General features: G+C 35.3%; 7 protein-coding genes and 1 pseudogene across 16 annotated transcripts in view; 3 read left to right on the top strand and 5 right to left on the bottom strand.

Annotated features, from left to right (window-relative positions):
• Positions 1-18,007: 18,007 nt before the first annotated feature.
• On the bottom strand, positions 18,008-20,894 carry LOC142630324 (receptor-like protein EIX2; annotated as a pseudogene).
• A 9,063-nt stretch (positions 20,895-29,957) lies between these two features.
• Positions 29,958-33,305, top strand: LOC142622368 (receptor-like protein EIX1). Its single transcript, XM_075795823.1, has 2 exons — positions 29,958-32,968; positions 33,069-33,305. Exon 1 carries the CDS (start codon positions 30,051-30,053, stop codon positions 32,943-32,945), a length of 2,895 nt encoding a protein of 964 aa, XP_075651938.1. The 5' UTR covers positions 29,958-30,050; the 3' UTR covers positions 32,946-32,968; positions 33,069-33,305.
• Positions 33,306-34,908: 1,603 nt separating this feature from the next.
• LOC142611096 (protein arginine N-methyltransferase 1) lies at positions 34,909-39,936 on the top strand. Of its 2 annotated transcripts, XM_075783129.1 has the most exons (9): positions 34,909-35,251; positions 36,195-36,205; positions 36,354-36,509; positions 36,658-36,721; positions 36,809-36,951; positions 38,115-38,202; positions 38,403-38,518; positions 38,665-38,815; positions 39,480-39,936. In XM_075783129.1, exons 1-9 carry the CDS (start codon positions 34,996-34,998, stop codon positions 39,683-39,685), a joined length of 1,191 nt encoding a protein of 396 aa, XP_075639244.1. In that variant the 5' UTR covers positions 34,909-34,995; the 3' UTR covers positions 39,686-39,936. The 2 variants fall into 2 exon arrangements, with proteins under 2 accessions (XP_075639244.1, XP_075639252.1); XM_075783137.1 differs by lacking the exon at positions 36,195-36,205 and having other exon boundaries at positions 34,915-35,251.
• Positions 39,937-40,858: 922 nt separating this feature from the next.
• On the bottom strand, positions 40,859-44,210 carry LOC142622715 (uncharacterized). Its single transcript, XM_075796244.1, has 7 exons — positions 43,859-44,210; positions 43,622-43,732; positions 43,242-43,310; positions 42,569-42,700; positions 41,634-41,711; positions 41,427-41,552; positions 40,859-41,345 (listed from the first exon to the last, which is right to left on the bottom strand). Exons 1-7 carry the CDS (start codon positions 44,063-44,065, stop codon positions 41,157-41,159), a joined length of 912 nt encoding a protein of 303 aa, XP_075652359.1. The 5' UTR covers positions 44,066-44,210; the 3' UTR covers positions 40,859-41,156.
• Positions 44,211-51,433: 7,223 nt separating this feature from the next.
• Positions 51,434-54,912, top strand: LOC142623042 (uncharacterized). The gene is made up of 5 exons (XM_075796524.1): positions 51,434-52,366; positions 52,673-52,725; positions 53,693-53,859; positions 53,937-54,088; positions 54,197-54,912. Exons 1-5 carry the CDS (start codon positions 51,565-51,567, stop codon positions 54,643-54,645), a joined length of 1,623 nt encoding a protein of 540 aa, XP_075652639.1. The 5' UTR covers positions 51,434-51,564; the 3' UTR covers positions 54,646-54,912.
• Positions 54,913-55,953: 1,041 nt separating this feature from the next.
• Positions 55,954-61,239, bottom strand: LOC142611045 (pentatricopeptide repeat-containing protein At2g03880, mitochondrial-like). Of its 9 annotated transcripts, none has more exons than XM_075783061.1 (6): positions 57,491-61,233; positions 57,316-57,366; positions 57,112-57,167; positions 56,821-57,033; positions 56,494-56,596; positions 55,954-56,387 (listed from the first exon to the last, which is right to left on the bottom strand). In XM_075783061.1, exon 1 carries the CDS (start codon positions 60,942-60,944, stop codon positions 57,915-57,917), a length of 3,030 nt encoding a protein of 1,009 aa, XP_075639176.1. In that variant the 5' UTR covers positions 60,945-61,233; the 3' UTR covers positions 55,954-56,387; positions 56,494-56,596; positions 56,821-57,033; positions 57,112-57,167; positions 57,316-57,366; positions 57,491-57,914. The 9 variants fall into 9 exon arrangements, with proteins under 9 accessions (XP_075639176.1, XP_075639184.1, XP_075639202.1 ...); XM_075783069.1 differs by having other exon boundaries at positions 56,516-56,596; XM_075783087.1 differs by having other exon boundaries at positions 55,954-56,378; positions 56,516-56,596.
• Positions 61,240-64,661: 3,422 nt separating this feature from the next.
• On the bottom strand, positions 64,662-66,829 carry LOC142630317 (uncharacterized). The gene is made up of 3 exons (XM_075804298.1): positions 66,424-66,829; positions 65,752-66,332; positions 64,662-65,585 (listed from the first exon to the last, which is right to left on the bottom strand). Exons 1-3 carry the CDS (start codon positions 66,827-66,829, stop codon positions 64,662-64,664), a joined length of 1,911 nt encoding a protein of 636 aa, XP_075660413.1.
• Positions 66,830-69,422: 2,593 nt separating this feature from the next.
• LOC142610333 (pentatricopeptide repeat-containing protein At2g33680-like) overlaps positions 69,423-70,939 on the bottom strand; it is a 3,592-nt gene continuing 2,075 nt past the window's right edge. Inside the window, exon 1 of the mRNA XM_075782141.1 lies at positions 69,423-70,939. This exon is cut by the window's right edge and continues 2,075 nt beyond it. Coding sequence (XP_075638256.1) covers positions 70,368-70,939 — 572 coding nt within the window. The 3' untranslated portion in view covers positions 69,423-70,367.

Below are 70,939 nucleotides of genomic sequence, written 5' to 3'. Positions count from 1 at the left end.
AAGGTAAACAACTAAACCACCAAAAATTAACCAATATGTCTATGAAGTGCATGTGCTACGTTATGCTCTCCCTCAAAATGTGCAACTCCCCCTTAAAACTTTCTCCCCCTTTTTGACTGAAATGGCCAAAGGAGCTAGAATTGCTCAGATTCTAAATCGGATCCTTGCGCCATCTCCATATCCTCAATCTGCAATGATAATGCAGTGATTTGGCCTTGAATGTAAGCAAATTTATTCGCGGTGTGCTACACGGAGATTCGAGCATGCCATACATCTGCTCTGCCCTTGCAATAAGGCGATCGAGACGATCGAGTCCCCGTGGTTGTACTTGGGAAGATGGTTGTGCAGAACTCTCCAGGGCTAAGGTAAATTTGTCAATCTCATCCTCCGTGTCCCCACCTTCTTCTTCAACATTAGCCCTTGGGATTTTAGGGATGCCAGTTTTTGGTCCAATGATGTGGGCTTGGCTTCAGGTCACTATATGAGCACCAATGGAATAGTCCCTTTGCACGACAGTAAGTCCATTTGGAACCTTCAGCTTTGTCTTTGAAATGAGACCCATGATGAGAGTAGAAAATGGCATTAATGTCCTTGAGTTCCTTTTGGTGATGCTCTTTGTCAGGAGGTGATATATGTGACCACATATGTCGATCTCTTTATGTGTGAAGAGATCATGTAGAAAGATAGTTCTTGGTGCGAACAAGGTTGTCAAGTTCGTCACCGGGTAGAGATTGTGGATCATTGCATAAGCCAATGTCCTCATCTCCACATCGAAGGGAATAGTGTTCATTGACTTCTTTTTGAGAGTACCACTGAGGAGCCTCACCATTGGCTCAAGAGAGTCCAATCTATCATCATATTGTATGGAGATTGGTTGAGATGGTGGACGAACTTCTAGAAACTCCTGAATTGAATCCCTTATGATAATGAATTTTTTCTGTCGCACCCAACAATTGATGCGATCTCCTTCCACTATGGCATTAGCAAAGAATTCCTTGATGAGTTCAGCATACACATTTCCACTTGAATTCAGCAACTTCGTCCAAGTTCTCTCCTTGAATATCTCAAGAATAGCAGTGTTTTCAAGGGTCCCCATTCTCACAACCCTTTCCATGATGATTGTTGCCTTTTGTAAAAGTCATTGTAGGCCATGTCTGCCTCAATGGAGCAAAAATTTGCTGAGTCTGTGCGAGCACGCTTTGAGAATTTCTTGGTGGCAGAGTGCTTTGTAGGTGACATCTACACAAACAGAGATAAAGCACAAAAAAATGCAAAAACACAAAGACAAGAACACAAACTTGATTAGTGTCAAGTTAGTTCATAAAAATAAGCACAAAGTCCTAAAAAGAACAAAAACAGTGTTAGACAGTCATGTTGAAATGTGCTAAAACATGTAACAACAAATATCTAGCAATAATGATACGCAAAACATGACAGGTGAACACGTCTGTGCATCAAGTGTGCATGTGGTGTGCATATGTGATGCATGTGCAAGGCATTTGGGTCAAAGTGTATACAACACATTCCCAATGATCAAGACATGATAAACACGTTTAATCATGGTAATCCCCAAAGTTTGGTATTCAACAAAATCCAAAACAACACTAAAATGCCACTTGGGCATTTTATCAAACACTTGATATGCACTTATAAAACTAACATGTAGACAATGCATGAACATAAGTGAATCTTGCCTAAATACATGTTAAAATTGCCACAAGGGGCCAACACAAACACCAACAAATCAAGTGGGATAAAACCCAATCAAGAAATTGAAGGAATTTTCACAAAAAATAAAATTCCCAACCCTTTTCCAAAAAGGAACCCAACTAAGGAAAATCTAGAATTTTTTGCATAATCTAAGTAAATAGGGAGAAATGATTGTATAGACATACCTTAGATATGATATGAAAAAGTTTTCTCTTGAGTTTTGGTTGGGTTTTTTTAGTGAAAAACAGTTTTGAGTTTTGAGAGGCAAAAAGAGTGAAATAGGGTATGTTTGAAAAACCATCTACATCCACCCTTTAAAACTGAACCCACGTGTTTTTCACGGGTTACCATCTCGCAAAGTACTCATGAAAAATGCATCTGAAGCACAAACTTTTCGCGGGCAAGCATTACTCTCAAAACAGTTGCGAGACAGTCGCGAAAGTCTCTGTCTGAATTTTGTGATTTCATGTTTTTGCCTTAACCCATTTTCACAGGAAGAGCTTAGTCGCAAGCTTCTCGCGAAAATGCCTCTAAACAAGTTTTTGTTGAAAAACAAGAAAAAAAATGCACTTTAAAATAAAAACTCGAAACATGAAAGCATAAAAATACTTTCAAAAACAAATAAAATACTCAAAAATCTTTTTGGTTTTGATTGACAAGCAATTGAGTATACACATCACATTTGAACACGTACAATCACACAAATGAAATACGTATTCATTGAACAAAGTCTTGTGTGTTATGTGTGAGTATCAAAAGTGGAATAGTCCTTAGTCTAGAGTGAAGCTTCAAAGATCAATTCAATCAAGTCATACACAACTAGTACTAAGCCAAGTGAACTATCTCAATTATAGAAGTGAACATATATGATTTCCCACAAGAAAATGATTACATATCTTTGAAACTTTTCATTTGGCTTTTTTACAAATCATAACACTTGATCATTTTTGAACAATACATCTCATTTTGAGATCGATGTCTAAGATTTTTGATATTTCAATTTTGTGAGTAAGCCTTTGGCTTTTTGAGGCACCATACATTGCAATACAAGTTGCTTTCCCTTTTTCCTAGTCAAATACTAGTATGTGTGACGGCTTTTACAACTCATTTTCTCTTTTCAAGATTTGACATATGATGAGCTATAAACAAAAACATAAAAACGTGAGAAAAGATATAGGCACAAGTCTATGCATGTATCAAGACCAACAAGGCTATTGACTAATCATTCATGACAAGCTTGAAAATCAATTTACAACAATCACACATAGATTTCAAGATTTTTTCCATAAAGGTAGATGTACATACAAAACAAGCTAAGCTCATAAATGCACTACGCCATTAGTACAAAAGTACTAGGCCAAACTCGCATGTGATATACACAAAACAAGCGATCAAACTTTTTGAAAATTTTTCAATTTTTTATGGGTTTTTGAATTTTTCAACACACTAAAAAAAAAAACAAGAAAAGTAAGATCAACAAATACAAGAACAAAATGCAACTCATAAAAGAAACATGCTATGAACCGGAAACAATGACACAAGAAGATTTTGCATGACATAATGCATGAACCTATGACCCTAAATAGTGGAAGTATTAATGTAGGGGCATAGGGAGAAATCATGCATGAGTACCCTTCTTCACCCACACTTTGCGAGTGTTTTGGGTGAGAACTTTGGATGGAGGGGTACGACCAACATAGCTTTCCAACCTCGGAGTGAAACGAGCAAGGCATAGAGAGATGTTCTTCACATTTCCATGACGTCTCCAATGAGATGTCCTTCATTTTCTCCCTTAGGTTGCGCTCCCTTTGGCCTTTTCGTTGAACTTTCTTGCCTACGCATAGAGTCAGCCTTCTTGAATGCATGAAACTTGAAACAATTGGGTCTTGTATGCCCTTGAATGCCACAATGATGACACACATGCTTCACTTGAGGCCCCCTTTGATTTTTGGGTAATGACTTCCTTTTTTCTTTTGGTTTTACACCAATGGTTCTCTTCTCAACAGCGGGAGTCTCAGTCTCAGCCTTCACTTCTTTAAGTTTCTCAACACTCTTGGCTGATACAAATCTCACTACCTTCTTAAGTTCGCTGAGCTTCCTTCTCCGGTATAACCCAAACCGATCTTGTCATGTGAAGATTTTTGTGAGGACAACACGCTGTCAAGTTTCTTAGTGGAAATGCGCTCAACCTTGACATTAGCTTGGATTATTTCAAGTTCAAGAAACTTGATCTTAGAGTAAGCTTCAACCAACTCTCCCTTGAGTCCTTCTACTTCACATTCTGCCTCTTTAAGTTGTATAAGAGTACACCTATACTCTTCTTCAATCTTCTTCATCTTTCTCACAGCATGGTTCACAACCTTGGTATATTTTCCACAATCTTCTAGCAAAGAATCATATGCTTATTAAAGGTTGTTCTCACCTTCATTTTAGCATACATCTTCATCTTCCGATTCTTCAACTTCCTCACCCTCGAAATGCTCACCAAGTTCATTTACCAAATTGCTCAATTCATCCCTAGAATCAACGGAAGTAATTGCCATGAAAGCCCTATAGTTCCCATCACTATCACACTCTTCTTCTGTGTCTGAATTTGAGCTTTCAGAGTCACTAAGAGTAGTGGCAAACACCTTTCCCTTCCCTCTCAGGTAGTTAGGACATTCTTTCTTGATGTGTCCATGGTCGTTGCATTCGTACCACACGACTCCTAGGGAGGGTTGAAAGTCCTTCCCATCTTTCTTCTTGAACTCTTTCCTACCACCTTTGGATGATGAAAACTTTCCTTTGCTGAAAGACTTCCTATTGTTCTTCATCTTCAGAAATTTTCGAAAGTTCTTCACCAGGAATGCTACTTCCTTATCCACATCGTCTTCTTCGGAGGAGTCATCCATTCTCTTATTGATGGTTTTGAGAGCAAGTGATTTGTTTGGCTTGTGAGAAAGCAGTCCAAGCTCATATGTTTGTAGAGATCTAATAAGCTCTTGAATCTTGATCTCATCCAAATCTTTGATTTCTTCTATAGCAGTGACCTTTGCACGGTAGGTCTTTGGTAAGGACCTCAAAATCTTTCTCACCACCTTAGCATTCTCAATCTTTTCATCGAGATTGAGCTTGGCAATCACAATTTCATTGAGCTTTCTATAGAATGAGTCAAATGACTCATCGTCACTCATCTTGAGCTCTTCAAATTGGGTGGTAAGCATTTGGCGTTTTGTGTCCTTGACTTTCTTGGTACTTTCATAGGTAGTCTCGAGAATCGTCCAAGCTTCCTTGGCAGTCTTCACATGCGATATCTTGTAAAATTCATCAGTAGACACACCACAAAAGATAGCATTAATTGCTTTACTATTGGCATTTGCCAAAGCAAGGGCTACCTTGTCCCATTCGGACTTGGCTATCGTGGGTCTAACATACCCATTCTCAATGGAATCCCATACAGACTCATCTATAGCACAAAGGAATGCCCTCATGCGAACCTTCCAAAAAGCATAGTTGCTCCCATCAAAGTATGGTGGAGCATTGAGAGATTGTGATTGATCCATCACAAAAGGGGTCTTGGATCGCACTTCAGTAATGAAACCACAACAAGTGCACTCGCTCTGATACCAATTGAAAGCTCAGATTTGTGTGAAAAACACAAGAGCTGTTTAGACCCCAAATTAATAAATTACGGCTCAGTTGATTTTACTTTAACTTAAATTAAGTACGGAATAGAGTAAATGCGAGCGAACAAACAATAAACTACTCTAAGCCATATTCAACAAAACACAACAGTAAAATAAAAGCTAAAAGAGTAGGGAAGAGAAATGCAAGACAAGATAACATGCCAATGTATTATCGAAGAGGAAACTGAAGAATTCGGCGAAAAACCTCTCCGCCGCCCTCCAAGCGGTAAATTGATCCACTAGACAATAAGTTGGGATACATGAATAGTAAGAGACTCTCCAAGCCTAATCTACCTAGTGCACCTAAGCCCTCCAAGCTCCTACTCCAACAAGGCTTCTCGGAACCGTGTCTTGTCTAGCTTTCTGAATCCCGCAATGCACCCAATCGCATCCGCCAAAGCTTAGCTTCTTCCAATACTTCTCAGCAGCACCAAAACCTCACTTGACACTCAATATAGGTGTGGTATGTGTTTGGGCTATCAACCTCTCAAAGATTTGGATATGGAGAGGTAAGAGTAAAGGAAAACTACAATGGATGGTGTAGAGGATTGTGGGTATGACAATCTCGAACTCTCAAGGGTTTGTGCCTACAGTTTTCTCTTTGAAAAGCTCTCTACTCAATATGTGGGTAATGATGGTATATATAGTGTGTATGAGGATGTAGTGGAGCAGATATGACAAAATAGCAAAACAGACTGTTTCGTGGGTATCTCACCGGAAGGCCTTACTCGCGAGACACTCGCGAAAACTAGCTGTCACCATCTGTCTTGACTCTTTGCATTCTAGTAATGTGCTAAGCACATGCTTCACTTCGCGGGAAGGGTACTCATGAGCTACTCGCAAAAACTTCTTTTATCTTCAATGTTGCCTTGAGTCTTAACACATTCTCTCTCTCACACACAACCCTTACAAATAAATCTCACATAAAATACAGGGTACAAAAGATTGAACATAATTGCAATCAAGTTTGGCACGGAATTAAAGCCAACACAAAATAGTTGTAAATTACAACTTTACACATTTTATATTTTCTTCTTCTTGTACTTTTTTTTTTTTTACAAAATTTAGATACAAAATTGGTTGTAGTCTTAGGCTACAATTTTATTCAATATCTTTTTATTAGAGGTGAATTTTGACAAATCTACTTTTGGATCATATCTTTTTCTTATATCATCCATGCTACAAAATTTCTAGAAAATTAAAGATTAATAGCTATGTCATTAATAAATTGTTTAAATTGCAAGTTTTTGCAGTTTAAAATTATGCATAAAATATAAATTTACAAATCACATAGTAAATAATATCCGATTGACACAAAATTTGACATGTGTATTAAGAGCGTAAAGAGTATGCACTTCAACCGTTAGATTTTTAAAATATGTAATAATGTTTATTTTATTGAATAAAGTTGTAGTCTTAGGCTACAACCAATTTTGTAGCTAAATTTTGTCTTATTCTTCTTCTTTTTTCCTTTTTTTTTTTTTCTCTTGACCTTTTTATTTTTGTAGCATGTTGTCTCCCGTGGTTGCAAGAATGTGACAAAGAGCCCCCCCCCCCCCCAAATTATATGGGAGATCGAAGTTGTAGAAGCACCATAGACTCTCAACAATACCCCTTTAGGAAATTATAGAGAATGAGTATAATAGTCGCTGCCCTTGATAACGTGCATAGGAATGTGCTCTCCATGAGGCAAGAGCACCATCTAGTGTTTATAAAGATATTGTGGTAAGGCATTCTATTGCCCCCCATAAAGTGTAGTTTGAACTTTGAAGGAATACAAATCTTTTGTTTTACCTTTTATGTTTCAATTTTTTTTTTTTTTAGGAATTATTCACGGTTATCAAATGGATCCCAAATTTAGACTCTACATCAAAGAAAGCAACATGATTGAGGGAAATAGACATTTGAAAAGAAAAGAAATTGGGTATTGGTCCACAACAATGAACGGTCATTTTGTAGAGTGAGAGGAGTTACCCTTGAAAGTTTTCTGTTGCTACATTTTTTATATGGTCGGGCTTGTTTCTGTTTATTTATATTTTTCACCATACCAAACACCAAAAATGTAAATAAATAAAAGATAAAAATTTTCATTGAAACCAAGGAAGTCAATATCGTACCGAAGGTTGTACCGGTTCGGCCAGCGGTACGATATATTTCGGGTATCGGTCAATACCGGTGTACCATTTCGAGTTTACCGCTATTATATACACACACACACACAAAATCTCTAAAACCATGTTTATAAGCATATAATATTTCACTTATATTATAGTAAATATAAAAGTTTATCATAAAACACTACCTTAGTTCAGAATAAATTATTCATAGTTTTAGACTTTAGCATCAATTAAAAGGAAAAAAAAAAAACACACACAATATAAAAAATAGAAAGCTTAATTGTTCATTGCATACTAAGAAAACAAATAATACTAATAAGTTAGTGTAAATAAGTTACCATTATGCCCTTACAAAAATTCAAAAATTACAAAACTAAAAATAAAATAAAATATAATAAAAAGCTTTTTTCTGTACCGGCCGGTATTGCCTGAAATTGGCCGATATGATCAGTACACGGCCGGTACGGCCGGTATTTAAACCGGTACGAAACGTTATCGTTTCGATACCGGTATATGTACCGGTACGGTACATACTGGCCGGTACCGGTACGGTATTGACTTCACTGATTGAAACAAATGCAATGATAGCATCTCTCTCTCTCTCTCTCTCTCTCTCTCTCTCTCTCATATTGTCCAATGTTGGACCATATACATGTAAAAGTTTCCCTTGTTTTTGTTTTTTGAGGCCATGCACTCTGGTAAGATATGCTAGTGGTGGATGAATTCCTTATACTAAGAATATGATAGTCCAAGGGTGATTGAATTTTGAAGTAATTTATCATATTCAAATAGTTTAAACTTTTGAGACAATCAGTAATTTAACATGGTATCAAGGAGGGCTATGCGTATTGTTACAATTTCTACGGCCAATTTGTTGAATTTAATTGATTAACTTAAGGCCGAATGTCTAAGAAATTGTACCTAAGTTTTGTCATATCTTATATAGGCTTTTTATTCAAATAATAATATATAGGCTAAAATGCAAAGTGCACCCTCCTCTAACTTTACTTTTGTTCAATTGGAGTCCTTTAATTTTTAGAGTTATTCAATTCAAGTTTTGTTAAAAAAAAAAATTGCCATTAAGTACACAATTAACTAATGAAAAAAAATTGAAAAAAAAAATTCTTATAAATTGCTTTTCATGTTATTTATTTTTTTGCTCAAATTTCATATATATGTTTAAAGAAACAATGTACTGTTCACAATTTAATTTTAATTTCAAATTTTTATGAGTTTTAATCCATTTGTCTGACTTTTGGTTTAATCTTAAAAAATAAGAAAAACTAAAAGAAAGCATATAACTTGTTTTTAGGGTATATGTTGGTGATGTGGTGAAATAGATCGGTTAGGTGAATATTGGGTAGTTGTTAGCAAATGTGTCTCATACATTGGACACATACGAAAAGAGAGTATGCATATTTGATGCATAAAATAATTATGGGTTTGACTATGAGCTAACTACTAAGAAAGCTTATAAGGCCATTCTGAGAGAGAAATTGAGAAAGATATTAAGGAAAATTACAATTCTTAGGTTAGTCAGCAGTTACTTCATTTCATGGCCCACAACAAAATATGCCACACCACTAGAGGTGACATAGGGGTGGGTGGGGTCCTAAATGGTTGAGCGTGTAATTACCCATTTATCCATTTATGACTAATTTATATATAAATTAATTACTCATTACCTGCCTAACCCATCTAATTAGTAACCCACCCATTCAACCCAATATGACTCAAACACCTCTAAAACTAGTTGAATACCCTCTTGACCTCTAAAATTACCAAAATACCCTTAAATACCCAAAATGACTCAAATACCCCAACACTTCCAAAATCACCAATATACCCTTGGACATCCAAAATTACCAAAATACCCCTAGAATGTCCAAATTTACCCAAAAGACACTAAAAAGCCAAAAATTCCCCAAACAATACATTTGATTAGCGACAAATATCATTTTTGTTTTCTTTTCCTAATGGGCAAATCAATAAGGCAATTTTTTTCATCTCTAATTATTTTTATAAGACAATATCATGCCCAAAACATTAATTTCTTTTTTGAGAGAACAAAACATTAATTTCTTGATAAGATAATATCATATTTCTTGATAAAACAATATCATGCCCAAAACAAGTTTCTTCACTCCAAGGAAAATGATCTAATAACATCAACGCAAACAGTGCAGGATATAACTCTATTTGTTGCATGCAAGGGAGCATTATAAAAATCTTCTAATGTTTAAAATATAAGAAAAACTAGTAGACCATTGAAACAAGATGAACGGGCAACACTAAATCAAAATGAAGGGGGAAGAAGCATAACAAGTAATTATAAACAGGAACCATCAGAATGAGACCTCTTGAAAAACCAAGATTGAGAAGAAAAAACAAGGAATAGAAAACCCCTCTCCATCCCATTGAGCAGAACTATATTAAAAATTCCACTTGTAAAAAAGAAAATCCAAAGACTAAATATCCTCTCCATTTACTAATAAAGAGAGCACAATTCATGGATGAGACATGATTTTCACAAATTCAGAATTGCAACTATCTTATATCAAATCTCTCAACAATTTAAACTCAAATATAATAAAATAAATACTCCAAATAAATCCTTAAATAGTCTCATGATTATTGAGTTTACAACAATAAAAAAGCACAACAAAGCAAATTTTATAACATATTTCTCTACTACATTTAATATGATCCTCTAGATTATTTGGGGTTTTGTCATTAGATGAATTCAATAAATGTACATCACAAACTTATTGCTCTTACCTCTTGATTTCGATTAATTATTAAGTACTTCATGAACAATACTCTTTGTTATGACATATGTGATTGGATGTTAGGAACATATGTCAACATTTTATGTATTAGTTAATCCTTTGACAAAACGCATTTTACTTGTAATTGGGTAGATCTAGGATATGTTTAATATTTTAAGGAACAAGAGTTCAAGTCCAAGTATTGAAGCCATGCAAGTCTGCCCAAGAATCAAGTAATGAAGTGCTGAATTCTAAAGCTCGACAACTAGTATCTATCGAGGTTTAAAAGCTGCTGAAGCCCGTGGCTTGATAGATGGCTATCTATCGAGGTTTATGAAACTCAGTTTTTCTGGACTGTTTTTCATCCAATCCGTGAGTATGTGTTTGGGCTTTCTTTTCTCACAATCCTAAACATATATAAGGATTATTTTAAGGGCCGTATCAAGTTGCGCAACCAAGAGCACAATTGCACAAAAGCATAATTCTTCAAGTGTAACTGGAAACCTAGTTTGCCCTAGCTCTTGAAAAGCTGCTGTGTTTGTACACCGTAGAGTTTTGTGACCAAGAAACTTCGTGATCTTCATGTGTTGAAGAATAGAAGAACTTTGCAGCCAACCTCCTTCTCAAGTTGGTGATCAAATCACGTACTAGGATCCGCGCATCTATTGGTTAGTCACGTATTGGGAGCCATGCAATACAAGGAGAGATTATCACTACAGAACAAGTCCAATTGGATATTGGGATAAGGGTTCAACTGTAGGTTAGTATAAGGTATTGGGATTCCTTTACTTGTAACTGCTTGTTTTGATAATAGTGGATTCTCGGGAGTGGTGACCTTAAAATCACCCGACTGGGTTTTTGTCCTGTAGGTGTTCTCCATTCGTAAATTAATCACTGTGTCAAATTTAATTTTTGCTGCATTTAGTTATTTGGTGATTTATTTGTGCTGCTATGCTCATTACATGTAATTGAACCTGATTAATTCACTTGACTAATTAATTGATTAATTCATTACAATGGGTCAATACATTTTTGGCCTATCACTCTTTACTCTTGTTATGGGTTAAATTTGTTATGAATTTTACAAGGAAGTATTTCTTTTCAATTAAAAAAATTTCCATTGAATTCCCTTATGGTCAGCGAAGTTGAATCTGATCAGAATTGTGCACAAAAGGAAGCTAAAGCGCTATGGACTTGCTGTGTCTCCAAATGATAGGAAGCAAAAGCACAATCAGGAAGTTCTCTAGATAATTGTTAGTATGATGAGAGGTCTGGAAATTTCTAAGCGCTATAGGTCATCGAACAAAACAAGCAAACTGGAGTGGAAAACATATCGTTAGAGAGAAAGACAGTAGGTGAAACTAAAAATAGAAGTTGATGAAGCAAATTGAAAATAAATCAAACCTTTTTTTTTATTGAGAAGAAAAAATAAATCAAACTTAGAGAGTGTATCTTGAACAAAACTTTAAAATGTTTTCCAATCAGTGATAAAGAAATTAATGATAAGCCATGTTGATCTAAAGTACAATTCAAATGAAACGTAGTCATTAATGGAATACAGTACAAGTAATTTATTGAAGCCAGTTCCAACCCTTACCAAGTATGTTAAGGACATATTTTATGAAGTTGGTTAATCCTTTGACAAAACGCACTTTACTTGTAATTGGGTAGATTTAGGATGTGTTTAATACTTCAAAGAACATGTTGTTCAAGTCTAGTATTAAAGTCATGAAGATTGGACCAAGAAACAAGTGAAGAAAAGATATTTACTAAAGCTGGACACCTGTTGAACACCTACTGGACACCTGCTCGATAACTTCTCGACAAATAGCTATCTATCGAGGTTTAATGAGGCTCAACACCTGCTATCTATTGAGGTTACGGAAATCAGAATTTTCAGATCTGATTTTTGGGCCAGGCTTTTGTTTTTGTGTAGGGTTTCTTTTCTCACAACCCTAGACATATATAAGGCTTATTTTAGAGGCCATCACAGAAAAGAATACAAGGAGAACATATGCAAAAGGTGATCGAAGCCTTATTCTCTCCAAAAGAAGCTACTGCGTCTTTGCTCCTTAGGGTTTTGTAACTAAGTGCTTCTTGATCTTCATTGTTGATGAAGTGAAGAACTTTGTAGTCAACATTCTTCTTCCTCAAGTTGGTAAGTGAGTCACGTACTGGGATTCGTGCAAAGGAGTTAGTTATGTACTGGGATCTGTGCATCAAAGGGTGGCATTGATATATTAAAGAGTTCAAAGGTTCTGAAATGGTAGAAGGTTTCTGCTGTAAGTTCATCTACGGGGATTGTAGAGTCTAGGGACAAAGGTTTTGTACTAGATCTGAAACTTCTCTTTACTATAGGGGATTGCTTTTTGGGAGGGTTTCTCCCTAGGTTTTTTTACTGTGAAACTGGTTGGTTTCATTGTTTTTCCTAGGTCATCATATCTTGTCTAATTTATTTTTCCGCTGCACTTAGTTTTGACATGATATTGATGTTTGTTTGTTTTAACAAGTTTTATGCATAATAAATCTAATTAATAACTTAGGTTTAAAACTTGTTAATTGTATCAACCAGGGTCTAAATTTTCCAACAAGTGGTATCAGAGTAGGTACACTCTGATTAGATTAATTTCATGAGTGTGATCCTTGACCCCCGTTGTCATGGATCTTGGACAATCTCTTTTGATTCCTCCTTTATTTAATGGCACTAACTACGTGTACTGGAAAGTTCGTATGAAAGTGTTTTTGCAGGCTCTAGGTGAACAAGTATGGCAAACTGTTGAAGTTGGCTGGATTAAGCCAAAGGAATTGCCGGTGGATTGGGATGATGCAACAATCATAGAGGTAAATTTCAATAGTAGGGCCTTGAATGCTTTGTTTTGTGGAGTGACCAATGAGGAATTCAAGAAAATATCATCCACAGAAGTTGCCAAAGAAGCATGGACCATTCTTGAGACCACCTATGAAGGTACCATGGCTGTAAAGACTGTGAAACTTCAAAAACTCACTAGTAGTTTTGAAGAAATAAGGATAGAGGAGGATGAGACATTTGATAAGTTCTATGCTAAACTCAAGGATATTGTGAATTCTGCCTTCAACATTGGAGAATTTATAGCAGAATCCAAAATTGTTAGGAAAATCCTTAGGTCCTTACCTGAAAGATTCCATGCCAAGATCACTGCCATTGAAGAAGCAAAGGACATTGATCAAATTCCTTTGACTAAGCTTGTAGGGAACCTTCAAACCTATGAGATGGGATTAGGCTCAATGGAAAAATGTGGAAAGAGTAAAAACTTGGCTCTTAAGGGTATAGAGGAATATATCGAGGACTCTGAAGATGAAGATGAAGATAAGGTTGAGGATGAGGATCTAACCTTCATAACTGATGAGATAATCAAGCTTTTTCAGTTTAGGAAAAAGGATAAGGGCAAACCTCCTAGGAAATCTAAATTTTCTAGGAAGGGTAAGAATAAGAAGCCCCCCATCCAATGCCATGAGTGCAAAGGTTTTGGCCATATGAGGATAGAGTGTCCAGACTACCTTATGAGGGAAAAGGCCAAGAAGTCAAAAGATAAAGGGTCGGTTACTACTTGGAGTGACACTGAGAATGACTCTTCTGATGAGTATGTGGATGAATGTAGTCATGTTATGGCCTTTGCTGACTCAACCGATAAGGTGATTGTGGAGAGTGTTAGTGACAGTGATGATTCTTCTGATGATGAAGTGTCCAAGAAGATGACCCTTCAGGAAGCCTATGATAAGCTATGCACTAAATTCATAAAATCTAAAAAGACTTCTCATCTTTGTAAAAAAGAGCTTAATGAGATAAAAACTGAAAAGGCTGATATGTTAGTCAAACTGGATGAGACTACAAGGTTAGTTGAGACTCTCATTGTGGAAAACACTTCATTAGAAGAGAAGGTCAAGAATCTTGAGGTTGAGCTTAGTCAAGCTAGAACTCAAATAGAGAGGATGTCTAGTGCAAAGCTTGAAGGGGTCTTGAGTTCTCAAAAGCCTAGTTCTGATAAGACTGACTTAGGATATGCTGTCTCCTCCGGCCCCTCCTCTTCCATGGCTTTTGGATCAAGGATTGTCATTGTGCCTCAATCTGAGAAAGGTAATAAAGGTACGAAATCCAAAAAAAATTTGGCTAATTCTAAATCCTTTGTTAGATCTCATGTTTGTCACCATTGTGGTGTTTCTGGACATATTCATCCTAATTGCTTTAAGTTGTATCCTCAAAAGCAAGTGTCCAAACGGTCACAGGTTTCTTCTCAAGGACCTATACCTTTGTTTGGAGAGTTATTAAAAGTCTTGAACTTTTTAACTCAATTTCAGGAGAATCTTAATTCTTCCATGTCCTTTAGTAGACATACTAGGACACGTGCCTTTTCATCTTCACGGCCAAAGACTCGTGTTGTGTGGTTGAGAAAGGAGTCTAAGACTTAATTGTCTTTTCTTATTTGTCCTCTGCTATAATTCTTTTTATCTAAAGTTGGACTCTCTTTGCTTGATTTCTTCTCTGTTTTTGGAATCATGCTTTCATGCATCTGCATCTTCTATCATGCCTTCATGTATTTGCATTTTTCTTTCATGCTTTCATGATTTCATGATTATTTATCTGTTTTTGTTTGATTTCTTAGTTTTTATTTTGTTTTGTTTTCAAAATTAAAAAAAAAATAGAAAAATCAGAAATATACAAAAACAGCGTGTGTTTGTGTACATCGGTTCTTGTGAACCTTAAAATGGCCATTGAAACAGAGTTTTCTAAACTTTGTATCTCTTGTAGCTTAGATGAACATCCCTATGCACAACTAAGCAAGTGAGCTTTGTGGCTCTTTGTTTGTGATGAGTAAGGTTAAGTGATCTCTTGTACTTAACACTCGTATCACTCTTTTTTACGGGTAGGACTAGAAAATCCTAAGAGAAAGGTATTAATAACCATCTCACCACTGTTATCCGCCAATCATGATATGACATCTGTATGCTTCAGCATAACAAAAGTGCAATGTCAATGACATCTATATGCTTCGGCATAGCAAAAGTGCAATGTCAAAAAGCTTAACATAATTGGGTATTTCTTTTCTCTCCTTTGTATACCCATGCATAATTTGCTTAATGAAAAGAAAATATGCAAAGAAAAATAAAAACAAAAAGAATAAAAATGCTTTAAATATGATTGCAAGCGTGTTTTCTAGGAGATATGGAAGTTATAGGATGTACCTCAAAGGTGATAGTCCCCATCAAACAGTTATGATTGTGTGTGAGTTAAAGTGATTTTCTCATATCTCAAATCGTCATAACTTTGAGACACTTATGCAATCTTGTGATGTTTTTCACACACACACGCAATATTTTTTGCTACTTTTGATACATGCGTAGGTACAATGTGATTTGGCCATCACAAGGTTTACATGCGTTGGTGTATGCTCACTAAATTGTCTTAACTTGTTTTTGAAATATAAAATTGGTTAAACTTGTTTAGTGTGTGTGTGTGTGTATGTGTTTTTGGGATCTAAAATGCTTAACTCTTTGTTGTTTAAGAGATGTTTTTGAGAGGTTATAATGTTGGTTGGTTCATTGGCTGAGTTGCATGTTTAATTGCATTCATATCTGTGTTTTTCTCCTCTTTGAAAAAGCTGTTTTTAAGCCATCTCGACACCTCTCAATACCTGGCTTATTTGTCAAGCTCTTCAGTTGCATCTTATCGCAATCTCGACACCTCTCGATAGCTAGGTGGATCGATCGAGAAACTTTCTATCCCCTTGATAGCTTCTCGATAGCTGTTCAATCCATCGAGGTATGCTCGATAGCTTCTCTATACCTCTCGATCCATTGAGATCCTCTGCATGCATTTTTTTTACATGTTTTGCATGGTTCTCTTAACTTGTCATCCATAGCATCTTGTTTCATTACATTCATGCATTTATATGGATTCTTTGTACCCCCTTGATCAGTCTTGATCATCTTTATGTTTCTCGAGTGACATTTTCTAGCTTCTTGTACCCATTGTCAATCATGACAAAAAGGGGGAGAAATTGGAGAATTTGTGGTTTCTTTCTTTAAGCTTCTACAAGTTAGGGGGAGTAATACATGCCCTTGTAAGGGGGAGTTGTGTTTCATTTTGTTAGAGGGAGTGTTTACCTCCTTGTTGTTGTAAGAGCTACTTTTAGCTTCTTCTTCTTGTACCTAGGTCTTGTGACCATTTTTACATACATTGTGCTTATCTTTGATATATATGTGATAATGTATGTTTTTTTCACCTACCTCTACATGTGTTGTTTCTTTTCTCTCTTTATACACATGATTCTTTATTTGCATGCAATCTATTATTTTTGTTTCACACTAAGAAGCATTGATGAGTTTTGTTTAAAGTGTTTTCAAAAATACAGGTTGTCAAAGTCTACTGGCCATAAACTCTCTTCTTGCAAAATTTTTCAAGAGTTTGTGTTAGGGTAGAGTTTATTGTATTCAACAAGTGAGTATGAGTTGAGTGATTTATGACTTCTCTCATATGTTCATTTGTTTGTTGTGGTTTTGTCACGGATTGCCAAAGGGTGAGATTGTTAAGGACATATTTTATGAAGTTGGCTAATCCTATGACAAAACGCACTTTACTTGTAATTTGGTAGATTTAGGATGTGTTTAATACTTCAAAGAACATATTGTTCAAGTCTAGTATTAAAGTCATGAAGATTGGACCAAGAAACAAGTGAAAAAAAAGGTGTTTACTAAAGCTGGACACCTCCTGGACAGCTTCTCGACAGATAGTTATCTATCGGGGTTTAATGAGGCTCGACACCTGCTATCTATCGAGGTTGCGGAAATCAGAATTTTCAGATCTGATTTTTGGGCCAGGCTTTTGTATTTGTGTAAGGTTTCTTTTCTAACAACCCTAGACATATATGAGGCTTATTTTAGAGGCCGTCACAGAAAAGAATACAAGGAGAACATATGCAAAAGGTGATCGAAACCTTATACTCTCTAAAAGAAGCTATTGCGTCTTTGCGTCTTAGGGTTTTTTGACCAAGTGCTTCTTGATCTTCATTGTTGATGAAGTGAAGAACTTTGCAGCCAACTTTCTTCTTCCTCAAGTTGGTGAGTGAGTCACGTACTAGGATTCGTGCAAAGGAGTTAGTCACATACTGGGATCCATGCATTAAAGGGTGGCGTTCATATATTGAAGAGTTCAGAGGTTCTAAAGCGGTAGAAGGTTTCTGCTGTAAGTTCATCTACGGGAATTGTAGAGTCTAGGGACAAAGGTTTTGTACTAGATCTAAAACTTCTCTTTACTATAATGGATTGCTTTTCAGGAAGGTTTTCCCCCAAGTTTTTTCACTATGAAACTGGTTGGCTTCATTGTTTTTCCTGGGTTATTATATCTTGTCTTATTTATTTTTCCGCTGCACTTAGTTTTGACATGATATTGATGTTTGTTTGTTTTAACAAGTTTTATGCATAATAAATCTAATTAACAATTTAGATTTAAAATTTTTTAATTATATCAACCGGGGTCTATAAAATCATATACAATTAAAAAAGAAATCATATATATTATCCAAAGCTTCCGTCATGCCATAAGCGGAAGAAAAGCATGTAATATCATAGGCCCAAGATCTCCTACAAGGTTAAACAGCATCCATTAGTTTGCATAACTAATTTCAGCTCGGGAAAAGAAATAGTTAGAAACACATTATAACTAACCAGGTAAAGATTTTTTATGCAAACCTTCGGTGAAATTGCCGCACCCCTAGCTGTGAAACATCTTCTGCAATCTTGCCGTATAAACTGTCACTGTCACGTACAGCCAATCCTTTAGGTTGATTAACAACATGAAATATGCATGTCTCCAAGAACGGTTTAACATTAAAGAGCCACTGATTCCCCAAAAACCCACAATGAATCCAAGTACTGTACCAACATAAAGGCATTTCCAAAATTCATCTGCATCTCTTTTATAGTTTTTATTTCCACCAATAGTTGTAGTATTGGATGTTTCTCCTTGGCACATTCCTGTAAGTGGAGGTCCATAGAGTCCGAGATTACCAATGAATTTGATAGGCTCGAAGGTTTGGAGTTGAGTGCCTGTTGGAATTTTTCCAGAGAATTCATTATAAGACAAGTCCAGGCTAGCCAAAAAATGTAAATCAGCCATGCTATTGGGAATTGAACCAGAAAATCGATTTCTTGACAAATCCAGGGATTCCAGTTGTTCCAACCGACCAATCTTTTGAGGGATTATTCCAGTCAACAAGTTTCTTGATAAATTGAATGCTTTCAATTCTGTAAGACTAGATATCTCTTCTGGAATTGTTCCAATCAATTTGTTATTTGCAAGATCAATGCTCCTCATTTCACCAAAATTCTTTCTGTACTCATAGACATTTCCTTTCCAACTAACAATTGTAGTTAGACTATCGCCACCATATGCAGTAAGATAAAAAATTGCAAGTCTAAATTCAGTGCCATTCCAAATGATGTGCTTGTTAGCTAGATAATTTGAAACTTTGTGAGCCATGGCAGTCAAATTATTGAGGCACCGTGGAATGGTTCCTGAAATATTGTTATTAGACAAGTCTAATAATTGAATATGGACTGGCAAACAAATCTATAGCCCTATGTTTCCATGAAATTTATTAGATCTGAGGCTAAGAATGATCAAAGATGACATTCTTTCCCCTATCCAAGCTGGTATGCTCCCAGCTAATTTATTCTCTTCCAATTGCAAAAATCTTAACATAGTGCAATTTTTTAGTGACCAAGGCAATTGTCCCGACAAGCTATTGTTGCTTAAGTCCAACGCTATAAGTCCAATTAAAGAACCCATGGAGTTTGGAATTTCCCCGGATAAATTATTATTAGCCAAATTCAAAACTTCTAGCTCCTGACACTGCATGAAACAATCAGGGATTCCTTCAGATAGAAGGTTGCTTGGAGGTCAAGGTGCCTCAAAATACCACTAGATTTAGAGCATATAAAGGAATTTAACCTTGAAAACATATTTTTGGAGAGATTTATTGAGGTCAAATTTGGAGAAAATACTGGTAATGGTCCTTCAAATCTGTTTGAACTGAAATCTAGTATCGCAAGGTTTGAAAAATTAATAGACACATATGGCAACCTACCCTTGATTTGGTTGTGAGATAAATTAAAATATTTTAACTCAAAAGGCCTGCTCCAAAACCAAGTAGGGATGGTGTCTGAAATTCCAGTACTTGAGACATCCAGGTAGATAAGGTTTCTTTGGGTTTTTATCCAATTTGGAAAATTAGGACCCAGTATGCAACATCTTAAATGTAGAGTTCTCAATTGGAACGGGGGAACCCAATCAAGGCTGAATTTTAAAGTAAAATAATTATAAGATAAGAGTAAATATTCCAATTTGGTCAAATTAGATAATAGGGCTTCAGAGATAACGCCCCCCAACATATTCAAACAGAGATCCAAAACCACTAGCTTATGTAGACTTCCAATGCTTTCATCAAGAGTCCCACTTAATTTATTGTTAGAAAGATATAACAATCTTAATGATGGAAATATTGCAAAATTAGGCACTGACCCTGTAATTTGATTTCCATGTAAACCTAAGGTCTCCAATGAATCTTTTAGGCATCCTTTCAAGTTGTGGAAGAACTCAAGAACCTGTCCATTGAGATTGTTCCCTGACAAATCCAAAATATTTAAAGTACGGATATCACCAAGGGATTTTGGAATGCCGCCTTCAAGTTGATTGTCGTTGAGAAGAAGTTGCCGAAGAGAACTCATATTGCCAAAAGCATTCGGAATTGAACCATTTAATTGATTAGAAGAAAGGTTGAGAGAAGTAAGGTTGTTACTAGAGTTGAACAACCAAGGGAATATCAATGAAGTGATGCGAGGGTTGAATGAGAGATCAAGGTCGGTAAGAGATTTAGAGGAATTGATATACGAAAGAGAAGAGGGAGTGATAAAAGGAAGAGAACAATTACGTAGCCTCAACTCTGATAGCTTTGGGAGGCGACTAACAACTCTCTGCCAATCATTCGTTACACTGAGATTCTTTTTTTTTTTTTTGGTAATCAAGCAATAACATTAAACAAAACTAACAGATACACCAGAGCAGGAACGCTCATACAACGTTCCAGCTGCATCAAGACTAGCCAACAAGGCCACATCAGCTGGAGGGAATTGAAAAACAACAAAATCAAGAGGACTAACAGCGCTTCTTCTAGCAAGCGCATCAGCGCATTTATTAGCTTCCCTGAAGCAGTGCTGAATTCTGACCCTCGGAATCCTCTTCAAACTTTCCTTGCAGTCAGCAATAATAACTTCATTACCATTTGAACTCCTCTCATCTTTCATAAGCAGATCCACCACAAGCTTGGCATCAAGTTCAATTATAACATTCTCCAAGTTTAAATCAATGCATAGATTAATCCCATCCTAAGAGCCCATAACCCCGCCACCACATTGGTAGTAAACCCAATTGCCCTAGCATAATCACTCACCCAATCTCCCTTAGAGTCACGGATAATTCCTCCTCCGCCTGCTCTACCCGAATTTCCCATGGAGGAGCCATTAGAGTTCAATTTAAACCAATTCTTTGGAGGGGTATTCCACCGAACCTGGATTGATGTTGTGGAGCGTCTCGCCTTCATATAAGCACCAAGAAAGGAAAACTCAACAGCTTTAGCAAGAGTTTCAGTAATGAGAGACTTATGGCTGTGATTATTTCCAAACACTACTTTGTTTTGCCGAAGCCACAAACTCCATACACCAAATGGAAATATAATACCCTAGCTAATGCCCGATGTGGAGGCTAGATTCGAGGCACAATTGAAGTGCAGCCAAACCTTGAAATTAATGTTGTAGAACCAGTTGTGATGTTCAGAAGGGAGAAGTGAGTCCCAAAAGCTTCGGGCTTGGGGGCAATCTCTCAAAGTGTGAATAATAGATTCAACTGCATCATTACACAGTGGACAGAGGGTAGGAATGTTTATCCCTCTTGTAGATAGGACTTCTCTTACAGGTATGCTCCTGTGTAAGCATTGCCATAAAAAACACCTAACTTTAAGGAAGGTGTTTGCTCTCCAAACCCAGGCACCAGCAAAAGGAAGATCACGGGGACAATCGTTTGCTATACAAGCCAACTTATAAGCTTCCTTAAGATCAAATTCGCAATTAGGAGAAGAGGCCCAAGCTATTCAGTCAACACTTGCTGCTGTTATCGAAAGAGGATTAGCTTTAATTTTTTGGCTTAAATGATTAGGGAAAGAAAAGGACACGCCTCTTAAATTCCAAAAATTATGCTGAGCAATATCTTTCAAAAGAAGATGCTCCTCCCCTCTTTGAAAAGGGCCTGCAATCAGGCTTCTTAGTGTGCCATCACCCAACCATTTGTCATGCCAAAAAGAGAGATCACCATTCTTACCAGCATAAAAGTGTAGGTTGTTATATGTGTAAGTAATATTATAAGAGGGAAAATATGCAGAACAGAAAGTAAATCATTCAAGGCTGCTATGTACAAGAATAAAAAGAATGCCAAAACCCAAAAGGAAAACAATCATCATCATATGAGGGTAAATCAAGCAATTATTCAAGTATGGAATCAAAGTCAATCCATATTTAAATGCCTTTCCCTATTTGATTTTAAATTCATATTCAAAACGTAAATGGAAAACTTAGTGAATATGATTGATTATCTTCATTAAAACTCAATCTTAACAAGACAAATTCAAGTTCAAATTCAAAAAGATATTTTTATTTTTTTGAGGACAATTTTTTATTTCTTTTTCATTTTCCTTTTCCAAAGTTTTTCTTTGATTTTTTATTTGGATATGATATCGGAGCTAGTTTTGTTTATTTTTTCACATAAATCACATGTATTTGATTTACCCGATCTAACTTTTAATACATTGGAAATGCAAATTCGGTAGGTTTTCTTAAGCCAATCAATGTATTATACAGTTAACTGTTTTAGTTGATATCATCAAGTAGGCATTTTGAGTGGGACATGTGCATGTAGATTTATTAAATTTTTCCGCATTAAAATTATACTCTATGATGTTTTCTCTTCTTATGGTAGCAATTTATCACTTATGCGTGCATTTTATATATTCTTCTTCTTGTGTGTGTGTATATATATATATTTTGTAAAATTTAGTTACAAAATTTGTTGCAGTCTTAAGCTACAACCTTATTCAATATTTTTTTATTAGAGATGAATTTTGACAAATCCACCATTGGATGATATTTTCTTCTCATATCCTCCATGTTTACAAAATTTATAGAAAATTAAAGATAAATAGCTATGTCATCTATAAATTGTTTAAATCGCAAGTTTTTGTAGTTTAAAATTATGCATAAAATATAAGTTTATAGATCATATAGTAAATAATATCTGATTGACACAAAATTTGACATGTGTATTAAGAACGTAAAGAATATGCACTTTAGCGGTTAGATTTTCAAAATATGTAATAATGTTTAATTTATTGAGTAATAGCCTGAGGCTACAACTAATTTGTAGCTAAATTTTGTCATCTTTCTTCTCTTTTTTTATCGACCTTTTTATTTTAGCAGCATGTCATTGCCAGTTGTTGTAAAAGCACCATGGACTCCCGTCAATACCCCTTTAGGAAATTATAGAGAAAGAGTTTAACAGTCACTGCCCTTGATAATGTGCACAGGAATGTGCTCTCCATGAGGCAAGAGTACCATACTAGTGTAAAGATGTTGCGGTGAGGTATTCTATTGCCCCCTATGAAGTGTAGTTTGAACATTGAAGGAATACAAATCTTTTGTTTTACCTTTGTGTTTCAATATATATTCCACTAATTATGGTAATTTTGGTTATTACAAAGAAAGCCAAACAAATAAATAACAGATTGTGATTGGTTAAATACAAAATGGAACACAAAAACTGTGATTTTTATGTTCACAATTAATAGGGTGGGATTGAAATAACTTTTGAACTCTGTTTCTTTTGAATGAAGATATTTTCTGAAATTTTTTTTTTTTGGAAAATATTTTTTAGAAAATTGATTTGTTTTCAAGTGTTTAATTGCAAACATATAAAATAGCTAAAAAATATTTTTCTTGTCTGACTTACATGCAAAATCATTAGTATTTCTTAGTAATTTAAGATATAAACAAAAAATTTCTTTCATAAAAACATATCCCAAATAGAAAAATATATTTTTTTTTTTTAGGTATTATTCACGATTATCAAATGGATCCTGAATTTAGACTCTACATCAAAGAAAGCAATAGTTTTAAGGAAAATGGTTGTTTGAAAAGAAAAGAAATTGGGTATTGGTCCACAATAATCAACAGTCTTTTTGTAGAGTTAGAGGAGTTACCCTTGAAAGTTTTCTGTTGCTACATTTTTTATATGGTCGGACTTGTTCTTGTTTATTTATATTTTCACCATACCAAACACCAAAAATGTAAATAAATAAAAGATAAAAAAATTTCATTGAAACAAATGCAACGATAGCCCCTCTCTCCCTCTCTCTCTCATGGTGTGAATCTCATATTGTTCGATGTTGGACCATATACATGTAAAAGTTTCCCTTGTTTTTGTTTTTTTTTTGTTTTTTTTTTTTTTTGAGGTCCATGCACTCTGGTAAGATATGCTAGTGATGGATGGATTCTTTATACTAAGAATATGATAGTCCAAGACTCCAAGGGTGATTGAAGTTGGGTAGAGAAGTGTAGTTTGAACTTTGAAGGAATTTATCATATTCCAATAATTTAAACTTTTGGGACAATCGGTAATTTAACATAATATCAAGGCGGGCTATGCATATTGTTACAATTTCTAAGGCCAATTTGTTGAATTTAATTGATTAATTTAAGGTAGAATGCCTAAGAAATTGTACCTAAGTTTTGTCATATCTTATATAGACTTTTTATTCAAATAATAATATATAGGCTAAAATGCAAAGTGCACCCTCCTTTAACTTTACTTTTGTTCAATTAGAGTCCTTTAATTTTTAGAGTTATTCAATTCAAGTTTTTTATCCAATTCCGTTAAAAAAATTACCATCAAGTATGCAATTAACTAATGAAAAAAAATTCTTAAAAATTGCTTTCCATTTTATTTATTTGTTTGCTCAAAATTCATATATATGTTTAAAGAAACAATGTATTGTTCTCTATATAATTTCAATTTCAAATTTTTATGAGTTTTAATCCATGTGTCTAACTTTTGGTTTAATCTTTAAAAATAAGAAAAACTAAAGAAAGAATATAACTTGTGTTTAGGGTATATGTTGGTGATGTGGTGAAATAGATAGGTTAAGTGAATATTGGGAAGTTGTTAGCAAATGTGTCTCATACATTGGATACATACATTCTTATACCTTATGAGTTTAATACACTGAAAAAGAGATTATACACATATTTGATGCATGAAATAATTATGGGTTTTGACTAGGAGCTAACTACTAAGAAAGTTTATAAGGCCATTCCGAGAGAGAAAATGAGAAAGATTTCGTCGAAAATTACAATTACTAGAATAGCCCGCAGTTACTTTATTTCATGGGCCACAACAAAATATACCACACCACCAACCGATGTCATATTCACCATTTAATTTTTATTCACCCTTGTTTTGACCCCAGGCCCAGGATCCTCATAGAGACTCGACACTAGCACTATTCAGACGCCTCTTCTCCATAAACATCTCTGCACCAAAACAATACCACGGATCCAGTCCACAATCCCAAAGTTTTCAAATGCACTTCAATTACTTTCCCTTTAGAAAAACAAAGTAAAAGCCCATACTCATAAATAAAAAAATAATAAAAAATAAAGCCATTGTTCTCACCTAACCAAGCCAAGACATGGGCTGACTTGATATCTAATGAAGAGAGACCCAACAAATTTTCTAGGACTTCTGTTTTTTAAACACAGCCCAATACTTCTTCAAAAACAATGTCCAGACCAGAACACAATTTGATTTCTTTTATCCAGGCAAGCAAATTTAGCTTAAGTAACAGTTTCAACATTACCTTGTTTACAAACAGATTTCACAATTCACATCCCATCTTTGAAATTTTTCTAAGCAAAATCTAGAGATCTTGTACGTCTGATTTTCTCTAATTTTTTTTTCCACTTGTTTACTATTGACTCTATCACTTTATCTCATTTAAAGAAGTAGTACATTTTCCCTCTCCCTTGTGTGTTTCTCAACAAAAAAAAAAAAAAAAATATATATATATATATATATATATATATATATATAAATAGTAACACTTGTTTACATACCAAATAGGAACCAAACTTGTATTACAAGCTACTTGGATATACAAAATATCCAACAGAGGGAGGAGATTTGATTTGAGAGAATAAAAGGATATTGGTCATGGAGGGAGAAATATGATTTGAGAGAATGAATTTTGATCGATTTGGGAGAAGACTTGAACAATGTCATTTTTGGTTTTTGACCTATAGACCATACGACACCGTTTGGACAATCCAGTTTTTATTTATTTATTTATTTTTAAGTTGTTTTAAAAAATAAGTAATAATAATAAGAGAAAATCAGGATATTCTCGTATTCTGCTTGACCTACACTCGGCTCTCGCTCGAGGGGGCTTGGCATTGGCAAGGTGCCAATATACACAATCAGCCTTCTCTGTTTGTCATACAAACTATTGCATGCCCAGTGGTCTTGCTCTAGCACGCTCGAGCAAGCCACTAAAATTTCTAATTTTAACTTTTATTTTTCTCCATTTTTTAACTTTCCAAAATACTATTATTTACGCATATTACAACCTGCACTCTATATACATTTATGTACAATACATGATTTCATTGGAAGTTTAATATGCCTAGATAGAAGATATTGAAATTCAATGAAATTATTTCCGGTAAAATTGATGGTATGATTCTTGCTTTTTTCTTTTAATCATTTGAAAAGTTTTGCGTATCAGATGATGAAATGGCTTGACATCATCGGAAGCTCAAATTCATGATGCTTGGTACTGGGTCTCTAAATTCTACCAACTTTAAGATTAATAGAATCTGTTGAATATCGGTCACTGATGACCTGACCCTGACCTTGACCTCGACTTGGACTACTACGTCTACACGTTTCTTTTCTTTTTCTTTTTGAAACCGTCTACACGTTTCAAAAAGTTCTACAATACATATTCTAAAGTCTAAAACAAGAATCTACCAAACCTTGTCATTTGGAGCCGCCGCATGCAATTCTACTGAGAAAGCTGTCAACAGTTTTTTCCACCCAACTACCAAAGTGTTCTGGATTCAATTTCAAGTTCCTCCTAAATAATTTTGTGTATCTTGCTTCGAATTGAAATCCAGATTCGCTGCTTGTCTGCTATTAAGGCTAGGCATCATATCTCCTAAATTCGAAGGGTAGGCATTAGAATAAAATTTTGTAAAGTTAATTTTCAGTTCAAATTTAATAAACTAAAAACCCATTTTATGTTAAAAGATATTGAGCTACATACAACTTTAGTCCTGGGGTACAAGTAAAGTAATTAATCCTAATTTTGCCTTTTATTTTTATTTCTAGTTATGGTTAATCTTAATTTTACTTGAGTGTTACCAAAGTAATTAATTATAATTATATTTGTAATGCAAGTATTGCAATTCCAGGTTTAACAAAGGTAAGGACACAATAAAAATTCACAAAAAACTTTTAAGGGCCTATATGTGAGGTGGTAAGCTAATTTAATAGTCTTGCAAAGTTGTTGTTATGAAGTTAAAAATGACTCTTCTAGGTTAGTCTAGAATTCATTCTATAAAAAAAATAAAAAATAAAGGGTAGTCTAAAATAAGAATACCCACCATAAGTCTATAAGAACGTCAAGCCACGGTAATTTATTGCTTTCTCTCTTGTACGAATTTTATTAAAAAATTAAAATAGTTAAGGGTATTTGATGTGACTTCTTTACCTAAACATTATTATAGAAGCATCTTAACTCCTCTCGAACTAAACCCTTTAATGTAATGTGTATGCAATTTTTACTTTGTATAAACAATACAATATTTCAAATTTTCTTACACGTTATAAGTCTGGTCCAAAAAACATAAAGTAAATCAAAAAGGTCTCATGCTTACCCATTTCTTTTGAATAAATAAATAAAAGAAAAGAAAAACTCAAAAGGCAACCCTTCTTTTTTGATTTTTGGCTGTTGCTTGAAACCAAAATTGGATATCAATGTTAAATAGATCCAGTTAACGGGTGTTTTTAGGATATTTATTAATGAACTATTTTAAGAAAATTTTTATACCACCTTCATATGAAACCTAAAAAAACTGATATTAATATCTGTTTTTTCTTTTTCTTTTTTTATAAAAAGTTTTAAAAAATGTTTCATAAAATAATGTCCTTAGATAATCTTCTTCTTCTTCAAAATGTCTCCCACGTCTTCTTCATTTTTTCTTTTCCCCTTTTTTTTAATAGGAATTCCACTTACTAAACAAGTTATGTCCATGTACGCAATGAAGTGTCAAGACCCCCACTCTCTCCTTTATTTATTTAGAGAGTTTATGATGCTTTTATATTGGATCCAGCTCCTCTCCAATGGGCCATAACTTATCTTGGAATGATCTACCAATCATATCTGCTTTAAAACAAAACAAACTAGGTTAAATTGCAAATTGTACACTCTAATTTCATCTAAAATTCAATTTAGTCATCTAACTTCACTTTCATTCAATTCAGCCTTCTAACTTTATTTTTTTGTTCAATTCAATCCCCCCTCCCCCCTTTTGGTCATCGTCAAAATTGCACTGTTAATTTTCGACTTTGTTCAATACAAAACTACATTGTTTTAGTTTTTTTTTTTTCCACAAAAAGCAAAAATGAGATAACTAATCTAATTTTTCACTAAGATTTCAAACACCTATCCCAAATTCAAGTTGATTCTATTTCACCTCAAAGAAACACTAAAGTACTGCATGCATTTTTTTAAAAGAGTGGGTTCAAAGTTCTTCCAAGAATTCTTTACCAAGGAAGAGGAGTTTATTTCTTTGATCTTCCCAAGAACTTCCTTTACTTTGTGAAGGTTATATCAAAAGCGAGTTTGGTATTTAGATATTATTTTCATCAATGGTCTATCCAATCATAATGATTGGTTATGAGACCTTGAAAATGGTTCTTATTCTTTTTTTTTATACTAAAAAATGGTCCTTATTCTTAAATTAACAAATAGATAACAAAAAAAATCGTTCACTTTTATTAAGTATTCAACTTTCTTATTAGAGTTCCCTCTAGGGGTTGGGGAAAGCTTAAACCCAATTTCGACAATAATGAATATAAGCGCAATTGAAATTCCTAGGGAGTTACACATTTGTGTATTGATAAGACCATTCATTCTTTCTTGAAGCTCGACCTCTCCCCCGAATGAACAATATAACCAACATAAACCATGAACCAATTGTTTTCCAATAAAACCCCAACTTTTAAAACATCCTATTCTCCACCAAAAATTCTATTCTTCAAAAATTAATTTTTTAAGGGCAAATACAATTAAATATTTGACCGGATCACACATGGGAGTGACAGGACAACAAGCCCAAAGCATTTGTACATAATACATAGTTCATGACGTGGAACTCTTTTAGTTCTTTATATTGTATTGGCTCGATTTATTCAAAATAAATTTTTTTCAATTTTCAACCTTGTTCAATACAAAACTATATTGTTTTGGGGGTTTTGAATGGCTCAATTTTGACGATGATTAATGAGATGACTGAATTGAACAAAATTAAAAGTTAGAGGACTGAATTGGATGAAAATGAAATTAAAGAACTAAATTGAATTTTAGACAAAGTTAAAGTGTGCAATTTGTAATTTTGCCAAAAAATTATGTCCAAACAAATTATTTTTTGGCTTAGCATCTTTTTTTTTTTCTTTTTTTTTTGATGTTCAACTGTTTAATCACAAAGTGCATGAATTAATTTGAAATCATCATTTGATTTAAATCAATAGAAATCAATACTCCATGGTTAAGGGGTAATTGTATCCATTCCAGAGTGCTTATGATGTCATGTAATTTAAACTCTCATTCCATAGAATATAGTTTTTAAAATGATTGTTTTAAACTGGTTTAAAGGAAGTCTCTAACTCATTATACTCGGTAATTTAAATGATTTTGGCTAATGAGTGGATGTCATTTGCCATTAGAAGAACATGTTATATTTATGTGTGTGTCTGTTTTGTGGGGGTAGAAAGTGTTTAATAAATAAAACTTATCTTGTCATTATTAATATTGGTTAGTTCCTAAAGCCATATGGAGAAGTGACATAATAGAAAACTTTTATAATCCATCACACTTACGACTGCAAGTTTAAAAATTATGAATTTGAGTAATAACAAGTTTTATTAGTGCTCAGGTGATCCAAACCATAATGCTAAGTGGGGGGTTTAAGTGGTGCAAGGACAATGACCACACTTACAAACCCATTTTTTCAGCCAAAAAATAAAAGTAAAAAAAAATCAGACTACGTCATTCTACGATTCTACACCTTTATTTCAGGTGTTATGAGCTTTGATTTTTCTTTTAAGTCTAAAAATAAAATATGTGTCAAACCTTTTTTGACCGTATTATCAGCGTAGTCCTGTTCCCTTTGCATGCATTTACACTACAAGTTTAATATTAAAAAAAAAAAAAGTAAAAACTGCACTTATAAATAATTGGTTCTATGGCCTAGGGGTGTTGTGACAGCTCAGAAACCAAAATCAAACTTGCAACATTGATTGCTCTAGTTGTGCTCAGGATTCTTCATTTTAATTGTTTTTTTTTTTTTGGAGAAAACACACACACACATTGAGCATGACATTGATTATGGGTACAAGGTCTCATAAACTTCTGTCCGCAATTTTTATTTTTTTACTAAACTTGAAACCAGCCCTTGGAGTCATTTCAAGGGTTGGAGACAATAACATGTGGTGCATAGAGAGGGAGAGACAAGCACTCCTTGAGTTCAAAAAAGGCCTTGTTGATGACAACCATAGGCTCTCTTCGTGGGGGAATGAATATGCAAAACGAAATTGTTGCAGTTGGGAAGGAGTTCACTGTAACAACCAAACTGGCCATGTACTTGAGCTTCGTCTTGATTCTTGTGGGTTACGAGGTAAGATCAGTCCTTCATTGATTGAGTTGCATGATTTGAGTTATTTGAGTCTTAGTGGCAATGATTTTAATAATAGCGAAATTCCAAAGTCTATCAGTTCACTCAATAACTTAAAGTACCTTGATCTAAATAGCGCCAATCTAGGTGGACCAATTCCATTTCAACTGGGTAACTTTTCGCACTTGCAATATCTTGATCTCAGTTGGAATAATTTGAAACCTGTCCAAAATCTCGAATGGCTTTCTCATCTTGTTTCAATAGAACACCTTGAACTAAGTAATTTAAATCTTAGTGTAGCCAATGATTGGCTGAAAGTTGTTAGTGATCTCCCTAAGCTATCAGGGTTACGGCTATATAATTGTTCTCTTCCTTTTGTCACTCCCTCTTCTCTTTTGCATATCAATTCCTCTAAATCTCTTACTTATCTTGATCTCGCTAACAACCCTTGCATCAGCTCTTCGATATTCCCCTGGTTGTTGAATTCTAGTGCCAACCTTGTTTTTGTTGATCTCACTTCAAATCAATTACAAGGTTCAATTCCAAATATTTTCGGCAACATGAAGTCTCTAGAGCAACTCTTTCTTAATGATAATCAACTTGAAGGTGGCATTCCAGAATCCCTTGGTGATATATGTACTTTATGTAGATTGTACTTGTCGTCGAACAATCTCAATGGACAAGTTCTTGACTTCTTCCACAACTTGCAAGGATGCGCAAAAGATTCACTTGAGAGCTTACATTTAGGCAGGAATCAAATTACGGGGTCGGTGCCTAATTTTGCAATATTTCCATCATTAAGAGAGTTAGACATCTCTAACAATAAATTTAATGGGACTTTGGGGGAAAGAATAGGAAGCCTACATAAGTTAGAGTATTTGGATATCCGTTCAAATATGTTGGAAGGCGTTATCTCTGAAACTCTACTTTCAAATTTCCCCAATTTGTACTGTTTAGAATTGTCTTCCAATTCTTTAACTTTAAATTTCAGCTTTGATTGGGTTCCCCCTTTCCAATTGATTGACTTATACTTGAGATCTTGCAAGTTGGGTCCTGATTTCCCAAATTGGATTAGAACTCAAAGCAACCTTTTCTTCCTTGATCTCTCCAATACTGGAATTTCAAATACCATCCCTACTTGGTTCTGGGACATGCCTTTTGAGTTAAATTATTTAAATTTGTCTCAAAACCAAATCAAGGGTAGATTGCCAAATGCATTAAGTATATTTTCAAACTTTGCCATACTAGATTTCAGCTCAAACAGATTTGAAGGCCCACTACCAGTGATTTCTTCTAATTTGTCCTCACTAAATCTCTCCAAAAACAAGTTTTCAGGGTTAAATTCATTTATATGCTCGAAGATTGGGGGTATGATGCACGTTGACCTCTCAAGCAACAATCTATTTGAAGGGATCCCTGATTGTTTCATGCATTGGCAAGAACTTGAAATTTTGAATTTGGCTCACAATAATTTGTTCGGGAAAATTCCACACTCTATGGGTTCTTTAATACAACTTATTGCATTGGACTTAAGCAACAATAGCTTGTCGGGGGAATTGCCTTGGTCCTTGCAGAATTGCACTTTGTTGAGATTTATGCACTTGGAAAAGAATAAATTATCTGGGACGATACCAGCTTGGATAGGGGAAAGAATGTCCTCATTGATCATTCTCAGCCTTAGATCCAATATTTTCCATGGAAGCATACGGTCGCAAATTTGTTTGCTAATCCATATTAAATATTTAGACCTATCTCAAAACAATATATCTGGGACCATTCCAAAGTGCCTTGATAATTTGATTGCCATGGCTCACAAAATTTCAGATGTTATGACTAACAAGTACTTCATTTGGAATGGCCCTGAATATAGTTTTTATACTGATTATGGAAGTTATAGTGACAATAGTGTCCATATAACTGTTGGTTGGAAAGGAAATGTGTATGAGTATGGAAAGAATTTTGGAGAAATGAGGAGCATTGATCTTGCAAACAACAAATTGACCGGAAATATTCCAGAGGGGATATCCTGCCTCATAGAATTGAAAGCATTGAATTTATCAGGAAACATGTTGACTGGAGTAATCCCTAAAAACATTGGTAAGTTGGAACAATTGGAATCTTTGGATTTGTCGAGAAATTGGTTTTCTGGTTCATTACCTGCTAGCATGGTTGGCTTACATTATTTGGGCTATCTTGACTTGTCCTATAATAAATTATCGGGAAGAATTCCAACAGGCACTCAACTCCAGTCCTTCGACCCTAGCAAGTTCATGGGTAATGCTGGACTTTGTGGACCTCCACTTACAGAAAAGTGCCCAGAAGATGTAACATCCAACATTGGAGGCAGTAAAAACCATCAAGAAGATCGAGATGCAGTAAGTAAAAACCATCAAGGAGATCGAGATGAATTCTGGAAGTGTCTTTATGTTGGTACAGGGTTTGGATTCGCTACTGGTTTTTGGGGAGTCTGTGTCTCTTTAATATTGAACCGTTCTTGGAGACATGCATATTTCCTAATGTTGACCAACCTGAAGGATTGGTTGTACGTGACAATAGTAGTGCATACTGCAATATTGCTAAAGATGTTTCACAGCTAGAGGCTATCACAACTTCACTAAAGGTTTGCAAAAAAATTTCAAACTAGTTATATTTTTCTATCTATTTCTTCTCTTGGATTGCTTTTGATTTCGCAAACTAATTACTGTTGTTTAACCTTGTAGGAGATCTCCGGCCTTTGATATTATGTGCTTTTTATTTGCTTACGAACTCATGATGTGGTGCAAAGCTTGGGACTTTACACGATTTTAGACTTCCAAATTCCAATATCGTGTGTGTGCACGCTTTTATATATACAGATATACAAAATTTTGTGTGTTCTTGGCAAAAGCTGAAATTGCCATCAACAAATTATTTGTTTTATATTGGATTAATGATCTGGTTTCGTTTGAATAGGTTAGTTGGGGTTCAAAATATATTGAGCAGTAATTCACTAATTCTATGAATATCTTTTTTTTTTTTTCTCATCTTAGTGTGTAATAAGTCATATAAAATAGTGTCTATATCAAATGCATGATAGACTTCATGACGTAATTGTTTATGGGGAAATAACTCTTACACACAAAGTGACACACATAACTGTACAGATGCTCATACACAAATTGCATTGAAATTGTCAAGTCACAAACTCCAAATTGAAAAGCGTGACTTGAAATCACAATTTCAGTACAAAATGTGTGTGTACAGTTATGTGAAATAAGGTGTGTGTAACAAACACCATCCATTGTTTATTTAGCTAATTAGGGATAGAACTATGTGTAGTTCAAGGGCACCATGACCCTTAAGATTTTAAAATTTTTTGAAGTAGGTTTATGTAGGACTGTTCTTGCTGACCTGTATGTACATGAGAAATTTCTGTGTTTATAAGCTAGGTTTGGGTTAGGTTCTTGCTTCCGATGCATGGGAGAGAAAGAGATGAAAGAGGAAGGAGAGTGTTTCAGAGAGAAAAATGTAAGAGGAGTGGGGAGAGATAAATTATCGTGGGTTATGATAACATAATTACTATTACTGCTCTAAATAAACAGACATGTTGGCTCCACAATTTTTGTGTTAAAGTTGAGTTTTTAAGCTGAAAACTAAACCCAAAATTTGAGTCAAACACATTGTTGAGTGAGTTAAGAGAAAAATAGAGAATTGGATATGACCTCGTTAGAGTTTTGAGAACTATATTTTGAGTGATGCTAAAACAAAACATAGCTAAATCTCCTTTCTCAAATTCCAACTCTAAAATGCCTTGCCAGAACACATGCTTATATATATATCAGGAGTTAGCTTAACATAAAGAGTATGAATAATTAGTGTCAGTTTTGGAATTCACGTGCTTATATATAATTGGATTGTCCAAACGGTGTTGTATGGTCTATAGGTCTAAAACCAAAAAAATCATTCTCTCGAAACAGATGATGTGGTATTCTTCTTGCAATGAGTTTAGGGAGGGATGAAGAAGGGCATTTGATTTCATCCGAGAAGGAATGAATTTGACTTGAGAGAAAAAAGAGGGCCTTAGTCTTTGAAGGAGAAGTCCGGTTGAGAATAAATTTTGATTTGAAAAAAGGGGCTAATTGATGTCATGTTTGGTTTTAAAACCATAGTATGGACTATACTAATAGATGCTCTCTTTGAGAGTACCATACTTTGAGAGCACCTAATTATCAAGTTCATACAATAATATTTCGATTTTTTTTTAAAGAAAATTTAGTTTTAAAACAATATCGTTTAATAATGGAATTAAACAAAAGGATTAGAATGACTTGTTTTAATAAAATAAAGGACTAAATTGATAATAAATAAACTTTAAGAAATCTTACTTTTTTTAATAAAAAAATCTTATAATTTTTCTTTTCTCTTTCTTTTCAATTTTTTTTTTTATAAAAGAAATACCATAGATTTTCATTAATAATACCACCTAAAATTTATGATTTAATTGGAAACATTAAATTTTAAAATTGTAATATGTGCTTTTTCTCACGCAAGCACTTAAAACAAACCACGCACAGACTGTCTTAAAGCAAAGCAAAGACCCAAAAAAAAAAAAAAACGTTGTGTCAACCCTAAACCTCAAACAAAAGCCCTAAATTTGATTCTCTCGCAATGGGTCGCCGAAAGAGCAGCAACGACAACAACATGAACCAGAGCTCACACTCACACCATTCCCACAACTCGAAGATCCGCTTCGACGACCCCGAGGAGGAGGAGGAGACCACCCAGTGTTCCAACAACCTCGACGAGTCCATGTGCGACCCCGAATGCTCCGACAAGGCCATTGATGAGCCCAACGACGTGTCGTTTATGGATGGCGATGATAAAACCAGTGCCGACTATTACTTCGATTCCTACTCTCACTTTGGTAAAACCTCCTTTTTTCTTTCTGTTTACCTCTGTTGAATAATACTAGAAGATGGTTTTTTTTTTTTAATTTTTTATATTTAAGAGAAAGAAAGAAAAGATTGAATCTTTGATAAAAGTTTGGTTCAATGATTTCTGGGTTTTATTTATTTTGAGAAATTTGTGTGTGTTAGCTCTCCGCTTGGATAATAGGAAAGTTGAGGGAAAAGATAATTTTTTTTGGGGGGGGATGGTGGGTATGTTTTATGCTTTGTGCAAAGTTTAGAGCTTTGAATCAAGTTACTTACAAAGTTTGTTTGTTTTGTGTAGTTCTATTTGGTGCAAGTTTTTGTTTTGTTGCCAATGAGCTCTAGCTCAACTGGAGTGTGTGTGTATAAATTACCAATCAAAGAAATTTTTTTGTTTTGTTCAAAGCTAGTAATGAAGCATTGTGTAGTAGTAACTTTATAGTTGGAGATTTCTTAATTGACTTCACATTGTAAAAGTACAATTTTAAAAAAAAATCATGGGAAAGGGAATATATAATGACTGTTGGCCTTGTCTTAAGTAGAAACTTTGTTTGGTGTGGTTGAGTGGAAGTTTTTGCTTTCTTCAAAGCAAGTGATGAAGCATTGATGTATTAACTTCATATTGGCGAGTTCTTAAATGACTTCACCTTCTAAAAGTAATGACTTTTCTTCTTTATTGTTCAGAAAAATAATGACTTCTCTTCTTGGAGCTTTTTTTGCTTAAATGGGTCTATGTTGAATATTGGGATTGTGTTAATGCGAATTCTATCAGTGGGAGGTGCAGTATATTTGCTCCTAGCAATCTTGTACATGGACAATTGGGTTCGAGAATGGATTTATGTTCTCTCTTTCTATCTATCTCTCTCTCTCTTTTCCCACCCCTTCATTGGTGATGCATCTTGTAGAGGCTTATGTTAGTTTTATGTGTATTTGCAGGTATTCATGAAGTAAGTGAAATCAACATCGATGATGGACTGTTAGATTTTATTGTTACATCCCCCCCTCCCCCAACTATCAAATTATCCAAAGATTTTATTGTTATAACAATATATTGCAAATATCTTTGACTCCATCTGTTATTATCTTGCATTGCAGGAAATGTTGAAGGATGTTGTGAGAACTAAGACATATCAAAATGTTATTTATCAGAATAAATTTCTATTTAAGGATAAAGTAGTTCTTGATGTTGGGGCTGGTACTGGAATTTTGTCCCTATTTTGTGCCAAAGCTGGAGCTGCACATGTTTATGCGGTATGCTCTCTATTATTTTTGTTTATATATTTATGTAAATCTTGGTCAACTAATCTGTAAAAATATGTTGTATATGTTCTCATTTTGTTGTGTAACTTTGTCGTATCTGCTAATTATCATGTGATTCTAAAACTTTTCCATTTCCTAGGTTGAGTGCTCCCATATGGCTGACATGGCAAAAGAGATTGTTGAAGCAAATGGATTTTCTAATGGTGATGTGAATTTTTTTTATCCATCTCAGTATTTGCTTTGTAGTTGCTGCTTTATACATTTACTAATTTATGATTTTATCATTACAGTTATAACTGTTTTGAAGGGGAAGATCGAAGAAATTGATCTTCCAGTTGCTAAAGTGGATATAATTATTTCCGAATGGATGGGTTACTTCTTATTGTTTGAGAATATGTTAAATACTGTCCTGCATGCTCGTGACAAATGGCTTGTAAGTTTCCACCTTCCATTTACATTCAAATTTTCTCTATTTCTAGATTTAAAAATAGTTGATCTTATGCTGGTGACTCATTAATGCCAATCATATATATATATATATATGATTTGATAGTTCGGGGTGGGGTTGGGGGGATTGACACCTTGGATGTCTACTATGGAAACACCAAGAGGTGCCAGTTGAGCTATAAGGTTTTAGCCCAATTATAATCATATTATTCTGTAGATGTTCTGGAAATAATTTGTTCTAATATGTGACTTCGTAAAATATCCTTACTGGTTCTAAATTGCCTTTTTTGAACACTTGAACTTTTTTTCTTCTGTTTGTTGTAGCAATAGGCCAATGTGGGTGCTTTTTACAAGCTCAAGTCAATATCCAGAACGATCCCACAGTCAAAATCATTTTTCATACATATAATGTGCATGCCATTTTGAAGCATATGTGGGAATCTTGGAGTTATAGTGGCTTTGGAACTTCAATTGAATTAGGGAATCACTGGTGTTCTATAGATTTATGTCATTCATTGACTTGTGCAAAGAAAACTATAATGGAGAGAGCCATTAGAGGAATTATTTATTATATTCTCATACTTCATACTGAGAAACTTCTCTGGAAAATATGCATTTAGTTCCTGAAAGTTTGCTTTATTTTTTTATACCTTAGTTTTCCAAGGTATGTGGGTGCGGGGCTAGTCTTTTTCTTTCATGCTTGCCTGTATACCAGGCTGAAAATTTCCTTCCCAAGACATTGATAAATGTGCATCATATGTAGTTATAATTTCTGAGGACTTCTTTCATTACAGGCATAACATACAAACATCCCCCTTAGTGTTACAGTAGAGTTTGTCTAGCTTCTCTTTTACATGTTACATACAGTACATGGCGGACTGTAAACATAGTTTCAGAACCCTTAATTCATTGAGTTAAAATATCACTTTGATCCCTTTCATTGCTATATTTGTGTCTGTACCAGCACGGTTGTCTTTTGGTTATGCTGCAGATTATTATATGCTGAGAATTTTTTCAAACTTCAATGTGCAATGGTTTTTGTTGTTTTCCTTTTCTTGGTAACAGTTTGTGCTGCCATTCAATCATGCTATAGCTTTTTTGAATTGATAATGTTAATGTTTTTATCTCAATTATATTTTGTTTACCCAGGTTGATGATGGAGTTGTGCTACCTGACAAAACTTCCCTGTACTTGACAGCCATTGAGGATGCTGAGTACAAAGATGACAAGATTGAATGTGAGACAATTAAACTTTTGCTTATATGAAGCAGATGAATATTGTTTTAGGATCCATTTTTATGCCTGGGTAGTACAGGAGTCTGTGAACTCGCATCTATTTCAGTTGTGGGAATTTGAAATGCAAATTTTTTTTTTTTCATGATGATGCAGTGTAATATCTTTATTCTTACCTTTTTCCCCTTGGTTATCATCCTCCAGTCTGGAATAATGTATATGGCTTTGACATGAGCTGCATCAAGAAGCAAGCATTGATGGAGCCTCTTGTTGACACAGTTGACCAGAACCAAATTGTTACTAACTGCCAGTTACTAAAGGTGAAGATACTCACAAACATATCAATTAATATATATTGTTTTGTGGCATATTCGGTTTGCTTTTCATTGTTGCTTTTTGATTGGCCACTACAAAATGTAACTTTTCTCTTTGGCTAATGTAAGCTGATTTTTTTCCCTTTTTTCAGACAATGGATATCTCCAAGATGGCCCCTGGGGATGCTTCCTTCACAGCTCCTTTCAAACTTGTGGCAGAACGTGATGACTACATCCACGCTCTTGTAGCCTATTTTGATGTATCATTTACCAAGTGTCACAAGTTGACAGGCTTCTCCACAGGTTGATTTCTTTGATGTTTTTCTGCTTCTCCTTTGTTAATTTTATTGTCTGGATTAAGGTTTTTTTTTTGGTAGATTTAGTGAACGCTTGGGTTTGAAAGGAAAAAGCAAGCCTGTCTTTATGCCTGAAATTTAAGTTTTTTGATTTTTACCTGCTTCTCTTTGTGAATTGTATTTCCTGGATTAAGTATGATGCATGTATACACTTGGGCTTGAAAGGGAAAACGAAGCATGTCTTTATGCCTGAGATGTAATATGCTGTCTTCATGGAATTTGGTCATGCCCTAAAAATACTGGTAACCACAGTATTGTTCCAATAAGATTCTCTAAATTCATGGAGTCAATTTGAATTTATATTCGTGGTACAAGTAATAATATTCCAGACTGGAAGGTCATAAGCCCACTTGTGGAGGTGTTTGTTTAACTGGTGTCTGTTTGGACTCTTGGTGTCATAAGTAGGTATCTATTGCTCTTTCAACCGTAATTACACTGAGTGCCAAAACATGTGGTTTAATTGGGGGGCATTTGTTTGCACTTTTTTGGTCTGTCTGTCTTTAGTATTATATATGCAAGGGGTTTGACCAAGCTAGGCTGTCGCTGTCTTTACTAATACAGGCATGGTTAATTATCAATAGGTTTTCTGATAAATTTGGAATATCATGCAGGGCCAAGATCGAGGGTTACTCATTGGAAGCAAACAGTCCTGTACCTGGAAGATGTGCTGACCATATGTGAAGGTGAGGCAATAGTTGGGAGCTTGGCTGTGGCACAAAACAAGAAAAATCCCCGTGATGTCGATATAATGCTCAAATATTCATTGAACGGTCGGCGTTGCATGGTTTCAAAAACTCAGCACTATAAGATGCGCTAAAGCTCTGCGTGTGTTGCCAATGCTTTCCATTATTGAGCGAAATCCAAAGTGTTGTGCTCGAGGTTGCTGCACATCAAACTATCTAAAAGCTGCCTAGAATTTGTAACTGAAAAATGAGCTACAAACTAGCTGTTTTTCAGGCTGTAACTTATCAGATTATTCTTTCTTATGATTTGATGGCATAATATTTTGCTGTGTAATGCTAAAATTTTGAAAAATGATTTATATTAGCCAGTCACTTTTTTTTCATCAATGTGCCTGTCATTTTCCCTATAGGAGTAAATCATTATGAAGATAGCTCTGTAAATTTTTTTTTTTTTGTGGAGTTTCGTTTAAGCTTAGGCTGTGCATTTTAGGTGGACAACCTTAGATATTAGTGGACGGTTTCCTCAAGGAAAATGCTAAAGTTGCTGCAATTCTATTTCTAGTACTTAAAAAAGCTTATAAAATGATGTGGATTAATGTTATGGGTTGGTTTTAATCATCTGATTAATAAATGATTGAACGGTTTTTTATGTCTGCAAAGGGCCCCAGAGATGCGTTTTCTTCTTAATCAACCAATAATGCCTAAAGCTGGCTTTGTGAAAGTAAACTTTGATGGGGCGGTATTTGAGGACTCCAATAAATCAGGTGTTAGTTTTGTAATAAGGGATTGTTATGGTGATGTTTTAGCCTCATGTTCAGAGCAGATTTCTCAGGCGTACAAGGCAGAGGAGGCAAAAGTGTTGGCTGCTCGGAAAGCCTTGTCATTCACACACGATGTGGGATTCCATAATATAATACTCGAAGGTAATGCGTTACGCGTGATCCAAGCTCTAAAATCCAAAGATCAATACCTATTCCCATCGGGTCTACTAGTGGAGGATGTAAAAATTTTGTCGAGTCATTTTCAAAGAATGTTGTACTCTCATGTAAAAAGAAACGGCAATAGTGTAGCTTATAATCTGGCAAAGCATGCTATAAGCATACTAGATTTTCAAGTTTGGATAAAAGATGTTCCTCCTCATATAGTTTCGATTTTGCATTCGGATGTAATGCATTTACAATAATAAAAGGTATCTAAGTTCCTTCTCAAAAAAAAAATACCAATAATGCTTAAAGAGTAGTGTCGATGCAACAATGCTGTTATGTCTGTCAGTTAATGAGAACAGAAAAAAATGAGACTTGGGTCACTTTCAAGCCAAATCAAATATTTTAACAAATCTGCAAGAACACGATCATTCCACTGACATAATTCTGCTCTTCAGACATTAACAATTGTGATTGTAAATGTTCTCCCTCCAATGAAAAAGAACTGACATTGTCAAAAGTGACGAACTAAAGCAAAAAGGTCAACAAGATAGGCTTTCATTTCTTCTTCCTACTGAGTGTAAATTTTTGTGTTCTGTATTGCCTAATAAATGATATTGATACAATGAGCAAAATCGTGCAATTCCTCACTCTTTCTTATAATGGTGCTGTTAGTGAGGAGCTAAAGATCTGACTTGCTGTTCTTCAAATTCTTTGAACCTGCTGTCTTCTTTCCTTTCCACCACTGCCTTACCCGGTTGGAGACTTTGTATGCATGATTCTTTAAGGAGTCCCTCGCATGTGAGATTCCTGTGGTGATCTTCTGTTTCCAATCGCCTTTTGTACTCTCTTTCTGCCTCAGAACTTTGCCCTGGTTGAAAGGATTATTTTCAATGATGACCATAATATATTTTAGTAGAAAATATAATTAAAGATGAAATTTTCATAGTACCAAATTTGAGGGGAAATGTGCCTCCTCGTCATCATCATCTTCTTCTTCATCATCACCACCAAAATTATTCATGTTCATCAAATCATCTCTCGAGTACATTTTCATGCCAGGAGCTCCTGGCATACCCTGAAGCACAGAAAAGCAGAATATGAGCCAAATACAACATATACAGAAAGCACATTGTCTTAAGCAATGATAATTAATCACCTCCATAGATTTCATTATCTTTTCCATCTCAGCCTCTTTGGATGACTTGGGCACAAAAGGTTCTCCAGGAGTCCTATCCTGGACAACAGGAAGAAGATAATTTAGCACAGTACAAAATTTAACCATCTAGTTCTTTGATCAATTATGTAAAGCCAATCATTTCATTAATGATGTCACACTATGTGATGGAAAAATGGTTGAAATATGTAATCTTAGGGAGAGATTTTTTATTTTCATGATGAGACATTGATATCCAAGCAATGTGAACGCTGGATACAATGAGCTTGTACATATGTGATGCAGATAGGCAAAATATGAAGAGGCTGAACAATTAAAATTTTAAAAAACAAGTGCACAAAAAATTATTAGCTATATGCTAATGCAAGATATGCTGTCTATAGAGGACTTCATTTGGACTCTTGCATCGTTTTCTGATATAATGTACAAACGCATTATTACTGGAAATTTTTTTACTAAAAAGTTATCCTCTTCTTTCACAATAATACTTATGACCTGGTTAGACCACAGATTAATGATAAGGGTGTTAATGCATCTTGGAATTAGGATGGCAGTACTGTTGCTCCATATCATGCATTCATGAATGTGTAGAAATTAAATTAATGGCACTACTGCCATGTCAAATATATTGGTGTAAAAATTGTGCAAGCAAACTTTCCTAAGTAGTAAGAATCAGAGTGTGCCGGCTTAATTTATATTATGTACTATAGATTCCAAGATGATCGGAAATTTTCCAAAACCTCCAAGCCAACAAATCTTGAAAACATAAAATCATGACAGCAATAGAATAATGAAATCACATGATTTGATGGAAAAGAAAAGCACAAAGATTGATCCATGTTACATTATTTAACAGAGAATGCTCCTCAGAAAGGCATAAACAAATCACCTAATGTATTAGTTCAAAATGCAATTACCTTAGGAACTGGAGGTGGCTTGGTACTGCATGCTTTAGTGAGGTCTTTGCATAAAAAGTTAACCAATGAATCAATTTGAGGCTTAGATGTGTATAGATATTCGGCAACATCAGTATCAGAATACCCCATGACCTGCAAAATCCCCAAGTAGCAATAATTATAACAAATCCAGAATTGGGGTTAGTCTAATAATTTGCAAGGGCTAAAAATCATAGATAATATTTATCTATGAGGTGACACAATCTAGAGGTATACGGTAAATTAAAAGATTGGTAAGCATTGCTTTTAGTTTTGTTTGGAAGTACGACCTAACCTAAACCTAACAGCAAACTCCACTCCACCCTTGCACCACCTGAGCCATCACAGGGGCAAACAACTTGGTGCCAACATTTCCATTAGTTTGACAATGAGATCTCTCTTGTACCATTCATAATTCTCTATAAATAGAAAAGGTTGACATAGGATCTCTCCTATACCATTCATAATTCTCAATCAACAAAAAATGGAAAACAGGAGATATTTTCCATTTTGTCCATAATCTAGCTACTTTAAAAAATAAGAGGGATAGAGAATAGAAATCATTGCGAATGACCAGTAACGAATCACATAATTAGCAACCAGATTGCCAATACATCAAACAATGTACACACCAAGTGCAGTACTAAAATCTCACCTCTTGGCAAGCTCGCTCAATTGTCTTGCACTCTGAATTGCATTGTCCTTCTGATTCTTGTTCCACCAGCTGAAAAGAGACGAAAAAAAAAGTTAGCAATTCTAGGCATTGAAAATCAAAACGAAGTTTTTAGCCCACAAAAGTTAGTAGAATGCATCAATATAAGCTTGAATTATAATCAAAAAATTGCAAACCCATCTAAAATCCTACCAGACAATCAAACCCCATTAGTTCCATTAATGAAAAACACACTCTTGCCAAACTAGGTGCAGAAAGATCCAAAGTAAATAACTAATAAATCCAAGTACAAACACAAACTTTCAAATGCCCATTTCATCAAACTGCTCCAAAAACAAACCCAGATAATAAATTATTCTTACCTTCAACTTATTCCCTTGTTCCACTATATCTATCAGTAATATCCAATCCGCTTCAGCTTTCTTCAGATTACAAACATTCTCCGTTATCTCAATTATTTGATACTCTGAGATCTGACCTCCCAAACACACAACAACACAACAAAACCACAAAATCAAATTCAATGCAATAAACAAAAACCCATATACTCAGTTCTTAAAATTTAGCAACCCAGACGAAAAAAAATACAAGAAAGTTACCTTCTTGGGATCGATCTCAGCTTGCTTCTTCTGAACCTGGTGGTACAGCTGTGCTGCGAGCTTTTCACAGACCTGGCATTTGATGTACGGAATGTCTTCCTTTCTAGCACTCGCCACTACTTTCTTGGAACCATTGGAGACTGGTATCCATGCTGAGACTAGTAACATAGACACTACAATGAAAAACAGAGACTTTACTTTCCCCATCACGCACTTTCTCTGTCTCTGTGTCTCTGTAGAATTTGAAGAAAACAAGGACTTTTATCAAACACTTAACAAACAAAAATTTATATATGGATGCACCAAATAAATGCTGATCTGATCTTTAGTTGTGAAATGTTCACCAAAGTTTACGTTTAGATACTTATATACAGAGTGAGGGACCCAAAAAAAAATATAGAAATTTTTTTGCTGTTTGTTCAATTCTGATTGGCTGTTTAGTGCTGAGGGTGGTGGGTCCTCTGGTTTTAGCCAATAGGGTGCGAGAGAACACGTCTTGGGGCTTTTAAGAAAACTCGGTCGGCTTTCCCATTAAATACGTTGGAGAAAGTCCAAACCGGTCTTCACTTCTTGTCCTTGTGACAAATTAACCATTTTTTTTCCCTTTAAAAAAAATTTGCATTTTGAATTTTATCATTTTAAAGTGTGAGTGTAAATTGGCAAAATTACATTCCATCCAAAAAAAAAAAAAATTGCAAAATCACAGGATAAGGTATTTTTTCGTTGAACGAAAATTTTCAATTTACACCAAAAACCAATAAAACAGTATTATAAATTGAAATTCTATCATATTCTACCTATTAATTACTAAGACAATTTATAGTATATTAATTTATATTATCTTTAGTTTACTCTAACAAAAAAAAACAATTAAAAAATGTATAAAAATAAAGATTTCTACTTCAAATAAAATTCTGTTACTCTTCTTCTTAAAAAAAAAAAAAAAACTAAAATTCTTACACCATGAATTTCAAGAAAAATATTCTCATTATTTATTATGTAGAATAAATTATATTATCATTAACTATCAATAAATTACTCTACATGAAACTTTATTACAAATTTCCAATACATTTTAATATGATAAAGATTACACATTATACATCATGCTTACACTATATGTATGTATTATACACCATAAAACTATTATGTGTTTGTCATATGACTCTTTAGCTATTAATATTTTTTTGATTTAATTACATATAATTTTAATTAAAACCGTGCATTGTATGGTCAAAAGTTTGGTACTAAGGGTGTGTTTGTTTGAAAGTAAAATAGGGAGGATGAAAAAATTTGGAGAGAAAATAAGAAGGAAAAATTTTTTAAGTGTGTTTGGTTGGATGAGGAAGAAAGAAAATAAATAGTGGGGCCCATGTGTTTTCTCTCTGGACCCACCAAAAAGTTTTTTGCCCAAAATAGAGAAAAAAGTGAGTGAGGATAAATTTTTTCTTAATTGACAAAAATACCCATGTGCACATTCTTCAAATTGCCTTTTTTTTTTTCTTCTTCTCCACTAGGCAATACGTTGCCCTTTTTTTTTTCTTCTTCTTCTAGACAGTTGCCTCTTTTTTTTTTTTTCACTGGGCAGTACCGTTGGCCTTTTTTTGGTTTTTTTTTTTTTTTTTTTTTCTATTCTTTTTGTTTCTTTGGATTTTCAGTACTGTTGGCTTTTTCTTTTTTCTTTGTTTTTTTTCCTGGGTTGTTGCCTCTTTTTCTTTTTCTTTTTTCTTCTTCTGGCAGTGATATTGCCTCTTCTTTTTTTGAGATATTATTATTATTTTAATAAAATTGAATGATTGCTCTTTTTTGTGATTATTTGTCACTTTTTTGTTTTAATTGAGTATCATTCTTCAACAAGGGTATTTGAATAAATTTATGCAAACTCATTTTTTCCGTCTTTTCACTTTTCCAGTCTCAACCAAACCAAAAAGAGAGAAAATAAAATATTTTCTATCCTCCACTTTTTCGTCCTCCCACCATTTTCTATCCTTTCACTTTTCCACTCCTCCAACCAAACAGACCCCCAATGAATTATCTTCTCTATATGACAAGTGTAACTCTCATTAATTGTGAAATTGAATTATCTTATTAATTGTTGGGATAATTTACTTCAGCTAAAATTATATTAATTTTATTTTAACAATTTATTTATCATAATTTTGTATTAATATAATAAAAGTTGCTTTGCATTTAGTGGCTCAATTTATGTTATATTTCAATACTTAATTTAAAGTTTTGAGTGGCTCACTAATCATTATCTCAGTTTTGATAATTTTTTTTTATATATAATTTATGTTTTATATTTTACATAAACTTTGTAATTCATCCATAATTTGCACAATCAAAAAGTTGAGGCCTAGAAACTATGATTTCGCTAATGGATATCTTAACTAATTTCCATTTATATTGCAATTTTTATGTTATCATAACACCACAACTAACTTCCTTTAAAAAAAATTTTAAAAAAAACCACAACTAACTTCTAAAAAGAAAAGTACTTAATTACCTACTACATGTATCCTTAAGTTACATTATTCTTAAACCGCCCCAGTTCATTATGAATTACGTCACTTTTAAACAAATAGAATTTTAATAGTATTTATTGAGAGAAAAAAAAAGTCCTAAACAAGGAAGTCAATACCGTACCGGAGGCTGTACCGATTTGGCCACCGGTACAATATATTTCGGATACCGGTCAATACCGGTGTACCGTTTCGGGTTTACCGTTATTTTATATATATATATATATATATATATATATATATATATATATATATATGTATATATGTATATATTATATACACACACTAAAATCTCTAGAACCATGGTTATAAACATATAATATTTCACTTATATTATAGTAAATATAAAAGTTTATCATAAAATATTACTTCAATTCAGAATAAATTATTCATAGTTTTAAACTTTAGTATCAATTAAAAGGAAAAAAAACACAATATAAAAAATAGAAAGCTTAGTTGTTTATTGCATACTAAGAAAACAAATAATACTAATAATTTAGTGTAAATAAGTTATTATTATGTCCTTACAAAAATTCAAAAATTACAAAACTAAAAAAAAAAAAAAAGGTTTTTTTCTGTACCGGCCGGTACGCCCGGTATCGGCCGGTATTGCTCGAAATTGGCCGGTATGGCAGGTACGCGACCGGTACGGCCGGTATTTTTTCCGGAACAAAATAGAAGTGTACCGGTACCGGTGCACTAACCGGTACGGTACGTACCGGCCGGTACGGCCGGTACCGGTACGGTATCGACCACCCTGGTCCTAAATGATATCATATCACGGTCTAAAATAATATAATATTAGCCCTAGAAGTTGTGGTTGTGCCAAATAGATATACTATCTGAATTCCTTGTAACTTTTACTATTAACTTGACAACTTTTACAATCAACATGGTTCTTTTATTCTTATCATATATTTTTTAATTGAATTATTATATTTATGAGCATTTAAGGAGAAAATAGTTTTATATTTTGGTGATTGCTTCGGCTTGAAGGACAAGAATTATTATTATTTTTTTATATATATGAGATAAAAATTCTACTTTAGATTAATCTAAAAATGTATATGTGTGTGAAGCTCCCTTTTAGAGACTTGAACCCCAGCCCCTGCCCCATACATTCAACAAACACTTATACTTGTGGAGGGATCATTGCATCAAAAGTGTGCGGTAACAAGACCAAGCATTAGTGAATACTTGAAAATTGTCGCATATATGATATATTATAAAAACATGAATCATTAACATAAATAAACTTTTCCTTTTACATATGATTTTATAGGTGAGATAAGATTTTCAATTTATTTTATAACCTATATTAATTAAGCAATATATTGCATGTACATAATTATAATTACTAAAGAAGTTAGGCTTAAAATTTTTTTTTTTTGGATGGGCAAAAGACAGATAAAATAGCATTAGAAACAAAGGGCACGAATTCTCAAGAAGCTAAGTGCTTGGAAATTAAGGATATTATTCTTGATGAGGGCTGGGATTGGGAGAAGATAACTTTTGAACTTCCTGATGAAGTCAAGGGTTTGATTTGTGCTATTCCCATGTCGACATTAGGAGGTGGCTCGAACAAATTGGCTTGGGCTGGATCATCCAATGGGTCTTTTGATGTTAAAAGCGTTTATGAGATTGTTATGGAGTCTTCAAATGCTATTACTTTTTCAGCTAGCTGGATTTGGAAGGCAGACTTGCTTCCAAAGATTAAAATGTTTCTTGGTTGTGTGCTCACAATAGTATTGGTATCAAGGTGTGTTTAGGGAAAAGAGGAGTGGTTCAAGATGATGAATGCCCTGTTTGTTGCAATGGTGTTGAAACTATCTTGCATGCCTTGAGAGATTGCTCTCACCTGAAACATATTTGGAATCAGCTAGGAGTCACGGCTTCTAACTATGATTTTTGGCATGCTAATTTGTTGGATTGGATGTTCCTAAATATTAGAACAAATGATAAATTGCATGTCACAGGTACCCCTTGGAAAATTATTTTTTCTTTTTCTCTTTGGAGCATTTGGAAGAATAGAAATGAAGTCGTTTTCAATAGGAAGGGTAGGAGTCCTAAGCTGGCTATGGAGATTGTGCATCAAGCTATGGAGTATCTTCACTGTGTGGCTGCTCCAAGGCTGCAAGGTCGTAGAGTCTTAAGGAGTCTTCGGTGGGAGCGTCCTGAGCAAGGGTGGAAGAAATTGAACACAAATGGGTCACGCAGTGAGCTTCACGGCCTGGTTGGTTGTGGGGGAGTGGTAAGGAATGATGATGGGCAGTGGGTAGTTGGGTTCAGCAAGCGGATTGGGGTCACCAGCAGTTTTGCCGCTGAACTATAGGGGCTGTGTGAGGGCCTGAAGCTGTGCTGCAACTTAAATAGTCATTGTCTTGAAATTGAGATCAATGCTAAGGCCATTGTTGATGTGTTACAGAATGTAGATTATGCAAATAATTTTATATCTCCTATATTAGATGATTGCAGGCAGCTGCTTAACTGCTTCCATCAAGTTCATATTAAGCATTGCTTCCAGCAAGCCAATCAATGTGCTGATGGTTTAGCTAGGATGAGCTGTAAGATGAATGATGATTTTTGTATTTTTGATAGTTCGCCTATAGACATTTTAGATGTTTTTGAGGGAGACCTCAATGGGATGTATTTTAATAGGATATGTCCTGAACCTTGTATTAGTGCTTAGTTTTAATGTTATCGTCTTTTCATCAAAAAAAGAATACAAAATAGCTCTTCTTTTTTTTTCATAAGTTTCAAAATAGCTTAAGATTTTCAAAGGCTAGCAGTGTTTGCACCACATACGATTATGGTGGATTATTATACAAAATAAAAGTAGAGACTAGATGCGCACCCATCTTAGTTAAGAAGTCGCATATTATTTAGTCTCACAATAAATATGGTCTAGTTTGTGGTTGCTAAAATTTGTTGAAACTCTTCAATAGATTCTTGCAATAGGAGAGGACGAGTTTCCTTCACCATGTTATAACAAAAGTTTCCACCCATAAGATGCATCAAATTTACACATGGAGGTTTACAAAACCAAACTCTAAAGCTAAAAGGAGACATCGCAAAGCCCACAATTCAAAATGCTAGTAGTTGAACCAATTGATCAAAAGAAACCCCTTAATCAATTTCCTTCATCATTCTTAAGCAAAACTCCCCCACGTGCTAACCTTGATTTTCAAAAGAAGAGCCATCTATATTAAGTTTAACCCACCCCGACAAAGGTTTGCACAATTTCAAAGAGTTTCTTATCCTATTTGGCTTGGGAGATCTGGTAAGAGCCACAAAGAAGAATTCCTTAGTTTCCACTACCTTTTTAAAGCATACTTGGAGGATAGAAGGGTTTACCCAACCCCCTTTGAAACACAAAGTTATTCATACGTAATCAAAGGTGCCAAACTCATATTGGGATTTAACAGGCCAAAATGGGCAAATGCCCATTTCACACAAAAAATCCAACATTTTGAAACTCAATTTGTAGAAAATTGAGTATGGGGCGATAAAAAAAAAAATTGCATGAAACTCGAGTTCATGGAGCTCAAGTTCCATGCAAAAATGTTGCTATAGGGTTTAAAACGCCACTGTAGGACTCCCTAAACGCAGCTATATGATCAAACTTAAAATAAAAAACTTGCATGGAACTCGAGTTCATGGAGCTCGAGTTCCATGCCAAAAGGCCACTATAGGGTTTTAAAACGCCGCTATAGGGCTCTATGAACTTGAGTTCCATGCAATTTTTATTTTTTTTTTATTTTTTATAATTTGATCTCCCCATACTTGATTTTCTACAAATTGAGTTTCAAAATAGGGGCATTTCCCTTATTAGTTTGAAAAAGAGGGCAGAACGCTGATTTTTTTTGCATGAAAAGGGCATTTGCCCATTTTGGCTGGATTTAACATCTTCCTAAAAGAAATTTGTAATAAGAGCATAAGAATGTTAATTCCCTTTAAGCCAATTGGACTTGGTTTGGATGTAGTGCTCCAATGCACTAGATTTGTTGTGATGATGACGGGTTCATTTTTTACCACGTCATTATTACCTAAGCCAACCAAAGATAATTAAAGCTTAAGGTCAAGGATGTTGGTGTGAGTGTATATTCCAAACACTTTTATTATTCTTTATTTTCTAGCCATTGGGAATTTATGTTGGATGATAAAAGATAAAATAGCTGTCGGACAATTATAAGAAAAATAGCCGTTGAACAATAATGGGTAATCTAGCCATTAGGCTTTTATGAGTTTTTAGTAACAAATAAATATAGACTATTATTGTCATGAGTAGCCTATATAGTACCCATCACTACATCCTTTCCTATAAGTTTTTATTTTATATTTTTTATTACTCTATATTTTCCGTATACATCATTTCTATTTTCTTTCTCTATCACATATTTTTCTATAATTTTATGAAAAGACAATATTAGAAAGTTGCTCTTAAATCTCTGTAAGTGGAAGTGTGTTCATTACAAAAGTTAACACTATAGTCTAATCTTGAAGGGTTGTTTGGCCAAGATAATAAGTTGCATCGAATTTTACTCTAGGCGGCATGAATTAGTTTTTAAGAAAGATATTTACTAAAATATTTTCAACAAAAAATACCCAATTTGCTCTAGAAAGATCTCGCAGAGGGACAATCTCAAAGTGCACTAATTATTGATTCCAGAACCAATCCACAAATGGGGAGGCTTTATTTTTTACATTTACTAGTACCAAGTTTCAGGTTTCTTTTTTTTAGTGTAAATTAAAAGGTAATCCTGTAATTATATATCTACACTAAATTTAATCCTATAATTTTAAGTGTGTCCATTTAAATCTTACATTTTCATTATGGTGGCAATCAAAACCCTTGTATCACTCCTTCAATTATAGGTGAGAAATTCAACACCAATACACAAAAATGCACTAATTTTAATTATTAATATTATTATTATTATTATTATTATTATTGGTAATTGCACTGATTTATTCTACCCATTTATGGTAGCTCATTGTTCTAAACTACACCAAAAAGACAAAAAAAAAATACTTCGTGGCAAAATCTGGAAGATTCGTACGGCCTTAAACCCTAAACAGTTTTCTCCTAAACCTGACTCTCGGGCTTATTAGGGTTTTGCTTTAACCATTTCTCTTCTCTGATCTCTCTCTCTCTATCAAATTCATCAGTTTTCAACAACTACAATGGCTCTAGCTCTAATGGAACCCACAAATTCCACAACCCCACAAAGCTTCAAACCCCTTGTAGGCAAAAACTACGAGCACAAGCTTAACCAATCAATACAAGACCTTTTAGCTGAAATCCACAAAGAAACCCCCAATTTCTCTCCTTTCACTCACATATTCCACGAATTAATGCAAGCTAAGCTTGACCCACCTCTCGAATCTATCTGGGTCTACGCCGGATTAACCTTTCGTAGCCGAAATTTACAGAAAGATGACATTTTGGATCGGGTTACTGCCTCGAAGGACTTGTTTCAATTGGTATCGGCGTGTTCGGGCTCATGTAGTTCTTCGAAGAGCATAGCATTGCTCGCTCCGGTGGTATTTGAGGTGTACAAAGTGGTTGTGGAGTTGCTTGGGAAGGACTTGGTTTCAAAGAGAGAGAGGAAAGCAATGAGGGAGGTTAAGTCTTTGGTGGGAGTGATTCTTGGGTATGCAAATGTGTGCTGTTGTAAGGATTCTAGTGAGGAATCCATTGGTTCGAATTTGATTGCGCCTTTCGTGGATTTAGTTTGTGTTTGGATGGATTCTGATGATGGAATAGGCTCTTTCTTGCCGCTTGTAAGTGGCGAAATTCGGGAAAGGCTTAGTGTAGGAGGTTGTGTTGATGTTGTTTACCTGGCGGGAGTTGTTCTTGCAGAGCTGTTTCTGCTGGAGCTTTGCTTGAAATTTAGAGCTGGGATTGCAAGGGAAGAGTTGGAGAAGGAGTTGAAGATTTGGGCTGTTGGTTCAATTTCTGGCTTTCAGAGCTTTTACTTTTTTGGTTAGTAAGAATTCACATTTTGGCTTGATATTTGGAAAATGAACAACAATATTCTTTATTTTGTGTGTGTGTGTGTTTAACTAGTCTATGAGACAGATATGAATCTAACTGAAAGCATGAACATAGTCGTAGAACTTGAATGACAAAAGAGTACTTTTGCTCCGAATGTTTGACTAATAAAAAGGCTTTTTAGGTCTAAATACTGTGTCTATCTTACTGTGTATGTCTGTATATTAACATTTATGATGATTCTTTTACTGGATTTCAACTTTGATGTGCTTACATCCTAATTTATTTGTCAACCAGAGATCCTCATCCGGATGCTGCAGGAGGAGATTTTGCCTGTGACTTCCCTTTTGGTCAGTATGTCTTTCTTAGAATGTTTAATTTGTTGATATGTATTCCTTATAGGGTGGTAAAATGTAATTTCTCCATTTACTTGCTTCCTAGGTGTGTCAGCATTCCACTAATCATATTATTTGTGCACACAGCGCATTCATGTATGGTTCTGCAATCTAAACTAACAGAAACATCTTAGTCACTCTCTCTCTAACCCTTACGGTTTACCAATGCACATGCAGGACTTATATAGTGTGGTTTATAAAAAAATCTGTTACCAAACAATTGCCTTCATATATTTAAGCCATTACGTGTTGCTACATGGTGAAGTTGAGAGATTTTTTACTTGATGGTTTTCACTCTTTTAATTTCCTTGATACTTTAAACATGGACAGGAAATTTAAGTAAATGTGGACCATTGATCTGTTGCTGGTGTAATAAGTGTGTTAAACAAGATTTTGGGATGACACTGTTTACTTATCCTTAGAGCATAGCCCACCATTTCCTTAGGATTTATCATAAATTTAGTCATTAACCATGCATTTGCTATTGGGTTGAAGAAATCAACTTTGAAACAATCATTTATGTCATGATTTTTATTTTGAGCTCCTATAGGTTTTCTTTCCATAAAATTTAAAAGTTACCAATTACTTCTTAGGTGTATACTTCTTGGAATATTGAGCTATTAGTTTTGGGGTATATTTATTAGTCAAAAGTTCTCAATTCATTATGGATGTAAGAATCTGTATATCCTCCTGGGCATGAGGATAAACTGCTTAGCCCTTGGATTACCCTGTAAGTGGTTCTGGTGGTTGGGGTCAAATGCTCATAGGAGTTTGATTAACAGTACAATCTGCTCTGTAACATGCAACTAATCTGAGTGATTTTCCTACGTCATCACAAAAAAAAAAAAAAAAAAGTAAGAATCTGTACATAGTGATGATTCCTAATTCTAAAAACTAATATCATAGAAATATATCTGTGCAGAGTTCTGAAGATGAAGTTTTGTTAAGAAAAGTCCTCTATGATGCTGTTATATTGGTTGAGTATTCTTTTCTTAATCCTGAGAGAGTGATTAATGTACCTACTGAGCACATGAAATGTCTTGCCATGGCAAGACTGATCATTACACATGAGGCCGTAGAATTTTTCAGGTATTAAAGAACGAGTGATCTTGTTGGAATTCTATTGAAACCTGTACTGCAAAGTCTCATCATTATGCTTGCTGCAGGGATGGCGGGAATCAGATGAGAGCTATCTCTTACAACAATGCCTTCTCCAGTTCTCATCTACCTTCCCAAATTATTAAATGGGTCACTAACCAGATTGGTTTGGAGGAAAAAGCAAATAGATCATATGGATCCTCACCTAAAGCTCTTATCAGTAAGTAGCTCTAATATTTTTTTGTCCCTTGTATTTAACAAATGCACTCTGTAGTTAATGACCAAATTGTTTATCTAATTTATAAATCTTAATGATCTCATTCTCCAGAGTGGCTGCTAAACCTTGAAAATCAGGGAATAAAAGTATTTGATGACAGCATTTCAAAACGTCGTACCAAAATAGTACTAGATATTTCCAAAGTAGACTTTGAGCAACCTGCATCTAAGTTGGAGGACATAAAAGTGGATGATGATATTCTCTTTTGTATTGATAATAAGGGTGAAGACAAAGATACAGATGAGGAGAAGATGAACGCATCCATGAGTTCTGCATTTGTATCTGCAGCCCACACAATGAAGTCAACAGAAAATGAAGGAAGAAAACGGAAAGAAGGGTTAAGTGCTGAAAAGAAGAAGATCAAATTTGTCAAGTATGACCTAGGTCAAAATTCAGATTCAGCCAGAACAAGGTCCGCAGTTGTCAGTAATGATGGTGTCAGTAGCGAGAGTGAAGTTGACAATCCAATCTCCGACAACGATACAGATACGAAGGAGTAGTTAGGTTCTTTGCAGGAGAAAGACCTCAATCAGGCTATTTTTAGCAACCTCACTTTTTGTTGGGCTCGTACTGTTTCTCAATGGGAGTTTATAAGAATCTCAATCAATGTTGTAACAAAAGTATGTGCAACCACCCGGTTTTTTTTATTACGCAGATGCGATTTTTAGGTTGATGGAGATGCCAATGACAAACAGAGAAGCTTCCCTAGCATCTTGTCAGTTTTGCTGATGTTATTATATATTTATATATGATCAGTTTCCAGACCACCAGTTAGTCTAATTTATGGCAATATTATGAGGAGATTATGTTTCTGAACCAATCTATGGTGTTTGCTGCATGACTATTTGTCCATGCAAATTGCAAAAGATGACTGTCACTTGTATTGGAGCCATGTATAACAGCCAGTTGTGGAATTTACCTAAGCTGAGCCAATAAGAGCCATCTTCCTCTGGTCACTTTCACCATCGGACAGGCAGACTCAAGTTCCTCTATGTATGCGTGTTGGGTTGGATTTGTTCAAATTGGAAAGCATTCAACGTGATTTTCGCGATTGTTTTTTCTGCTAAGATGCTGGTGATGTTGATCACAAACATGCTTTTTTCTCTTGTACGTGAAAATTTTATGTTGAGGAGGGTTCCGACTATTATGTCTTCAACAGTAGAAAATTGGAAATCAACCAAAAGCATTTTCTGACTTCAAGCATTACTCTAGTCCTTTTAAAGGAAAATTTTAGGTGAATAGCACAAGGGCGAAGTTATTTAGTTATGTAGACTCTTTCTGGAACTCGAGTTTGTCAAACTTGAGTTTCAATAAGTTTAGGTTGCGTGGCAGTTTGATGTTGTATAACAAATTGGAACTCAAGTTTGCGAAAACCCTATTTTCGGTTGAAACTAGAGTTTGTCAAACTCGAGTTCTAAAATGAATTAACATAACTAAATAACTTTAGTCACATGCTATTCTCCTAAAATTTTCCTTAAAAAAATACTATTCAGCAAATTTTGCCCCTTCTTCTTTGTTCAATTCTTTCACATCAAGATGGCAGAATATTTACTTCCAAAATACGTCACTACATTTCATTACATATAAACCTCCAAAATGAACAATCACCAAGCTACTTAAATGCCCATCCATACCACCGTGCACCCTTGGTGCGATGATCACTCCACAAGTATGTGTTTGTGGAGGTGTAGCGGGCAAAGGCCGGGGTTCAAATTTCCAGAAATGAACTTCACACACACATACACTTTTAAATTAAGTTACAGTATAATTTCTATCTTGTATAAAGAAAAATGCTCAACCATAAATAATACAATGAAAACTAACTTTATATATATACTAGCAAGCATCTAGCAACTGGTAATAGCACATTTCATAGAAGCAGGGTACTAGTACTACTACTAACCCTCTTAGTAAGGGTCAGACAAGGACCTGGAATTGAAAATAATGTAATCTGAACCTTGGGTCTTTATATGTTCACTCAACTCAACAAATCCTCAACCCTGTCTAAGCTAAAACCAAAAAAATAATAATAATAAAATAAAAATCTTATGAAAACTTGAATTACAGATGCTGCTACGTGAGAGAATCAAAATCTCAGCCTTCCAAATGTGGAATAGGATTGTTCCATATATCAAAGACAAGCAGTGGAAGACGGAAGAGGAACAGAGAGGGAAGAAGCAAGAATTCATCAATGTGTCTGGAGGTCCACTCATTGAACTCAGATCGAGGTACCCTATAAATGCTGAATAAGAAAAAATTACTTTCTTTGATTGTTGTTACATCAAGACTTTAAGATCAAATGAAGTGGGAATGAGCATGGATGATAATATCAAAGCAAGAATGCATACAACTCTTGGATGCCCTACTGACATTTAATCAACCTTCGCTCCATGATTGCAATACAGGAACCCAACAGGGGAAATGTGATACTAAACCAAGCCATCTGCACTCCTGCAAATAGTTTTTTTTTTGTTTTTGATAAGAAATAAGAATAGTATTAATCATGAAGAAAGAACGAACGAAGCATTTACAAGGTATTCATGATGGTGAACACAAGAATAAGCAACAAACAACAACAAAGATACTCATGCAAATAGTATTAAATGCCCACAAGCATAATGAGACTTCGACATCAAATGATAAATGATGCACACCTCAGGGCAGTGTCATGTTACCTTTGAAAATTTGTAGCCATCAAATTCGGGACAGAACATACCCACAAATAATGGTCTTGCAAGATCCACATGCAACTTTCAAACTTCAAATGGTATAGAAGCCAGGAAGTTTCCAGTTCAGTCAGCACAACCACAGTTTTCTTCTTTTACTCAACAGCAGTTCTTGTAAGTTGTCCTGATGTGCTGTCTTCTCTCTCGGCTCATATTGCCCATCTATTACATATCAAATGTTAGATAGGTTTTTCAATCCATGTAAAGTTCTGTTTAACTACAGCAAAAAATGCAACTTACTCTCCAATACACATGATTCAAGAAGCCTTATCCGGACAAAGATTTGCTGAATACATCTGTACTTTTAAGAAAATGCAAATACATAAGTCCTGGCTCCTGTTGTGAATTAACAATGGCAAAATGGCACAAGTAAATCTAATCATGGTAAATATGCATTAATTATTCATGATTAATTTAACTTAAAAATGAAAATCAAGTGTTAACCTTGGTTCTGAGAACAAAAATTGCACCAAAAGAATCTAAAACAGCAGCAGCCTGCAGAAAGATCAATAAAATTACATCAAGAAAGGGAAAGAACATCTCAGACCCCAAAAGCCAAAAGCCACAAAAAATAAGAAGAAGAAGAAGAAGAAGAAGAAGAAGAAGGGTAAGAACTTACATTCTTAAGGCATTCAAACCTCTGTATTACTGGTAGGACTTGTACCTTTCAGTTTACTCCATCAATCCAACTGAAAGATGGCCTCTATAAAGACAGGGCATTCTTACTGGGAATTTGCACCAAGGGGGAGCAACTACAGTGGCATTCCAATATTCATCTTCACTTAACATAGAAGCTCCATCTGGATTTTGCACCTGGATAGAATATTTGGAAATGAATCACTCACAAATACTACAAGTTCACACTTCACCTTAATGTATTGTATGTTTCTTGGTGTTTCTAATATTAATTCATCAAGGAAACATAACCTTGCTTGTGAGTTTCTTTCCCTGAATAGTAACCCTTGGGACATGGTTACTTCAATAGTAAGGATTAGACTGAAATTTGAATGCAGATCAACAAGCTAAATGCCTCTGGAGCCAAATCACCAATAATCCTGACAGGAGCAAGTGCCATTCTTAAAATGGTGGAAGCGTTTAACGTCACGAACAACTATTTCCCGATTTGTGATGTCCGAGAGGAACTTCATAACATCATGGCAGTCTTCACAGATGCGTAGGTTTTTGAAAATTCTAATTGTTTTGACAGGGTTGGTGCTTATAAGGGCAAAAGCAAGAGCCAATCTTTCACTATGATGATTAAGATATTCCTCTCTCTCTTTGTCAGTGACATTATGAAGCACATGTTCCGTTTTTGGAATATAACCTACTGAAGAGAGTTTTTGGTTGAGCTCCTCTAACTTTAAATATATTTCCCTGGTTTTGGGATGTGAACCATCTTGAGACACAAACGTGTGGAATTGACCATTGATCTCTACCCAGCTACATCCAGGTTCCTTCTTGACACCCTGACTGGACATCAATGTCCTGACCTTTCTGACATCATCCCACTTACCTTTGGCTGCAAAAATATTAGACAGCAATATATAATTTGAGTCTATCTCAGGTTGAAGCTCAAAAAGTTTCTCTGCAGCTTTTTCACCAAATTCCAAATTTCCATGCATTTTACAAGCTCCAAGAACAGTCTCCCAAATCAACGCATGTGGTTCTAGCTTCCTATTCTCGATAAAGCATTTGACCTCATCAAACTTTCCAGCCCGACCAAGAATATCAACCATACAAGCATAATGCTCAATTGTAGGCATAATCCCAAAAACTTCGCTCAGTGCATTAAACTGTTTTTTCCCTTCTTCAACTAAACCCACGTGGCTACATGCAGAAAGAACACCTAGGAAGGTAACCTCATCTGGCATGGTGCCTTCATCTAACATTGTCCAAAAAGTTTCAACAGCTTTCAGTCCTTGCCCATTTTGCGAGTATCCGCATATCATTGTGTTCCATGAGACAGCATCCCGTAGAACCAAGCCCTCAAAAATAGCCTCAGCATCTTCTAAGCATCCTGACTTTGCATACATATCAACAAGTGCACTTGAAACAAATATATCACCATGCCCACTCTTAATTGCCATAGAATGCAGCTGCTGCCCAGTTTCCAGAGCAGTTATACGGGAGCAACCACTTAAACAGCTGGCAAGAGTAAACTCATTGGGCTTTACGCCTTCTTTTTGCATCAAACTGAAGCACTTAATAGCCCTCCCTGCTTGATCAGTTTGTGCATAGCCAGTAATGACGACTGTCCAAGTAAAGAGATCTCGTTTAATCAACCTATTGAAAACTACATCAGCATCTTCCAAGCACCTGCTCTTGGCATACATGTCAATAAGAGCTGTCCCAACAAAATCATTACCATCAAGGGTGTCTTTTATAACATGGGCATGTACTTGCTTTCCAAAGCGTAGATCCAAGAGGCTAGAACAAGACCTTAAAACACTGATATACGAGTACATGTTAGGTATGAAACCTTCCAGAAGCATCTGATAGAAGATTCTTGGCCCTAGATTGCAGATTTCATAGCCATGGCATCCAGACAAAAGGGCATTCCACGAAACCAAATCGTGATCTCCCATTGCCTCAAACACTCGGGTACCAGCTTGCGGAAATCCATTTTTCATGTACATAGTGATTAAGGCATTGTTGACTAACATATCATTTTCAAATCCATACTTGCATATACAAGCATGGATGCTTTCACCATACTGCAGGTCTCCCAAATCAGTGGCAACACTAACGAGACTTGAAAAGCTAAATTCATTTGGTGGGACACCTGCGTATCTCATCATATGAAATAACTGAGCACCTTCTTGGCTATGACCTTGCTGATCAAGGCAGGTGATGATTGCACTCCAGGCTACTACATCAGGATCTTTGATTGTCTTAAACACTTTTAGTGCATCATTTGCGAGCCCGCACTTAGAGTACATATCCACAAGACTACAACCCAAAAACTCATCTATTTCACACCCAATTTTGATTGCCACAGAATGCACAGCCTGGCCTTCTCTCAAATTCCCTGAGGTGGCACAGCCCTTGAGGACAGTAGACAAGGTGAATTTGCTGAACTTCATCTCTGATTCTCTCATTCTACTAAACAGTCTCAATACTTCTTTTCCACCACCCACCTGAGCATAACCATTAAGCAAGGCAGTCCATGAGACATCATTCCGCTCAGGCATGCAACAGAACACTCTATCCGCAAGCTCCATCTCACCACATTTTGCATAAAGGTCAACAAGAACAGACCCAACAAACAAATCCGAAAAGCACCCGACTTTGATTGCTTCTGCATGCACCTGCTTGCCAAAACTCAAATTCATGCACATAGCACAAGCTTTCAACCCGGTCGCCAACGTGAACTCATTCGGTCTCACACCTTCCCTCTTCATCTCACAAAACAAACTAACACCATCACTGCCACATCCTTCAGCAACAAACCCTTGTATCAATGCAGTCCAAGACACAACATCCCTTTCAGGCATTTGATCAAGCACACGACGCGCACACGCAGAACTCCCACATTTAGCATAAGCACTAACCAATGAAACCCACAAATGAGAATCCGGGTGAATCCCGCTCTTAATCACTTGCCCATGAATGGCCCTCCCCTCATTCAAACGCCTTTTTGAAGCACAATCACGCAGCATCCCAGAATAACGCCTTAACCTCTCCTTCCTATCCAAATTCACAGGCCTACTTCTCACATTTTCATCAATCTTCTCATTCATAGACACTGAATTAGGCCAATTACGACTCATTTCCTTTCTGGGTATTCTCTTAAACCCTTCATGAACCTGAGTTGGCGAGTTTCGGGTATCAGATAGATCCAAATCATTGGTGGGGTTCGATTCTACAACACTGAGAGCAGCAGAAGACGAAGATTTTGATCGAATAGGAACTATCAGTGACCTAAAACTGGTAGTACGAAGCTTACTGGGGAACTGAAATCGAAAACCAAGCGGCGGGCTACGCATTCTCGGAGAAAGCAATTCGCACTCCATTAATTTTAAACCCAAAGCTTCGGTTCTGGTTCTAAACCAGCTTTTGATCATCCCAAGCATCGAATACAGAACCAACACCACATTCAAAGAGACAGAGAAAGCATCAGAGACTGATTGAGAGTTTTACTCTTTAAAAAAAAAAAAAAAACAGTAACATCAACAATAAAAGAATGAAACATGAATGTGTTGATTGAGCTCTCGATATTTCAGTTTCTTTAAGTTCGATACGGAATCTCGGAAACCAAACAGAGCATGAACAAAGAAAGTAAAAATGGATAGAAAACCGGTTAAAAGTTGGAACCTTATTACCACGAAAACGGCGAGAGACAGACAGAGAGAGAGTTGTGAAGTTGGTCTGTGGCTCTCTCTCAAGAAGCGCCAATATGAATGAATATGTGAATCTTTCGAGGGCTTTTTCGTCTCTAATGAGCCAGGTGTGTGAGTGTGAGTGAAAAATCTGCTGCCACGCTGGCCTAGTTAGGGGACCTAGTGATGACATGGCAGTCCTCCATTTGATGTGATGTGGTTTTTTTTTTTTTTTGGAACTCAGTTGCAAATTGAAATGCATCATAAAAAATAAAAATAAAAAGGCAAAAACTATACTAATTAATTAATTTTTTTTGTCTTAACATCGATTAAATCTAAGACATATATATGAGTTGTGTTCAAATTATCCTTAGTATAATTCTAAGATTTTTATACCACTCAATAACCTGTTATTGAAGTTATATATTGAAAATCTCACCGTTGAATTATATATTTTATATGTTTTTAACGTACAAGCCAATTTTCATATTAATCAGATGTTAATACTGTTTAATCGAATATATATATATATATGACAATTCAATGGTTACAAGTTTGGAGGGAGGGGAATATTAATTAAGCTATAAGCCTACGAGACTTTTGACCTGTAAAACCTTAATTTATGAAGGTAATTATTTTAAATTATTTTACATGAGTATAATTTAAAAAAATATATTATTATTATGTTTATATAGTTTTGCTGACTTTGAACTAAATTTCTAAATATCCATATGGAATGGTGACAACAAGATGGTGGCAAGGAGATTATGAATGTTTTTGTCATTTATCATAAGTATATTCAACAATAACAATCAAAATTTACCAAGAAACGTGTGACATAATGCCATTATTTTTTTTTTATGCGAAACAAACCCTCCCCCCAGGGTCGAAGCCAAAGGTGGGCGAGGTGGGGGCACCTGCCCCCCTGACTCCTCCTAAAATTGACATGTACATGTAATCTTAATTCTTAATTAGTTACTCATTGGCATAGAGAAAAAAAAAAACTAAAAAATGACTCTCACTTGGTTGAAACTTGAAAATGATTTTGATACAAGAACAAGAAAGTAAAAAAAAGTTTTTTCAAACATCAAATCGCATGACCTTTTCACCTTTTTTTTTTTTTTTTTGAGAATGAATACTACGATCTTTTATTAAGAAATTCTGGCCAAATCAACCTGATATGAAGCAAAAACATCCGATGGAATATCTTTCATTCATATTACACAATTTGGGATAGTAATAGCTAACTTCGCCAAATCATGCGCTACTTGGTTGCCCTCTCTCTTTGTATGAGAGTAAGACAATAAAGAGAAAGTGGAAGTGAACCTATAGGCACCCTGTATCAATAGACCAAAAGGAGCAAGTCCAACGTCCTTGGTTGCTAATGCCTTAATCACCAACAGCGAGTCTCCCTCAAGAACAGCTTCCGAAATGCCCACCTCCCTAGCAAACTCAAGAGCTCTTGTGGCTGCCATGGCTTCAATTTCTGTTGGCTGGAGAAGTGGGGGGGATTTTTTCTGACATTACAGCAATCACTAAGCCTTCTCTGTTTCGAACGATGACTCCCACACCTGAACAGTTCTCTTCGGCAAAAACAGCTCCATCAAAATTAATTTTGAAGACATTTAATGGAGGTGGCTTCCAACGTGTTCTTATGCGTGGTCGACTAAGTGGAGGTGGCGATTGGAGGGCTCGATATTTAGAATATCTCTCAGCTGCTAATTGAGAAAGATGGTTTAAGGAGCAACATGGCTATTGGGAGCGCACCTGGTTCCTTTGTGTCCAAATAGTCCACACCGTGAAGGCAAAGAAAGCTGGCTTCCTTTGATGCTCAAAAACCCAGGCCATCAATTCACTGAAGCTGGAAAAAGTATTTTGATCACGAAAATTCCATATGATATCCTTATCCCACACATAATCTAGATTTTTACAACTCCATACCGCATGAATCATATCTTCCACTTCACACCTACACCGGTCACAGGTCCAATCACTGATAATTGTTCTTCTCAAAAGATTGCTCTTGGATGGAAGAGAGTTACGGCAAGCTCTCCACACTAAACTCTTCACTTTATTCGGACACCTCAACTCCCAAATTTTCTTCCATAAGCCTTCCTCATGAACAGACCGAACCTCCATTTGAGAACCATCCTCTGCTTCCTTCAAAAATCGGTATCCCAGCTTGCAACTGAACTTCCCGTCCTGTGCAAGTGGCCAATACAGCGAGTCCTCTGTAGCAACTCAGGCCAACGGAATTTTCTTAATTTCTTCTGCTTCTTGCGGTGCAAAAATTCCATCTACCATGTCGGCATTCCATGTGCGTGTCCCTTCATCTATCAAACAGTCCACTGTTGCTTCCTCCATAGATTTTACTATTGGAGATGCTACCTTTGTTAGGTGTTTTCATGGCAGCCAATAATGTTTCCATATTTTTATAGATTTCCCATTGCCTACCATCCAACAAGCTCCCTCTAAAACAACATCACAACCTCTCAAAATACTTTTCCAAGCATACGACCCTGAAGATGATTCTTTCGCATCTAAGAGAGAACCATTTGGAAAAAACTTCGCCTTGAACACTTTATAAAAGAGAGAGCCCTTATTATGGATAAGGCGCTACGCTTGCTTGGTTAAAAGAGCATCATTAAAATGAGCCAAATCACGGAAGCCTAATCCTCCTACCATCTTAGATTTTGTTAATTCACTCCATTGGATCCAATGAATTTTTCTTCAATCTCCCCTTTGGCCCCACCAATATCTTCTTATCATAGCCTCTATATCTTCACAAAGCCCAATAGGAAGTTTAAAGCAACCCATAGTATAGGTAGGCATAGCTTGGATTACAGATTTAATGAGTACCTCTCTACTGGCTTGTGATAACAACTTGCTTTCCCATCCTTGAAGCTTCCTCTATACCCTCTCTTTTATATAATCAAAGCTTGCCTTTTTCCCCCTACCCACAAAAGACGGCAGCCCCAAATACTTCTCATAGGATTTAACTTCTTGAAGTTGGAAGAGATTCTTAATATTTGCTTTTGCTTCTTCCGATGTAGACTTGCTAAAAAAAATTGTAGTTTTGTCTTTGTTGATCTTTTGCCCCGACAAAGACTCATATTTAGCTAGCAACTTCAAAATATTATTACAATCCTCATATGTTGCCCTGCAAAAAAGCAAGCTATCGTTTGCAAAAAACAAGTGGGTTAATTTCAAGCCCCTCTTACATAAGGAAAAACCTTTAAGATCACCAATTCCCGCCGAGTGTTTAATAAGAGCATGTAGACCTTCTGTGCAAGGAGGAAAAGGAAAGGAGAGAGGGGGTCCCCTTGCCTTAAACCTCGTTTGGGATGAATCATTCCCATTGGTTCTCCATTCACCATAATGGAATATGTCACCCGTTTTAACACAACTCATAACAAGAGCAATCCACCTAGTGCAAAAACCCATTCTCTCCATAAGTTTTTCCAAATAAACCTATTCAACTCTATCATATGCCTTACTCATATCTAGTTTTAAGGCCATAAATCCATGTCTACCGAAGCTATGGTTCTTCATATGATGGAGAGTTTCAAAGGCAACCAAAATATTATCAGAAATGAGGCGATCTTTTGCAAAAGCATATTGGTGTTCAGTAATAAGGGATGGGAGGAATTTCTTTAATCTATTAGCTAGGACCTTAGAATAAATTTTGTAAAGAACATTGCATAGACTAATAGGCCGAAACTCAGTCACTAGTTCAGGATTATCAACTTGTGGCACAAGAGTAATAAGAGTATGGTTTATAGGGTCAGGTAAGGTACCTGTGTTTAACCAAGAGAGGACTGCATTGGTTACATCATACTGCATAACCTCCCAAAAATGCTGATAGAATAGTGGAGGCATTCCATCGAGACCCAGGGCCTTTAAAGGTGCCATCTGATTCAAAGCTTCCAACACTTCCAATCCTGAAAAGTTTCCCACCAAATCGGCATTCATCTCCTCAGTTATTGAACATAGGATTTTCTCAAGAACCTCAATAGAGATGCTCGAGTTTGAAGAGGAGAAAAGCTCTTCATAGTAGTTTAACAGCTCCAACCCCATTTCCTCATGCTTGGTTACCCACTCACCTCTAGCATTTTTTATCCCCCTAATTAAATTCTTCCTGAACCTCTTAGTTGCTTTGCTATGGAAAAAGGTTGTATTGCTATCTCCTTTACTCAGCCACAAAGCCCGAGACCTTTGACACCACATTCTAGCTTCTCTATCTAGAAGAATATTTATTTCAACCTTGAGACCCCTAACCCGAGAGTTGTTCCTGCTGAGTATTGCTTCATTTTCGGCCACCACAAGCATTTTCTTTTTCTCTGCTAATTCCCTTCTCAAATGTCCGAAATTATGCTTACTCCACCAAGTCAATTCCTGCTCACATTGAGCCACCCTTTTCAAGATAGCTAGGCTAGGGTTCAGTTCACAAGGTTTACTCTAAATTGTTTGAATAGTTTCACCACAAGAGGGCTCTGACAACCACATTTCCTCAAAACTGAAGCATTTCTTCCTACTAGGCTCTTCTAACCATTAAATTTACCCATAAGGCAGAGTGATCCGATGACATAGATTGAAGATGATGGACTCTAGTTCTTGGAAATTTATGAAACCAAGAATTAGTAGCCAAGCAACGATCCAATCTTATTCTAACCGAGCGACCTTCATCATAATGTCTTGCCCATGTGAATTTAGAGCCTACAAATCCGAGATCCATGAAGCCACACTCATCAATCACATCTCGAAATAACTGCATTTGATCATGGTTTCTCCTTGGCCCACCCAACTTCTCATCATGCCGAATAATTTTGTTAAAATCCTGGGCAAAAAGCCAAGGTGTGTTCTGCCTTGAATTCAAAGTCCTCAACTTGTTCCATGCTTCAAATCTCCTTGAGGTCTCGGGTTCTCCATAAAAACCAGTAAAACGCCACTCATTCTCGGAATTCCCATTGATAATGGTATCGATGTAATACCTGTGTGAATCTACAACAGTAAGGTTCACAGTATTCTTCCAAAATAACCCTAAACCACCACCTCTATTAACCCTTGGCACCACCCACTTTTGATCAAAATTAATTTTACTCAAAGTACAATCTAGCCTTGCTTCATCTGCCAATGTTTCGGCTATAAACACGACAAAGAGATCTTTAGCCCGTATCAAAGTAACAAGCTCATTCTCTGTACGCAAGTTCCCAAGCCCACAATAGTTTCATACTAACAGATGCTTGCTTCTGGCAGGGCTGGAACCCAGCCTCTGCCAATATCTTCTTCTTAGTTGTTCTCGCCTGAGAAACCTTCCTTTTCTTAGGTAACTCAAATAAGCTTTCTGTTTCCCCAGTCGTACGTTTCTCCCCTACTACTTCAGTCATAACTATGTCTGTTTCGATCTGAGTTCTAGCAATTCTTTTCCACGAGCCTTCAGCATGCATGAGGCTGATTTGAATATTAGAAATCCCACATGATAAGGAAGAGTTAAGTGGAGCACATGCTTGTGAGAGCAACTCGTTAGAATCCTCAATAGAAGGTGATTCTATAAACTTTTCCTTATCTAAACATCCTCTGTTTTCAGCTATATTTGAAGCCACCAAGTCAAACTTACGGATTTTCCTTATCAATATCATCTATTATCTCCTCAAAATCACCGGCTTGCTTATTTCTCTCCACAGAATCCGTCATTTTTGAAATTTCAAATTCCGTAGCACTACCGGACTCTTGTGGCATCATTTTTTCCATATTTATTTCCTGAAAATCCGAAGCAATATTTGCACTAGGATGATTACTAACACTTTCCTTATCGGGTCAAACAACCTCCGGAGAAGCTTTACCTAAACGAACCACCACCACAGGAGGCTTTTGAGCCGATTGGTTTGTCGCTGGTGCACCCGATTTCCTACTAGCAAAAAAACCAGGAACTTTCACCATATTTCTCCTTACCGACACAAACGGCGCTGCCTTGATCCAGGATCCGAATTGCTGTGACTCAGTTTTTAGGCTTCCTTCACTCTCAATCCAGAGAGCACAATCACGATCATTGTGTGTTAAGTAGCCACACCAATAGCACAAGTTGGGGAGTTGTTCATATTTAAAAGACACCCATAATTCTTTGCCATTATCCAGTGAAATTACCCTCCCCCTGCACAAAGGCTGAGTGATATCCACTGAAACTCTAACTCTCATAAAATTATCCCCTTCCGATTCAGAATCATCAGTCCAAACATCAACCCTCCTTGCAGCCTCACATATTTGTTCGGCCACTTTACGTCTCCTAAATCTCACTGGAAGATCGTGCACTTGCACCCAGAAACTAGCTCTATTAAACTCCATATCCCCCACGTCTATATCTCTGTCATAGCATTGTAATACCATGAGGTGTTTATCAAAACTCCATGGCTCGGCATCAATCACTTTCTCCATCTCTTCCTTATTATCAAACGTGGACAATACCACATGGTCTCCCTCCTTTTTGATTTTAAAACTGTTCACTGATCTCCATAAAGGTGTGAACGTTTTGGCTATAGCATCTATGTTGAGAGCACGCTTTGTCAAGAATTTTGCAGCTAATATATACTTTGTTGCTGCCTGTTCTTTTGAGATCCGAAGGTTTGACCCTTCACACTCTGATAGCGTTAAACAACTCCATGATCTCGTTAGGTCTTCCATCCTAAGGAGTAAAGATAAGAAAACTGTTTCCCAAAACCCTAGAAGTAAAAACCATAAAGCCTCAAGGCAAACTTGTTGCCATGGGGGACACAAACACCTTCAAAGAAGGGACTACTTTTTTACAACCTAGGAGAAGATGGAGACCCACCTTTCGCTAGCGAGGAGAAACCTTTCAAATGCTTGTACCTTTTCACCTATTTTATTGTTCATGTAAGTAGCTTTTGTCTTGTCTAAGTTTGACACATGTTTCACAATTTTTTTCTTTTTTCTTTTCTATTATTTTTTTCACCATTTTCACTATTAATGATACTTTTTACAGTATTTTATTGTTGAGTGATGCTAGAGATACTACAAATTTTATTACTTATATCTTACAAATTGGTATGTCACCAATCACAAAAAATAATTTCAAACATTTATTCATTATATATTATTTAAGCATCACTAATCACATTTTTACCACATCAATTTGTAAACTTTTTGTTGTAGATTTTGTAGTATGAATTGGTTATTTTTTAAATTTATTTTAATGATATGAAATATATTTATTTTCTTACAACTGTTTATTTATTTTGTTATTATTATCGATTAATATTTTTTAGATCAATTTCACTTTAAATAATATCTTTTAATTTTGCCCCCTTTGAACTAAAATTCTGGCTCTGCCACTGCTCCACCCCCCCCCCCTCCCAAAAAAAAATTATTGGTCATCAACAAAATAATCAAGATCAATCTCTTGTATCATTCTATGTTATTTTATCATATAAAAAATCATACCTTTTGTCTTTTCCTTAATTAATGTGTAATTCCTTTACTACTTCTACTAATGTTATTTTATACCTTAATCTCCCTCTTTTCATTCCCTTTACTCAAATTAAATATCTCTTAGTCCATCAATCAATTACCTTTGCACATTCCCATTTCAACTATTTTCATTTTATTAACATATTCTTAATACCCAACATTGAGTACCATAGTTCCATACAGCCTAACTAGCTTTATTGTAGCAATATTGTAACTTATTCTTAGCATCCGTTTGGAATGAACTAAAAAATTTAGATTATCTACACTTTTAGCTTATTTTTGTTACTATTTATGAGTCCTATTGCACTTTTTGATACTATTAATGGGTCCTACTGTACTATTCAATTTATTTTTTAATCTATTTTCTACACTTTCAGCATAAAGTTTTCAATTTCAGCTAAATAAGCTGTTTACAAATAAACAATTAGTATCCATTTGAAAATTGCTTTTTTTGATAGTTTATTTTCATAGTATTTATCAAAAGATACAATTTTTAGTAACTTTTATGTTAAATATGTTACAAAAAATTAAAAAATAGTTTATTTATTATTTATATATATATATAAAAGCTAAAAGTTAGATTATTTGTAAAAAATACTAAGAAAGTAAAAAACTTAACTTTTTAAAAGAATTTTCAAGCGTACACTAAAAGTCATACAAACTAACGAAGATATAAGCATCAAGGCACTAACATGAACATATATAATTGGAAAAATATTAAAATTTATTGTTGAATCATTGAATTGGGTATGCCAACAAAATTTAGAACTACAACTTTTCCTACCGCAATTGGTCATGACTTTGATGTGGCAGACTGTAAGTGGTAGGTCTATGTAAGAGTAAAAGGTAAGTAGTAACAGTTTGTGAATAGTTGTAAAAAATGGTGTGGTAAATGTTGTGATTCTATAATAGCTTGGGTATGCTAAAGAATCTGTAGCTTACAGCTTAAAGAAAGTTATCACATCTACAAAGCTCATCTCCTGTCACTCTACTAGTAGCCAGCATTATGCGCTCGCTCACTGCACAGAAGAAAAAATTGTGGCATTTCCACGATAAGAGTGCCAATTCAAAGTAGGGACAGTTTTTTTCAAATGATCTTATGGAACGTATCAATCCAAATTTTTTTTGCTCAGCTAAGCTTTTTCTTTATCTTCGCATCATAATCCAATAATGTGTCGCTACTTATAATTATATACCAAAAGCATATGTTATCCATTGTTCCTAACTATCAGCACCTCCCCAACAAGCTTGCATATGATTTTAACAGAATGTGCCAACACTTTTACTCCTCACCCCGTCCCGATGAATCCTGAGTTTTCTGCACTGAACTATCATCAGATCATACGTGATTTACATGTCTGATATGATAAAGCAATGCTTCTCTTCTTGAAATAATTGTTAGAAAGCTATTATCTTTTGTTGGGCATATAACCTTCCATCATCTCCTATTCAATCCTTAGCCTATACTCAGATTCAGTTCTTCCCCTTGAACATTTTGATTGCGGATCTGCTTATTTTAGGTAGATGTATGGATCTCTGTAGTGATGGCATTGGACTGGCCAAGAGCAGCCAACTCCTCAGGTGGCAACTTCTTTATCAACTCAACCAATTCAAGGAGATGACCATCTTTCCAGATGGCATAACCCATGAACTGTGCTCAATTCTCATAGAAAGTTTTCAATCTGCACTCATTCTTCACTGTGATAGCCCCTCCAACAGTACATGGATTTCCTGGATCTTTGGATGTGAAAGATCTTGAGCAAAGAACTTTTGGGCTTCACCATCAATCACCAGCCAGCTGCAACCTGGTTCTTTATGGATTCCTTGATTGGACATCAATGCCCTAACCTTCACAACATCGTCCCACCTGCCTTTGGCAGCATAAATGTGAGATAACAATACATAATTATAGTCCACACAAGGTTCAAGTTCAAATAGTTTCTCTGCAGCTCTTTCACCAATTCCCACATTTCCATGCACTTTAGAAGCCCACAAAATTGTCTCCCAAATCAATGGATTGTTGGTAAGCTTCCACTTCTCAATAAAGCTTTCAATCTCAATAAATTTGCCTGCCCGACCAAGGATATTGACCATACAAGCATAGTGCTCAATGGTAGGAGTGATTCCATAGTACCTGCTTAAAGAGTTAAAATATGTTTCACCTTCTTCAATCAAACCCACATGGCTGCATGCAGAAAGAACTCCTATAAAGGTAATCTCATCAGGCAGGAACCCTTCATCTAACATAATTCTGAAAGCCTTGAGAG

The sequence above is a fragment of the Castanea sativa genome, chromosome 1, assembly GCF_040712315.1.
Source record: "Castanea sativa cultivar Marrone di Chiusa Pesio chromosome 1, ASM4071231v1".
In the NCBI taxonomy this organism is placed as follows: domain Eukaryota; kingdom Viridiplantae; phylum Streptophyta; class Magnoliopsida; order Fagales; family Fagaceae; genus Castanea; species Castanea sativa.
This window is presented reverse-complemented; position numbering and strand designations above follow the sequence as displayed.

Excerpts from the sequence above, each read along its gene's own strand:
- LOC142611096 (XM_075783129.1), top strand. The coding sequence starts at position 34,996 with ATGGGTCGCCGAAAGAGCAGCAACGACAACAACATGAACCAGAGCTCA. Across the intron at positions 36,952-38,114 it reads ATGCTCGTGACAAATGGCTT|GTTGATGATGGAGTTGTGCT; the intron begins GTAAGTTTCCAC and ends TTGTTTACCCAG. Across the intron at positions 38,816-39,479 it reads GTTGACAGGCTTCTCCACAG|GGCCAAGATCGAGGGTTACT; the intron begins GTTGATTTCTTT and ends AATATCATGCAG.
- LOC142622368 (XM_075795823.1), top strand. The coding sequence starts at position 30,051 with ATGACATTGATTATGGGTACAAGGTCTCATAAACTTCTGTCCGCAATT.
- LOC142630317 (XM_075804298.1), bottom strand. The coding sequence starts at position 66,829 with ATGATATTGATAAGGAAAATCCGTAAGTTTGACTTGGTGGCTTCAAAT. Across the intron at positions 66,333-66,423 it reads CCAGAAGCAAGCATCTGTTA|CCGAAACATTGGCAGATGAA; the intron begins GTATGAAACTAT and ends TCGTGTTTATAG. Across the intron at positions 65,586-65,751 it reads CGGATCACTCTGCCTTATGG|GAATTGACTTGGTGGAGTAA; the intron begins GTAAATTTAATG and ends CAATGTGAGCAG.
- LOC142611045 (XM_075783061.1), bottom strand. The coding sequence starts at position 60,944 with ATGCTTGGGATGATCAAAAGCTGGTTTAGAACCAGAACCGAAGCTTTG.
- LOC142623042 (XM_075796524.1), top strand. The coding sequence starts at position 51,565 with ATGGCTCTAGCTCTAATGGAACCCACAAATTCCACAACCCCACAAAGC. Across the intron at positions 52,726-53,692 it reads TGCCTGTGACTTCCCTTTTG|AGTTCTGAAGATGAAGTTTT; the intron begins GTCAGTATGTCT and ends ATATCTGTGCAG. Across the intron at positions 53,860-53,936 it reads GAGGCCGTAGAATTTTTCAG|GGATGGCGGGAATCAGATGA; the intron begins GTATTAAAGAAC and ends TGCTTGCTGCAG.
- LOC142622715 (XM_075796244.1), bottom strand. The coding sequence starts at position 44,065 with ATGGGGAAAGTAAAGTCTCTGTTTTTCATTGTAGTGTCTATGTTACTA. Across the intron at positions 41,712-42,568 it reads AGCCACCTCCAGTTCCTAAG|GATAGGACTCCTGGAGAACC; the intron begins GTAATTGCATTT and ends CCTGTTGTCCAG. Across the intron at positions 41,553-41,633 it reads AGATAATGAAATCTATGGAG|GGTATGCCAGGAGCTCCTGG; the intron begins GTGATTAATTAT and ends TCTGTGCTTCAG.